This window comes from Bubalus kerabau, chromosome 1 (assembly GCF_029407905.1).
Source record: "Bubalus kerabau isolate K-KA32 ecotype Philippines breed swamp buffalo chromosome 1, PCC_UOA_SB_1v2, whole genome shotgun sequence".
Lineage (NCBI taxonomy): Eukaryota > Metazoa > Chordata > Mammalia > Artiodactyla > Bovidae > Bubalus > Bubalus kerabau.
In genome coordinates, this window is record NC_073624.1 from 272,964,197 (window position 1) to 273,036,285 (window position 72,089).

The 72,089-nt window shown below is 36.2% G+C and overlaps 2 long non-coding RNA genes across 2 annotated transcripts; one reads left to right on the forward strand and one right to left on the reverse strand.

Annotated features, from left to right (window-relative positions):
- Window positions 1-15,028: 15,028 nt before the first annotated feature.
- Window positions 15,029-21,084, reverse strand: LOC129642300 (uncharacterized). Its single transcript, XR_008709602.1, has 4 exons — window positions 20,953-21,084; window positions 19,463-19,577; window positions 16,295-16,322; window positions 15,029-15,516 (listed from the first exon to the last, which is right to left on the reverse strand). It is a non-coding gene; the product is annotated as an uncharacterized LOC129642300 (long non-coding RNA).
- LOC129642299 (uncharacterized) lies at window positions 19,377-41,638 on the forward strand. The gene is made up of 2 exons (XR_008709601.1): window positions 19,377-20,559; window positions 41,302-41,638. It is a non-coding gene; the product is annotated as an uncharacterized LOC129642299 (long non-coding RNA).
- The last annotated feature ends 30,451 nt before the right edge of the window (window positions 41,639-72,089 follow it).

The following is a 72,089-nucleotide window of genomic DNA, read 5'->3' on the forward strand; positions in this document are numbered from 1 at the left end:
ATTATATAACTATGTAACTCTAGTAGTCTTTGAACTGTACTAACCGTCAATAATAGGGCTTAAGTCCGTCTGGGGCTGATACATTTTTTTGGCAGAAATTTCTAACAAGGAGTGAGACCATAACCCTCACTGGCCAATCTATAAATTTAAAGTTATTTATCTGGTGGGCTACAGTCCATAGGGTCACAAACAGTCAGACACGACTGAAGTAACTTGGCATGCATGCACATATAACAAAGCAATAAACAATATAATTCAGTCTGATTCAATTTAGGGACTTATTTACTAAACTAATTGTAATTAATAGGAATGAAATCACCCAAAAGTTCAATGATTATAGTAAATTGTATTTTCAAATATGGTATTTCCAAAGGCAACAATATTCACTATGTCTTCTTTTTTGTAATATGATCTTTTTTGTTTTTTTTTCCTCAGTCAAAGGTGGAATATAGCTTCCCACCTTTGAATTTGGGCTATATAGGTTGACCTGCCTTCTGGCTTGGCTCAGGAATGCTCTGATTTTAGCACCAAAACTCCTGTGTTCCAGGAAATATCTTGGGCCCAGGCAAAGAGAGTTGGTGAGTGACTCTAGCCATCCCTGTGATGTTTTGACCAATGGAAAATAGCAGAAGTCTCTGTAACTTCTGAAGCTGGGCTTTAAGAGACCTGTAACTTCTGCCTTCGCTACTTGGAACACTCTTTCTTGGACCTAGCCAGAAGCCATTTTAGGAGCCCCGCTTGGGAGAGAACAAGGGCCCAGGCCAGCAGCCTCTGCTAATCTCCCTTCCAGCAGCGGATCGAGACTGAATCTTACAAAGGAGGCCGTTTTGGAAATTTCAGCCACTGTGCCCCAGATGACACCACATTAAGTATAAAGAGCAGCTTTGTCCAGCCATGGAATCATGAGAGACAACTAATGGTGGCTGTTGCTTTAACTCGCCAAGTTTCAATACGGTTTCTTATACCGCAGTGGCTAATTGAGACAGTTAGTGACGAAAGGTCAGCAAGTACTCAGAAGTAAGTGTCTAAAAATTAATACTGTCTGTGGTAGAAACGTACTGGACTTATAAACACCATGTCGATTTTAAACTCCAGATCCTCAGTTCCTAGCTGAGAGATTTTTAGCAAATCACTTACTCTTATTTCCTTATCAATCAATGGGAGATTATAATACCTTACAAATTTGGTAAGGTAATCCATATGATAAATGTTTAAAACACAGAGTAATACATGAATACATAGCAGTGTTACTATATCGATCATAAATGAACAAGACCTATCTTGTTTCAAACTTTAAATATAACAATATGCTTGTTTAGAATATGAGTCTTATTACAGGATCAGTTTAGATAGAGGTGAAAAAATTGCAAATGATAGTTAATTAGTAAAATCTTTTGACTTCTATCCCAATAGGAAAGAAAAGCAACAAATCCTATTATCCTAGCTAAAATATTTTGCACAATATCAAGAAATATTATTTCATGTTCACCAAGAACCCATAAAATTATTTTATACCTTACGAGATTACTCCATATTACCTTTCCCTGTGGATCTTTCATTTTACTATCTTAAAGTGTCAAAGTTTACTTTGCTCTTTCCATTCAATTTGCCTTAATTTTCCTGGTGTTTTTGTTGTTGTTCATTTTCTCTGTAAGGCAGTGTAAAGAGGATAACTTGGAAAGTAACACATGGCTTCCAGCTCTTTTAACAAGACAGGCAAAAAGTGTTTCCCTTGGCAGAAGGGTCTTGAGGAGAAGGGAATTTTGTGTATTAAAAGGGTTTAATGAACATGAGATCTGAAATCAGCTGATTTGGGGGGAAAGTTGCTTATGAAAATTATTTCTTATTATCTTTGGTTAATGTGCAGAAATACCCTGTCATGAAAATTTTAATTAAAAAAGGTTAACTTTCTCACTTCCAGGTCTTCCTATAGAAATGATAGTTAAAAACAAATCTCCATAAAAATAAAAGCCATAATGTTTGTGTATCAGAATACATTTCAGGTCATGGAAAAAATAAGGCTGAGTTTCTACAAGACAAAGATATTTTTTATCTTTTTCATGGCTAGTACAATACGGGGGCATTTTTAAACTTGTTATAGAGGATCCATTAAATTTTACCGCTGAAATTGAGGGAGGAAAATCACACACATGGGGTCTTTACCAGGTTTTGTATCTAACAGCTTTGACACTATCCCACTGATTTTTGTCCCTGCCTTGATGGGTAGCCTTGAGAAGTGCCTGTTGTCTGGAGTCTAATGTCACAGCAATTAAATTCCCGCAGGAAGCAGCAGCTTTAGGAGATGTGATTAGATTGGAGACACTGATGCTTGTTTTGATTTTGAAAATGCATCATCGATCAAGGCTACTGATTTCAGCAACTGCTCCAGCTGAGGGAGGTATGGGCTTAACTTCTGTCTTTATATTTAACTTCAGGGAAAATGAAGTCTTACCCTGCCTGTCAAGCATTTACTCTGATACGTGGTCAATGCCTTTAGCAGATAATCCCCAAAAATGTCAAATAACCTTTATTTCCCAGAGGTCACGTTGATCTTTTTCTTCTCATTCTGACCTCAGAACAGACCTATTCATTTTACATCTGACATCAGACCAAGAGAAAACAAAGTTAAGTTTTAGCTTTTTTTCCAGGGGCTTGTTGAGATGCTTTTATTTGTAGTTACTACTATGCCTGCCCACCACCCCTCACCAAAACAGAATGTGTTTCTTCTGTGTGCGCCTGTGTGTTATTATCTATAGTTCAAGACATGTTGAAGAAATTCTAAGCACTTCATTTAAGTCAACTGATTTTTATGAACAAAGGGTAACATCATTGATGTTAAGTAGTATCCAAATGAGACTAAAAATTCAAATGTTTAGTTAATAGCAAAGATTTTATCCAGCCACCATTTTGGAGCAGATTCCTCTCTCTCATAATTAACGATCTCCTAAATTCCATGAGATATTCCTCAGTGGCCTTGTGCATCTAAAAACTTAAATCAGTTCCATTCATTATATTGAATGCATGGTATTTTTATTCACACAAAATCGTGGCCTAATACAGATGCCTCTGCAAATTAGTTATCACATACTGCAATTAAATTGACCAGGTGACATTCACAATGAATATGCATACAGTGTGAATTGTGGAACCAAGCAAATATCTCACCAATTGTATAAGTAAAGGTAACTAATCTAGTTAACTAACTAAGCTAGTTAACCCCCCCACCAGTTTTCCCCTAAAAGACCCTCAAAATTATTTTTTTACATCAGCTGCCAAATTATCTTGACGTGTATCTCAATACGATTTCAACATCATTTTTGTAACAGAAACTCAAAATTAAAAGCTACGTTTTTGTTATTTCCATAACAAAGAAAGTAGTAGTGGTGTTGGTCACTCAGTCACGTCCAACTCTTTGCTAAACCATGGACTGTCACTTGCCAGGCTCCTCTGTCCATGGGATTCTCCAGGCAAGAATACTGGAGTGGATTGCCATTTTCTTCTCCAGAGGATCTTGTTGACCCAGGTCTCCTTCATGCAGGCAGATTCTTTACCATTTGAGCTACAGGGACTCAACAAAGAATAGTATAATTATAGTAAGTATAATAAGCCCCTTGTAAGATATTTATATTGCATTGAAGTAGTCTTCCTTACATGAAAACTACTTTAAAAATAAGGATAATACAGTGATCAAGCGTGTATATTCTTGATCCACACAGATATGGTTTCAGTAGTTGGCTCCACCTTCAAGTTTTATCACTTTAGGAGATATACATAATCTTGTTAACCCTCAATTACTTTGACTGCACTTTGGAATTATAATAATACTTAACTCACAGGGTTGTTGTGAGCACGTAATTAAATAATACATGTGAATCACTTTATTGAGCCCAATAGTATGTAACAGGAGGACAGTAAAAATTAGTGACTGCTTGGCTGGCTGTTCAAGAGTAATTCATAAGAAATAATACCTATAAGTGTCACTAGAATGTAGCAACTAACCCTTGTTCACTCACTCATAAATATTTTCTTAGGTGCCTGGCGGTTTTGTGGTTCAATCGTTAAGTCGTGTCCGACTCTTTGTGACCCCATGGACTATAGACTGTCAGGCTCCTCTCTCCATGGGATTCTCCAGGCAAGAATACTGGAGTGGGTTTCCATTTACTATGAGTCAGTAATATGCTGTGTGCTTAGATTACAAAACAAAAGAAGTTAGAAGCAGAGTTTGGGATGAGGTAAAGAAGAATGATGCCCATGCACACACACACACACACACACACACACACACACACACACACACACAGACACACCAACGGAGAGCTTCATTAGGTATTGTGGCAACATCAGGGAAGGACACACAAAGTCACCCGGGTCTCTAGCCCTTCCTAGAGAGGATGGGCGCTTATGTATAGAAGCATGTTCCAGACAGGCCATTGGCATGATCAAATGCACAGAGGTGAGAAATGGTACCGTGTGGGGGCTGTAAGAAAGCATGAGACAGAGAACGAAGGCAAAGGATGAGAGCTGGAGAGATACCCAAGGGCCAGTCACTGAGGACCCTGATGTCTTTTTTTTTTTTTTAATTTTATTTTATTTTTAAACTTTACAATATTGTATTAGTTTTGCCAAATATCGAAATGAATCCGCCACAGGTATATCTGTGTTCCCCATCCTGAACCCTCCTCCCTCCTCCCTCCCCATACCCTCCCTCTGGGTCGTCCCAGTGCATCAGCCCCAAGCATCCAGTATCATGCATCGAACCTGGACTGGCAACTCGTTTCATTCATGATATTATACATGTTTCAATGCCATTCTCCCAAATCTCCCCACCCTCTCCCTCTCCCACAGAGTCCATAAGACTGATCTATACATCAGTGTCTCGTTTGCTGTCTCGTACACAGGGTTATTGTTACCATCTTTCTAAATTCCATATATATGCGTTAGTATACTGTATTGGTGTCTTTCTTTCTGGCTTACTTCACTCTGTATAATGTCTTTTTAAGATGCTCTAACATTGTTTTCTGACCAGTAACAGTAGGATGTGGTCAAACTTTGCCTTTTAAATAGATCCTTCTAGCAACAATGGAACGAATGCATTTACAAGGGTCTCTGAGACCATTTTAGACCTTCAACTTTGTAGCAGCAGATTTTAGGCCAAGAACCTGAGTCAAAGTTAGACTAGTGTGTCAGGACTGTTATTTGAAGGGAGTTGGTACAAGCACACCCTTTTCTCACAGCACACTTACCATAACCTCTCCTACCCATCAGGTACTGTTACCTCAGACCACCTCCATGATTAACTGGTTTCAGTGATGTCACTGCAAAAAAAAAAAAAGCTTTTTAAAAGTTTTTCTTGGACTCTCGAAGTGCATTGATATTGCTGTGTTTAAACCTGAATCACCCGGGCAGAAGACTGCACTGCCCGATCAGGGAGGGTTTCCTCTGTGTTCTCCTGTTACAGATACTGAATCCTTTGCAGCCACAGCTGGTTTCAGGGAGCAGATATCAAGAGCAAAAGAAGATGAGAAGGTTTCACTTTTGCTGGTTGGTTACAAATCAGATTTAGGAGATAAAAGCGAGGTTTATGTAGAAGAGGCTAAAATCCAGAGCGAATCAGTGGAATGCTAACTATTTGGAAACATCTGCTAAAATAAGAACTAATGCCCACAACGTATTTTTTTATTTAAGGAGAAAATTTCAAGCCAGAAAGATGGGAGAGATATTTTTGGGGGGGGGGGTGGGTGGTGAAATAGTATAATATTTACTGTGCCTCTGAGTATATACGTTTAGATGTTCTTGGCCCGCTGGCTGGGTTCACACGGTTTATACAACAAATACACCCAGGGGGTCGCTCTCTGAGGGTAGGAGAAAGGGACTTAGGAGTAAGTGGCCTCACCCACAGTTCTGCACAGCTTTTGGGGTTCCAGTGTCCAGGGGCCCTTGGCCACGTTTTTCTCAGCACTTTTCTCCTCCATCTCCTGTGGATGCTCCTCATGCTTCTTTTGGGCCAGCTTGGCTTCTGCTAAAGGCTCTCCATCCGCAGCCGTCCCACTGGTCATCACCCCAAGGAGTCTGGTCTCTGCTCAGTATTGTAGAGAATATTGCTCACCACAGTGTAACACGTACACACAAACATAAACAAGTGTGACATTTGTAAACAATGAAAATTCCAGCTAGAGAAAAGGGGTCTAAGGATTCTGTGTCATGAGGGGAAAAACCAAAGAATTAGGATGAAGTGATTTGATAATGGAAATCATTAACAGTGCACTGATACAGAAAATGAGGCTCATTCATCAAAAACACATAGACAAGTCATTTTCGCATGTGGTCAGGAAGCTCTCATGAGTATGATATCAAATTTTGATCAGTGCCAAACATTTATTTTTTTCGATCACTCAGTATGCATCTGTTTCCAGTGATGCATAAGTATAATGCAGAGTAGTTTAAATTAAGAGACATGGATTAATGATCTCAGGATGAATGGTCTTAGAATTCTATAAGAACTTTGCCTCCTGGTTTTAATAGAAATGTCAGGACATAAAATGCATATATAAAATTAAGTATACAGTCCTGGAATAGTGACAAAGTGAATTATGTGATATTCTTGACTATGTTTTCCATTATTAATATTCAGTAATACTACAGGCATCATTTCTGGCAGTGATTTGATTGTACCAAGCTAATTTCTCCAGAGTGTCTTTCATCTGATATACAATATTGAAAAAGGATGAAACATCATGTACACACATACAAACATACACATGAACATATATGTTTATATAAACATACATACAAAAATACATACATACCCATTACATATATACATGCTCAATATGTAGCCATTTATATATACTTACATGTGTACATACACATATATATCTACATACGCATATATATCTACATACTCAAGATATTGGCTTTTTTTTTTCAAATAACAGGTATTTTCAAACATGGATATTCTGTAAACAAATTTTTAAAAAAGAAAATTTAACTGGTAGTTTCTAATAGAATGAAGAAGAAGCATAAGTGCATTTAAACTACTGGATTATTCCTCATGAAATTGGAATACTGATATTATTCATATGCAGCAATAGATAAAGTTCCCACAATTTTAGGAAATGCATATTAGAAAGCAGCAAAACATTTATTAATAGATAAAACTATTAAGTAGTAAGCATCTGCAAACCTAGAATGATTTCATTATGTTAACTAGAAACTTATACAGAAGTAAAGTTCATATTTCTTTCTGGGCATGTGGAGACAATTGATTCATATATGTAATTTGAAATTTCAAAAACATTGGCTGCAGGAGACCCTGCCTCTTATTTTATTGTGGGCTAATTTTGGTATAGTTTTGTTTTATTGACAATTTTAGAAGGTACTAATTTCCAGTTAAATTTAATAATTTTTAAAAAATAAATGTCTGTTTCCATTAAAGATAAAGGAAGAGAGGAAGAAGGAAAAAACAAAGAAGGAAGAGAGAGAGAGTGAAAAAGGAAAGAGAAATAGAAAGTAAAAGACAAAAAGAAGAGACAGAAAAAATAAAATATGAAAATGACATTTTCCAATAAATAACATTTAATGGCAATGCACATGTTTTCATGTAAGCACCGTGTAAGAGAAAAAATACTGTAAGCATAAGTACAATCTCAAGATTGTCAGGAGAACTGATTAATTTTGCTCTCTTTCCCATTTTCTCAACAATCTTGGTCTTCAGAACGGATAAATGCAGTGTCACTCTGGGTTCGCTTGGCAATCTTAAAATTGTCACAAGAATGGATTGGGTGCCGTTTTCTCTTCTTGTTACAATCTTTGTCATGAGCTCTCCCAGACCTTTTAATGCTTGATATGCTCTCGTTCTCATTACATATTCTCATTCCCATAACAAAGATTATAATGAAAGAAGAAAATGTCATAAAATTAATCCATTCTCATAACAGTCTGTAACGAGGGCAGAAAATTGAGCAGAATTAATCTGTTCTCATAACAATCTGAAGATTGTAATGAGAACAGAAAATGGCATGAAATTTATCCTTCTTGTGACAATCTTTAAATTGTAACAGGGCAGAAATGGGATACAAGATTAACAAGCCCTCGGGACAAAGGCTCTAACTAGAACTGAAAATCATACAAAATTAATTTGTGTGTGTGTGTGTGTGTGTGTGTGTGTTTGACAAAAGCCTGGAAGCCGGATATGATGCCTGGTTCCATTGGGATGTCATATTAAAACTAGTAACTATTTTAATGTGCCTTAAAATATTAGAGCCTGACACCTTTGCTAAAGTGGTGAATTAAAACAAATATGGATGTTGACTCTTCAAGTAGACCCTTGAGGGCAAAACTTTTTTAGTAAGTAGTATGCTAAAGAAAGTGGAACTTGTTATTGAATTCATGAATAACCCATTTGTTATCCAATAACTTTAATTTTAAAATATTTTTTAAAGTGAATAACATAGCTTAATAAAGAATAACCGCTTTGTGACTACAAATCTTAATACATTTGTATATGCAGCTGACCCATGTATTTGTCTGTGTGTAGACTACAGTTTACCTTATTGTGACTCATTTCTGCTGGCAAACACAAGTGATCTAATATCTAGGTTTTTGGTTTGTACTAACTTTTAAAAAAAACTTACCTAATGTATGTATAATATCTTCAATTTAGTCATGTAATGAATTGAATTTATAATTGCCTTTCAAAATGTTTTCGCTTTAAATATTCTCAGTTTCTAAAAGGAAACTAAGGTCAGACAATACTTGCAAAGAGCTGCAAATCTATTCAAGCAGAACATGAACTGCCTTTTATTTGCCTTTATAATTGAAGTATAAACAATATAGTGAATTAATGTGCTAATTATTCTCACTTATGAGGGCACACATATTTGTGCAAAAAATTGAATTTTAAAATACTTGCTTAGCACTTGTGATAAAACAGCCATTATAAATGAATTTATGAACATATTCATACTCTATAACAGTTATAAACTTTTTTCTGTAAGTACAGGGACTATTACAAAGGAGTGATAATTTCAATAGTTAGACAAAAGTCCATCATTTTAAAGACGTATAATAGGAAAACCCTGATGCTGCGAAAGATTGAGGGCAGAAGGAGAAAGGCATGACAGGGACGGTTGGATAGCATCACTGACTCAATGGACATGAATCTGAGCAAACTCCAGGAGATAGTGAAGGACAGGGAAGCCTGGTGCGCTGCAGTCCTTAGAAGAGTTGGAAACGATTTAGCGACTAAACAACAACAATAATGAGTGACAGTAATATTAAATAATTTTAAAAGTTTTATTTTTATGAAATGTAAACGAAAAGCCACATTTATATTGTTGTTTTCCCTCTTTAAATCTCATACCTTCAAAGGCATTTCAGAAAACTGTGAGTGTATCAGTGAAATTGTGGTACAAACCTAGTTTGTGGTATTTTCCTGAAACTTTCAAAGGAAATGTCTATTTGAAAAACTTCACTGTTACATAAAATTATATCAATAGTTGAGAATATATTATTGAACATCAATTGCCTTAAACATAAAATATACTATTAATATTTCAGTAAGTCAGAGGTATATTTAGCATGTTTAAAAATGTATTTTTGGTTGCAGCTATTTTCATATCTAGAGACTAGATTTGAATGATGTATCTTCTACTGTTTCTTTTGACAAGAAAATATAACTATATGTACAATTAAGATTGATTTTTTGATAAAAAATATCATTAGAATCTTGATCAAAATAAGTAAATCTGGAGATGGTTATGGCTCCATATTTTGAGAAACATGCCAGGCCTGGGCTTAAATTGCCACCCATTTTTCTACATCTAGAGGGAAGATAAATATAGTGATTCATAGTACTTGTGAAACCTTCAGAAAGTAAACCTTTGCTTCATGGAAAAATGAGAAATTTGGGAGGTTGCACTTTTCATCATCAACAAAAGCTATTTTTGTAGACCAAAGAAGAAATGAAAAACTTTTCATTTATTTAGCTGTTCCTGGAAAGGTTGTAAAAGGTCCTATATCATGAAAGACGAAAAGGAAGAGCTGTTCACAGAAAGCTTTTAAAGAACAAACATCATAAGCACAGATTCATATGGTAGGTGGAATATTGTAGGAAGGTGCAGGGGGCAAAAGCACCAGGATTTGTTCCCAGAAAGAGGAGCCTCTTCTCTGTACTTTTTCCATTGTTCCCACCTTTTATATACTTAGCTATAGGTATGTTCCAATTTAGTGCCTTATTCTGCGTGGAAATACAAGTTTTCCAAAAAATATAAATGAGTGTAAGTTATCTTTAAAGTCAGTTTTACTAAAGTGTACACCCATGGGCAGCTATAAAAAGTATGCTTCTATAATTTCAGTGTGATATGTGCCATTATCAAAAGGTGTGCCTTATTCAAAGTAGGCTCTGCCTAATTTTATTGCTAAGGTATTCCAAAGTCGTCTTATCTGAATCTATTGATAGAAGAACCAAATAACTTTAATTATTATTAGGAAGTAAAAATACCCGTTTCTTACATAGGCAGAATGGAAGATTTTTATTATATTATAGCATAATTATTGAGCTGTACATGTCAGGAATGGAGGCAAGATAATATTCAAAGGAAAAATAAAATGATATTTGGTTAGTGTTCAGATTTTACTTAAATAGAGACAATTGGTCCTGGAATGTAGCTGTGTTGCCTTGGAATGTAGCTGTGTTGCTGTGTTGACAAGGATTATCCCTCCAAACTTGTCAGTCTTAGAATATAGCTATGATGTGAGGTAATGACAAGGTCGTTAACCAGGTGGTATTGAGAACTTTGCATCCGGTTTCTCAAGGACCTCTTACCCTTGAATATGCTCCAGTTGCTTCTACAGTTCCTGTTCATACAAAACAGTTGATCCATCCCAAGAAGCCTCTGCCCAGTGAGTACATGCCCTCACATCATTGCAAATGGAAGGGGTCACTGTCTCCAGCTCTAGACATTTTTTGGAAGTCACAGATGTTAACCCTCTACTGTGGAAACTGTTCCCTGAGAAACACAGTCTCTGTTCTCTAGTCTAGAATGATGGATAGGTTTGGCCATCTGCATCTTGTTTAACTTTTGGTGGTGATTCCATGTCTGTAATTTTTTTGCTTGAATTACACAGATGTTTTTCAGAGACCTAGTCTGCTAAGGATAGGGCTCCAAGATGGAAGACTGTTCACTCATGTTATTTGGTCACTTCTTTATGTTTCCCACACCATTTTGTTATCAAGTTTACTTGACAATGATGGCAGAAGTTTGCATTGAATTCCTGTAGTTTATCCTGTTCTGGCCCCCAAATTTATTTAAACATTTTTCTGTTTATCAACCACCTTTCTCAGATTATATTTAGGTTTTACACACCTCTAAGGGTTTTCAAACTGGGATATATAGACTTTATTATTTATATATTAAATCTCTAAACAGAATTAAATGCTGAATATGAATATGAATAAAAGTTCATTGAAAAGATATAATTGTACACTACCTCAAATAAAACTCGGTATGTTCAGCCAGTAAAATGATCGCTGTGTATTTCCTCAGCAATACTAAAGTCATAAAGTAATTCTGCAATGTGTCTTAAGTAGGATAGGTAATTTCCCCAGGATTTCATTGATGATGTGCAGCATCGCACAGTACTTCATTTTAGGAAGAAGGAGACAGGTGACACATTGAGTTCAGCAATGAGAATGGAGAGAAAGTGCTTTGTTTAGACATAGCAGAAAAATACCACTTTATATGTAGGCATTTATTTAGCCTTTATTTCAGATGTTTTAACAATTGTACCCTGTCACTTCTGACAGCTATTTCTTAGAAGTGAAGCCTGTCTTAAAACTACTCCTGTGTCCTAATAGCTCTGACATTTCATATAATGCCTTTCAAGAGATAAGAAAATAAGCATGAGGGGCAACACTGGAGTTAGGGAGGGGAAAGTCTCAGTCGGATGGAGGTGAGTCACACTTTAGAAAAAACATCAAGAGGGATCACTTTTATTTCAGTCTCCAGATGTTTTCAGGTTCTGTAGTAAAGCCAAAGGTGTAACAGAGGGCTTCTTTTCTCTTATACTTTAAGATGTTTATCAATCCAATTACCTTAAATTACCAAAATCAATTTATAGTCTACTTTCTCTTGTTAGTAGACTATAAATTGATTTTTGCTAATTTAAGGTAATTGGACTAATACCATCTTAAAGTATATTTCTACTAATTATCAATAAAACCTTCATTTTTGGAGCTGTGTTGAATATTTATGACAGAATCTTTTTCTAGAAATTTGCTTTAAAGTCTATTAACTGACAAATTAATAAAATATTTATTAATAAATATGTAGTGCATATAAATGTATAAACAATGTATATTATTTATAATATACATTATTATATGTATAAACAATATATGTATGTTTTGTTTGTATATGTTTATATATATATGTATAAACAATAAATGCAATCTGCTCATTTATTTACTTTTAAATATAAATGCCTTTGGGATAATAAAATGAATTATTTTTTCCATTTAATGATTTCTCTTCAGTGTGTAAGTAATTTTCTCTCTCTCCCAGAAACAGTGGAAGTCCAGTCTAGTTTAGGGTCTGCTGCACCAAAGAAATAGAATGGAAGAGAAGGGAAAGCAGTGAGTTTAATGGTTAAGTTTGTAATAACTCACTCCTAGAGAGTGTATTCTGGAGAAGGCAATGGCACCCCACTCCAGTACTCTTGCCTGGAAAATCCCATGGAAGAGGAGCCTGGTAGGCTGTAGTCCATGGGGTCGCTAAGAGTCGGACACAACTGAGTGACTTCACTTTCCCTTTTCACTTTCCTGCATTGGAGAAGGAAATGGCAACCCACTCCAGTGTTCTTGCCTGGAGAATCCCAGGGATGGGGGAGCCTGGTGGGCTGCCGTCTATGGGGTCGCACAGAGTAGGACACGACTGAAGCGACTTTAGCAGCAGCAGCAGAGAGTGTGTATCTATGATCTGTTGTAATGGGGGGGCTTCGACATTCCACGTTACACATGAAATAATTAAAAGATTTAGGTGAGCATGAATTACTTGAAATGGTAGCTTACTGTTTTCTGCCTTGATTCGTACAGTTTGGGGGGAAAAAGGGGAAGATATCAAACCATGAAAAATAGGCTGATCTCATTTATTTTTTGCTGCATACCTGAAAGATTTTCAAAGCTGTGTATTTTCAATGTTATCTTTATTATTGTTTCCTTCTAGTTGTTCAGGTCCTCTTCCTCCTAGAATTGTCGAACTCAATAGCAGAGGAACTGATGCTGGATTACCTTCGCATGTCCATAGACTTTCTTCTTACCCCAGAGCATCCTTACATGAAAGCAAGAAGCAGCGATGAAGACTATATCCAGAATTTGGTCACTGTGTGGAGGCAACATCCCTCTGTGCTGTTTCTGAACATACACAGACATTCTATTGAAGCATTATAAAGTGTTTTTTAATAATATTCATAATATGCAAATGTATTAAAACAATGCTAAAGCACTTTAATATTAATGTATTAAATGTGAAACATAATGAATTATGTAAATTATTACATTTAATATTTATGGAAAAGGATCTTGGATTATGCACTTAAAACTCCACTATTAACTGTTTTTATCTTCTACTTTAATATTTCTCCAGTTTGAAGACTGTTGATTATTTCTAAAGAAAATAGAGCTTCACTAATAATCTATGTCTTAATGTTTGAATCAAGTACTTATGAACTGAGAATCAATGAAAGAATTAGGGAAAATTTTTTATTTGTGATTGCCTAAATTAATCATTTGAACTAGTTAATTTATACTTATTATAAGTGAAAAATCATGATGATTAACTGGAAAGTAGCTCATTTATTATTTTATTCCCACCAATCAAGAAAATGTATCTTTAAGATGGAAATATTATTTTAACTTTTCTTTGTAAAGCCTTCTCTGTTGCTATAGATTCTATTTAACCTTCATGTTGCAGTTTGCACCAAGATAGCCCCTTGTCAAAACTGAGCTTATTTAAAATTATACAAATAATATATTTAAAATTTTAAATTAAACAATTGTATGTTCAGGCCACTCGAGATGGCTGTTCTCTTACTCTCTGTATATCCCCTGCTTGATCAGGGCCTGCTTCACGCACACCCTACTCACCTCACTGAACTTCCTACAGATTGCCCCAGACCCACATAGCGAATTTCATATCAGAGGGGTAGTGACGGCCTTGCCCCTCCTGGTTTCCCTGGTAACTAATGAGCTCACCTAACTTCAATTCCCTTGTAACTGGCAATCTCCCTTTCCCCCAGGAAATATGTTTTTCTATCTGAATTTGTTCTTTAGAAAATTCAGTATGATTTTTGCTTGCATTTGTCTATGACTTTCTTTGTAGTTATCCAGTTTCATGTTCACTGAACTGCTTGAAACTGTGATTTAATATCCTTCATCAGATTTAGAAAAAGTTTAATCTTTTCTCAATATTTTAATATTCTCCTCTTGTCTCCTTCTTATAACCCAACTACTTGTATTTCAAGTATTTTGAGCAGCTTCACCTGTATCTTCTATTCTTCTTCTGTTTCCATTTTTTTCTATAAGCGTCAGTTGGATACTTTCTGTTGACTCTTTGAAATCATGAATCCTCTCTTTGTTGGTTACAGGCTTGTGTTGAACACAACCATCAAGTCCTTAACTTAGGTATTGTATGTTGTATTTATAGAATGTAAATTAGATTCTTACTTTTATTGATTCTAAATATATTTTAAAATTGTTTATGTTTTCCATCCATTTCCCCCATAGTTTATTGCATTTTGTTTAATGTATTAACCACATTATTTGGAAATATTTGTCTGATATGTCCAATATATGGATTATCTCTGGTTCTGTTGACAAATATATTGCCACATCTAAGTTTATCTTCTCTCATAGATTGTGGCCCTAAACTGGTTGCTTCTCATTGTCTACCAAGAGTTCCTTTATAAATTTTTTTCAGTTAAAATAGTGTTGGGTGTTATTATTTATTTAGTTATTTTTTTGGTTGCTTTGTGTTGAGGGAATGAGCCTGATAACCTCTTCTAGATCATGACTGGAACTTTAAGTTGTGTTATTGAAAGGATTTTCTTCTTTAATCAAGTAGAAAAGGCAGAATTATCCTTTTCACTCAGGATCAAAATCACAATCAAACATGGAAAGTTCCTTTCTGTTTCTTAAAGGTATCTGTTGATTCAGCTGCTTCATTTGCTGTCAAGTAGCAATAGGTTCAGTTCTTCTCCTCATGGAATAAGACACTGTCCTAACAGTTTAAACGTTCATTCTTTCATAGGAATGATAAGAAGCTCTGCCAAATGTTTTTCACTGGCTGTACACCTGCACCTTCTCTTCTGAGCGAAATACTTCCGATATATGTGGATCAGCCTCCAATGACCCGTCATAATCCCTTCTTCGCAGTGCATTAGAATAATCCACTTCTTCACTGACTTGTTGTTTTAGGTGGCCTTCCTGTTTTAGCTTTAAGTAATTATGATTCAAACATCCTGTCAGTATGAATAGAACAACAGTGGATTTTAGAATAGATGATAGAATAAAGTCAAACATTCTGTTCAGTTCTCATATTTTACAGTATTGCTACACAGTAGGTTAGTAGGTCACCAAAACACAGAAATCAACATTAGACAAGATTTGTATCAGTTCTGATGTACAAAGATCCTATTTTATATTACCTGTTCATCTGACAAGAAGATGTGTTTGCAGTTATTTGTATAGTTTTAATTGTGATACAAAATAATTGAGTATCTACTCTGAAAGTGCTGTGGAGATCTAGGCATGAAACCTCTGAGTCTCAGGAACCTATAGATGGAGCCTTCAGAATCTCTGAGAAGCATACATGCCATGGGAATTGGAATTTGAAAACTAAATATTTAATAGAAAGTATGCCAATAACAGATCAAATAAACATAAATGTTCTATTCCAGTTCACAATTTTAGTGCTCCATGAAACAATTTTCTAAACTTATGTTTAAGTTAGTAGGCCAACACTGCAGCTGTTGCTTTTAGACATGAGTGGATTGACTTCTGGCTTATTCAGTGATTGGTAATTATACAACATGGTTTTATTTATTTTATTTTATTATTTTTAACATGGTTTTAAAAACGACCTTAATTTCTCTTTTCTATCCTGAACTATGGGAACATTATTTAACAAGATTTTACATTTGAATTCTTAGAGAGAATAGTACATAACATAATAATACTTATTCTAGAATTATGTATTTTTGCAAAAAAATAATTGTAAATATTACAAAGAGAAATTACCATATCGTGTATAGTCCTCAAAGTCGCCCTGCAAGAAATATTTGTATTATTTTAAGCATTTGTGCAGTTTCTGGAAATAATACAAAGTCTAGTAAGAATTGCTAAAATACTGTAGTAGAGATATCTTACATCATTTTACAAATTTTGGTAGCTGATTAAATTCCCTGAGTGCTTCTTTATGAACAGAATACTAATTAGAAATCTATAGATTGATTTTAAAGAGTAGAACTCCAAGTCAGGTAAACTTATCTTTTTTGGGCTGACCAAACAAAGACAGCTATTGTTTCAATCTTCATATGAAACTTAATATTTACAAGTAAAATATAATACCTAATTTCCCTTATGTGCAAACACTTTCAATATTATTGACATCCCTAAGTGCTATCATGCTGCTCAAAAACTGCTGCTTTTGTTTTGTTTTTCTGTAATCCATATATTCTTAAACATGAATATATATGAGTGACATAGGGTTTTTGTCCAAAAGTGTGTCCCTTGTCTTCAGTCTCAGAGATTCCAAATATCAGTCCAGAGTAGGACTCAGGAGCATATATTATAATAATGGAAATCTGATCCAAGTGGTTCAAGGATAACACTTGATAAATATGACTTTAAGCACTCTAGTAAGTACTCTGTGACATTGTGGTTGTTCTTTAATAATTGTGAGACTCAATTTCCCATATTTGAATTGATAGAATCATTGTAATTGATCTATCACATTTTTTAGGTAGACTTTTAGATATAAGGTGGTGATGGCAATATTATCTTATTTTTATCATCAATTTTTATCTGATTTTTAACATCAATTAGAAATCATGGTATAAGGATGAAATACTGATAAACTTACTTGTATATAATACTTTGTATACTTTTGATGTTTTATAAATTTTGTATTAGTTGTTGCACACACACATGCACACTCACAAACCAAAATCAAACTAAAAAAACACTGTACACATGAGAACATTGAGGTTAAGAAAGAATAAGTGACTTAAATCGAGGGCACAGATGGACTGAGGTCCATTGATTCTGGGTTCAGTGCCCTTCTGAGTACAGTGCGATGCATCCCCATCGTCAGAGCCGATAACTCGCTACAGAAAGTTGACTCACCCATTCAGCTTTGTGCTAACCGTGAAACAGGTGATATGCCAGATACTAGATGACAACAGTTAATGAAGCAAACAAAATTCCTTTCCCTTATGAAGCTTACATTCTACAGTAGAGAGAAAAGAATGGACAGAGGGGGTGAGCCACATGTAAGCTGTTGAGACCATGAGTTAGAAATATGCCTAGCATATATTAGAAAAATCAAGGAAGTCAATATGATTATGAATAAGGAGAAAGGAGGAGAATAGGAGGAGATAAGGCAAAACATGTTAGATAGCTTAAGAGGGGAGGAGAGGGTAAGATGTATGGAAAGAGTAACATGGAAACTTACATTACCATATGTAAAATAGATAGCCAATGGGAATTTGCTGTCTGGCTCAGGAAACTAGAACAGGGGCTCTGTATCAGCCTAGAGGGGTGGGATAAGGAGGAAGATGGGAGGGAGGTTCAAAAAGGAGGGGATACATGTATACCTATGGCTGATTCATGTTGAGGTTTGACAGAAAACAGCAAAATTCTATAAAGCAATTATCCTTCAATAAAAAGTAAATTAATTAAAAGAAACTCTTAGATAGCTTTGTGGATCAACAGTGGGTCTTTGGCTTTAACATGAATGAGATAGAAAGTCATTAAAGTTTTCTGATCAAAGAAGTATTGTGATCCAACTTATGTTGTACCAGATTAATTATGGTGGTTTTTTTTTGTTTTTGTTTTTGTTTTTGTTTTTTTTGAGATTGGGCTTCCCTGAAAGTTCTGTTGGTAAAGAGTTTGCCTGCAATACAGGAGACTTTGGTTCAATTCCTGGGTTGGGAAGATCGGCTGGAGAAGGGATAGGCTACCCACTCCAGTATATTTGGGCTTTGTGGCTCAGCAGGTAAAGAATCTGCCTGCAATGTGGGAGACCTGGGTTCAATCCCTGGATTGGGAAGATCCCCTGAAGAAGGAAAAGGCTACACACACCAATATTCTGGCCTGGAGAATTCCATGGACTTTATAGTCCATAGAGTTGCAATGAGTCAGACACGACTGAATGACTTTCATGTCACTTCACTTTTTGAGGTTAGTATGGGCAGAAATGAAATAGAAAGTTATTGAAATAAGAGATGTAAGTGGCATGCACTAGCTTGTTACTTGTGGAGGTAGCAAGAAGGTATCAGATTTACTAATATGGAGGAAGAAAATAATTTTTGCCAACAGATTGGATATTGACTTTGAATAAAGAAAGTCAAGAAGACTCCAATATCTTTCTCCTGTGTATCTAGAATGATGGACTATTAGGAAGATAAGGACAACCAGGACATAATGTCTTTTTGAAGGGAGACTATAAATTCAGTTTGTAGTTTTTAAGTTTGAGATGTTTAGTAGACATTCAATTCTGCGTCCTAATTAGGACAATGGATTCAAGGAGACAATTAAGGGAAAGATTCAGATTGAAATATTAAATCTAGGAGTCCTCAGCATATACTCAATGTCATGGCATTCACGAAACTAGATAAGACCACCAATGGAGTACACACATCAAGCAGAGATGCCAGGACAGAAGTTGATGCCTTCTCAGGAGTAGAACTTGAAAAGGATCTAAAAGGTAGACTGATGAGCATCTAGGGATATAGAAGTAAACCAGGTAAGTGCTTTTATACTGGATAGCAAGTGAAGCAGATGCTTTGAGGTCAAGAACATGATCAACTGGTCAAATGCTTCATATCATGTGTATAATCTACCAGTTGATTACCAATGTTAAAGTGCTCAGTGATCTTGGTAAGAACAGTTTTCACAGTGTGAATAAGATATGGTGTAAAAAGTCTGATCAAAGCAGGTTCAAGAAAGAATGAGAGAATTTTAGACAGCAGATTTAATAAATTCACTAAAAGAACTTAGCTCTAAATGGAAGAAAAGAAAAAAAGTGAATTAAAAGTAGTGTACGGTTTTTTTTTTTTTTTTTTTTTTTAAAGATTGAAGGAATGGAAGTGTGTTTGTATTCTGGTAAAAAATAAACAACAGAGAAAAACGTCTGATAATAAAGAGGAGAGTACTTCCCTCCTGGTCCAGTGGTTAAGAATTCACCTGTCAGTGGAGGGGACATGGGTTTGATCACTGGTCCGGGAAGATTCCACATGTGTGGAACAAGTAAGCCCGGATGCTGCAACTACCGAAGGCTGTGTGCTCTAGAGCCCATGATCTGAAACAAGAGAAACCACCGCAATGAGAAACCCACACACCACATCTAGAGAGTAGCCCCACTCGCGGCAACTAGGGAAAGCCTGTGCCCAGCAGTGAAGACCCAGCACAGCCAAAAATAAATAAAAAAGAATAAAAAAGGATATAGGGGAGAGAATTGCTAGATTATTTTCCTGAGAAGGATGGGAGCTAGTGCCCAGAGGGAGGCAAGGACTTAAAACAAAAAAAAAACACAAAACAAAACAACAGGCAGTGTATTCCTGATAAGGGGGGAAGTGTAGGGCCTTAGTAGAGGCAAGTGTTACTGGCCCTCCAGATTCTGTCCCCAGGAAAGGTCCTTCTGCTGGTGTCCTCAGAGCCAACAGAAGCAAAGGAAACCTTTGTTGTTTGCTCAAAGAACAGAGAGACGTGCTCAGGCTCTAAGTTGGGGGTCCCCAAACTCAGGGATTGAATGCCTGATCTGAGGTGGGGCTGAGGTAACAGTCATAGAGCTAATGGGCAGGGTAAATGCAATGCACGTGTGAATCATCCTGAAACCACTCCCTACTCCCATGTCCTTGGAAAATGTGTCTTCCTTAGACCTTGACCCTGGTGCTGAAAAATCTGGGACCACTGCTTTAGAGCGCATGCGCCCCCTGAAGGCCGCAGTGGGGGCGGCTTGACAGACCTCGGGTTTGCAGCCTAGGGGTCGGAGTTCTCGGCGCGGCTGCAGTCCGCTCCCTTCTCGCGAGACTGAAGCGCCAGGTGCGGCATCTCTGCAAATGCCCGTGCCCTGCAGAGCGGAGGCCTGGCCATAGCCATTTCACGCCAGGAGCTCAGGTGTAAAGCCCCGGCGTGAGGCTCTGCACATGGCATCCTATGAGCAAGCAAAGTTAGACCCAGCACAAAGGAAAAGGAAAAAAAAAAAAAAGTTAGACTTTATGACCCAGATTCTACTTGTATCCTGAGAATTGTTGATGAGCTTTGGAGGTGCCACAAATAAGGTACGGAAGCCATTCTGTTCTGGAAGCTGGCGGGAATTTCTCTTTATTTATGCAGCCAGGTTTTGAAGTGACTGGGAGGATGAGGGAGGAGGTGTTGGAGATTTGAGCTGAGGAGAAATTAGGAGTGTGGGACTGTGACTGGATTATCAACAATGTAATGTCATTCCTCTGGATCACTCGGAGCTTTGTTTTGCCGCAGGAATGAAAACTGAAGCCAGTCAGCAACTTTAGGCTAAGTTGTCCCTCACCTACTATCCACACTGGTTCAAATCTTAGGTTCATTCTCTTAAGTCTTTACTATATTTGTATGAGTCCTTACGCTGGTGTCGGGTGTTAGTCTGAGATTTGTGGGAGTGGTTCAAAACAGAATCTAGAACTCTTAGCTTTTATTACCTTGGCTTCCGTGATGGCTCAGCAGGTAAAGAATCCACCTACAATATAGTAGACATGGGTTCATCCCTGGGTCAGAAAGATCCCCTGGAGGATGGCATGGCAACCTCTCCAGTATTCTTGCCTGGAGAATCCCATGGACAGAGGAGCCTGACAGTCCAATGGGTCACAAAGAGTGGGAACCAGCTGAGCCGCTAAGCACAAGCGCAGGGCATGAGTGGGTCAGACCCTGAATCAGGGGAATGCTTTCCTGGGTTAGCTCCCCCTGTGACTGTGTATGTCCTATAGCCCACAGGGCCCCAATCACCCCAGTCTCCAGGCTGATGGAGTTTCTATCAGTTTCATCTGCCTTACCGTTTTTTTGTTTTTTTTTTTGTTTTTTTTTTGTTTTTTTTCCATGATGTCTGTGACTAGGACTCCACTCAAGGCAAAGTCACAGGAAGGAAGAAACCAAGATGAAACACAAATCTCTGCTTCACTCCTCCAACATTTAATTTTTCTGCACAGGTCTTACTTTTTTAGAGTGCTTTATTAGTAATTTGGTTTTAGGTTTTGTATTTTATCCACAGTTTTACTTTTAATCCACATGAGTTATGGGCTGTAGTGAATTATGGGCAGTATAGCCAAGAATCCAGAATTTCCAGCCTTGTTTTTGGTAGAAATAATATAAAACTTGGTAAAGTCTGTCTTACATACTGTTTCATATGCTTTTTTTATGATGTGAACTGGTTTGAGGGGAAAAAAAAATGTATACAGCATAAAAGATAAATAGAGCAGAGATACAGAGTAGCCAGATAGAATACTTCTTGAATTTCTTATTACTTACTACATTCTTTTTTAAGAGACAGTCATATTCTTGCCCTTCAGTTTTATGAAGATTTCTTATATACTTGCAAAATATGACACCCTTTTACTTAATTGTACTCTGAGTGAGCTCTCTTATTTATAACCTGAGGAGAGTTACAAATGCAGAGATAGGATACAAGACTTTAAAAATCATTTATTTTAAATTCCAGGAGGTTTTGAGCCCTCTCCAAAGACAGGAAACTTTGAGATGGATCACGTACAAATGGACTGCTTGGGGACACATACTTTGGCCATGGCTCTAAGGCTTGATGCTTGATGAGAGAAGGAAAGGTGTAGGACCATACGCTACCCACTGAACACAAGGTTGAAGTTTTTCTGTGTTGTGCATGCTCTTTTTTCCGCTAAAATGTCCAAAGAGACTAATCTTTGATGTTGTGTCTCTAGATTTTCTGTAAGATAGGAAACATTGCAGTGTTAAGGGCTTCACGAAGGAAGCTTTATGTAACATGTGCATATCTAACACATAGTTTTAATTCTCTAAGAGACATTCAGCTCAAACATTAGTGCCAGTTTTCAATTGAAAACGTTACTGGCCCTGAAAGTCAGCTTCTCTTGAGTGCTGCGAATTTGTCTGCTCATTTCTTTTTTGACATGTAGGGACTTTTCTTTTTCTAGCTGAACTTTCCTTTTCTTTTTCTAACTTATCCTTGTTTTTTCATGGTAATATATGGAGTGTCAACTTATCAAAATCAGTTGAATTCATATGATATTTTCTTTGAATATTCTATGAAAATTGACGTTTCTGGTTCCAAAATAAACACAATGTGGAGTAAAACCATCTGTGGGACAAACCTCCTGTCTTATAAAATAAACAATTTTTTTTGAGCTGGGGATCTTTGGGTTACCCTGGCTTGGCAATCTCAAGCTGGAAATTAGTTCCACTAGTAATCCATGGGAACTCCTCAGCACAAGTTCATGAAATTAAATCTAAAATTGTTTTGCTAAGTCCTTATGGTACTAAAAAAAAAAAAAGTGGGAGTTTTTGTATTTATCTTTTTGTCCTTAAAAAAATGAAATTCAGTTGCTTTGATGTCACCTTTGCAAGATAATTCATGTTTTGGTTAAGTTTTGATAATATTAATCAATTTTGAACATATCAGAATAGGGGGGAAATGATAATTAAATGAAAGCCATTATCTAATATTGTTGGCACCCACATAATGAGCTGGTCTTATTTATTAATCCTATGACTGCTTTCTGGGACGTATAGTAGATTGGGGTTCTTCAAATATTTGAAGTCATATATCTACATTTCTCTCTCCCTTGACTTACAAGAATGTCAGTGGAAACTATTTGTCAGAAACACCAAGATGTTCATTCAAGCTTGTTTTTGCTTAACATGAAGCCATTACAAGATTTTAGATCACCAAGCTACTGTAAAGAAACTATAAAAATAAATATAAAATGATTAGCCCTTAAACAAAAGAGTTCAATTACTATTGGTGATGCTTGCTAACCACCCCTTCTTAATAGTGAATCTCTCTAAGTTAGCTGCTCTGAGCAGATTGCATTTTTTGGAGAAAAAATGGACGTTTGTAAGAGGGAAAGATAAAAGTCATATCTATGGAGAAATAAAGCCAAGGCCTGATATGGGCAGAATAGTTCAGAGGTTTGTAAAGAGCTGAGGTAAGGATAAGACTGTGCTCACTCAGTGCATTGTAGCCATTCTTATTATTACTGAGCCAAATAATTCTACCGTACATTGTCAGTGCTTTTAATATTTATAAAGTGATTTTACGTACAGCAGTTGATTGATATCGGTTGGTAGATGCAACAAGAGGAAGTCTTGCTGTTTCTTTCTGTGTTACCACATGGTCTTCAGAATAGAAAAAGATCTGGGAGCTGAATCAGTTCCCTGATTTACAAAGTTATTTTATGCCTCCTGTCAAGTGTGGAACTTACCCTGGTGTAAGCAACCAGTGATCGCAGCAGGGAACAGGTAATAGGAATCCCCCAGTTCAGCAAGAGAAACTGACAGAGAGATGGGGACGTGGAATGCACGGTGAGAGAGGGAATATGAATGAATGAACTTCTTTCTTGGCTAGCTTTCTTCTGGAAGATAAAGTCTGAAAACAAGAGGAAGAATTTCCATAACTTCTTTCCAACATAGCCTGAGGCCATATTCAGGTATTCACTGAAGTATGATGTTATTAGTAAGTCCTTGGTGAATGGAAATTATTGTTGGAATACATAGAGTTCTTAATAAACACTCTAGGCAGGTGAAGGGTACTTCACGATCTGTGTCGATTTACAGACACAGAAACTATTTCAGTTCTTCTTTCTGGGAAAACGTCAAGGACCCAAAGCTAAACTCTGTATTTATACAAGTTGATAAGATGATTTATTCAACTATATGCTGATCCTGGACTTTTTCCATGTTCAGTTATATCTTAGATAAACATTGTTTGGGACCAAAAAAACAACCAAACTCCAAACCCCTCACTTTGTTCTCTTGGTGCTTTCCCCTTTGCATCGCCTGCTTCCTCTCCACCTGCCCTGGCCCTGAGCTCTGGAAACTTTTAGTAGAGGAAATCTCTGGACACTAAGCTGTATCATGCTCCTGCTGCTCAGTTGCTTCAGTCCTGTCTGACTCTGTGATCCCATGGGTGTAGCCCGCTATGCTCCTCTGTCCATGGGGTTCTCCAGGCAGGAATACTGGAGTGGGTTGCCAGGCCCTCCTCATGGGGAGCTTCCCAACCCAGGGATCAAACCCAGGTCTCCTGCATTGCAGGCAGATTCTCTACCACTGAGCTACCAGGGAAGCCCCATCTATATCATGAGGCCTGCGTAAAGATCTATATTCTGTTTGGTTTTGCTCTCAAGTAGGTTCACCTGCATTTCAGTTGTTATTTTTTTTTATAATTTAAAACAGCTGATACTCTGTATACCTTATTATTTCTGCTTTTACTTATTTAAAGCTAGTTATTAGTTGATAAAAATTCAGTGTGTTTGGATGGCCAGTATATAAAAATACAAGTGTAAATAAGCAGCTTCTTACACTTTTTATACAATTATATTATCAAATATAAGAATATGAGACAATGATTACTTTTTTGTTTTCAGTTATGTATATCACTGAGAATTTTCCAAAGCAAATCACTTGTAAATTTAATTTTCTAAAGACAGCCTTGCATTTCATGGTTTTGATGTACATAACTAAACAAAAATAATTCCTAGGATTTTACAACAGAACAATGATATAATGATTTAACTTGTACATGGTTCTTTGCATCAGTAAAAGTATATATGGTGATAGTAATTAACCTCCAATTAAAATAAATAAATTTATATTCAAAAAAAATAAAATAAAGAATTACTAAGTCAAGAGTCACATGCCTTTGAAATGTAATTAATTGCCCAGTTACCCTGTCAAGCCAGAGACTTATTCTTTCTCCTGGGGTGTATGCCAGTGCTTATAATGCCCAATAACTTTTTAGTAGTTGTTAATGTGATAGGGCAAATCTTATTATAGCATGTCTCTAATTTGAATCTCATTAATTATATTGAGTGTTTTTTCATGAATGTATGTTTTGTATAAAACTTCCCATAGCTTTATTCATTTATGTTTTTGGTAGTTGCTCTATTTCTTATATAAATTCACATTTGTTTGTATTTTAAATAAGTATCTCTTGGCTACAAATATTTGATGCAAATGTTTTGTATTTTTACTTTAATAGAGCATTTTCACTTTGTAGGGATTTTTGTAGCATAAGAATTCTATTTTATTGTTGTCACATATATCATATTAAGCATATAAATTAAGCAGATGAAACTGTAGCCCCTTGCTCCAGCTTCCACTGAGATGTCTCTAATATATCTTATTTTTCAGGGTTTCATATAAGATTTTGTTCGAAAACATGTATCTTCATAAACATTAACAAAAACAGAACTCTGACCCCTCCTATTTAGTTACATCATAACCTGTTACTAATTTTTTTCTGTAGTATGACCACAGACCATATTAGTATCTTATTAATGGAAATGTATGTCATAAATCAAACCATATTTCCTGTTCCATGGTCATTTCTTGCTCTTATTCTGTTTCTTTCTGCTGGGAATGTCTTCTTTAGTCTTACTGTTTTTACACAATCTTATCAGATTCCTTTTTTGAAGGAAATTCAACAAATATTTTTGTTCTGAGTTGTCTTAGGTTGCTATTACAGACTAATTTTGTGGTGTAGAGTGAAAAGATTTGGTGTGTCTTAACTTCATTACCAAAAGCAGTATGACTTTTGATAAAACTGAGTCATCCTTCTGAAACAGTAACAGTTTTAATTTTCACTTTTTTTAGTCTACAAAACAGGTTATACGAGAATAGTGCCAGTTCATGTGAGATTATATAATTTTATTTATTTATTTTAAAAATTTATTTATTTTAATTGGAGGCTAATTACTTTACAATATTATATTGGTTTTGTCATGCATCAACATGAATCCGAGAAACACAGATGTATGGAACAGTCTTTTGGAGACTATATAATTTTAAAATAGATAATGTTTGTAAAAGTACTTTTATATTAAAAATTTCAGTCTCAATTATTATTATTCTCACTGGAATTTAAAACTGCATGGATAAGTGTTCAGATGAATTAAGATTTCATTTTTGCATAATGAAACTTAAATTTCTTTAACAATTGGTTAATTGATTTGAAATTCCGTAAACGTATGTTGTTCTAAGTCATTAGTAAACTTTAATAGATCTTTCAAGAACAGAATCTATTCTGCCCCCTGAATGTTCCACTCTATCGAGTTATACTCAGAACTAATAAACTAGTGTATTGAAGTCTGTCAATTAGCTACACAGGTCTAGTAATTATGATCTGAAACTATTTACACACTTGCAGGCTATCTAGACTTTAAATTTAAAATTATGAACATTTTAAGAAAAATATCTATGATATGTCCAGTTAATTAATTTCCAGCTCATTTTCCTTTTTCTGTGAAGGATATGAATCTAAATTTGTGATAGACATGTATTGAATAAAGAATAGATGTGATTCTGGAAGCTTCACTTCTAGATTCAAAAGTTAACGTTTCATCTTCTCCCTCATCTGCCAAAATCTCTTCCTAAAGAATCAGAATATACTCCTTCATGCAAGAGCAAAATCTTAGAGTCATCTCCATCACCTTTCTCACCCAACCTGTCACCAAATCCATCCGTTCTACTTCCCAAGTGAATCTACCTTCCATTTTCTATGTGGTCACTGTCTTATTTGAATTATCATCATGTATTTTAACTCAGTTCAGTTCAGTCGCTCAGTTATGTCTGACCCTTTGCGACCCCATGAATCACACCACGCCAGGCCTCCCTGTCCATCACCAACTCCTGGAGTTCACTCAAACTCATGTCCATCGAGTCGGTGATGCGATCAGCCATCTCATCCTTTGTCGTCCCCTTCTCCTCCTGCCCCCAATCCCTCCCAGCATCAGGGTCTTTTCCAATGAGTCAACTCTTCGCATGAGGTGGCCAAAGTATTGGAGTTGCAGCTTTAGCATCAGTCCTTCCAAAGAACACCCAGGACTGATTTCCTTCAGAATGGACAGGTTGGATCTCCTTGCAGTCCAAGGGACTCTCAAGAGTCTTCTCCAACACCACAGTTCAAAAGCATCAATTCTTCGGCACTCAGCTTTCTTCACAGTCCAACTTGCACATCCATACGTGACCACTGAATGATTTTGTAATTGACGTAACTCCCTCTAACTTTTCCCTCTTACCCATTATTCACAGTGCCACTAAAAATACACACTGAATCACATTGCATTCCTTTGTTATATGCCCACATTTGCGTTTTATTCTCTACGTCCACATAACATGCATATTTCTCTGAAAGACCTTGTAAGGCTGCACAGAATCTTACCACAGCATATTTTTCCAGTTTCAGCCTTACAAACGGCAAATTCTTTTAACAATCAGATTATTTGTTACTTATTGCTTTGGCTGACCCATTTAGTTGGAATTTCCTTTCCCGACTTCTAACCTGACAAAACCCTTCTCCCATATTTCAACTTTCATACTTATATCACTTTCTTTGTGAGTCTTTTCCTAGTCAACTCTATGGTTACCATTACTTCCTCCTTTGTGTTTGGATCCCCTGTGTATCACATTATTGGTGTTCCTACATTTGCTTTGCAGTTGCTTAGTATTTATTTTTACATCAAATTTGGATGTTTCTAAGATCAGACATTATGGCTTTTGCATTACTAGACCTTTTAGTACTTGGAACATATTTGGCCCTCCATGAATATTTATTGTTCTTTGGAACAAGGAGTAATGAAAAAGAGAACTCAAATGATCTGTGAATAAAGGGAAGGAGAATGGGCATGTGAAACGGTATCCTTCAAAATGTAGTGTGTATATATATATATTTAATTATATATATATATATATATTTAATTCTTCTTCCACAGCACTCTTGCCATTTGCAATCAGTCTCATCATTCATGGGTTTTTATTACTGAGGTCCTCACAGAAGAAATACTATTCCACTTCTGGCTGCTCTCTGCAGCACTTAGACATCATTATTTCTCCATGGGTTTCGTGTCCTTTGCAGTTTTTTCACACTCCTTTTTTTTTCTTCAGTAGTATCTATGATGAGGGACTGATGCCAAGTAATCAAATTTACTTTTTCTGGAAAAAAAAAAAAATCTCAGTCTGAACTGATGGTTTATTTTATAGACAAAAGCATCCTCCATATTGTCTGCAAAACCCTCAAAACATTTCAGCACAGTGTGGTAGGGTATGCCATTTGATGAAATGCCAAAGCTCCATAATGGAAAAAGAAGAAAAGGATCAAAATTCTTTTCACCTAAGAAATTGCTATTAGTTCAAGTAGCAAGCACTTAACTAGTGAAATGAATATGCCCTGGAGCAGAATTTCATCTTTGGCAGCTGCAATACCTAAGACCTACTGGCTGTCCTTTTGTTCCTGCTATTCGGAAAGTCTCATTTTCAAGGGGGGATGATTCAAGTTGGATTAAATTCCACTTCTTTTTTTATTATTATTATAAAACGAGGTATTGGGTGGATCACATTGGGTGTTCTCCAACATGCAAATTCCTCATTATTTAATGTAATGTCAATTTAGCTTACTAACAGCACCTTTTGTGTTCTGCCACCCAGTTTGAAGTGCCAGAGTACATTTTTACAGCACAGAACAGAGAGGAAGTGAATGTGGGCCCAAGGTTGAAGAGGCAAGAGAGACAAGGCTGGCATATGATAATGATCCATCTAGTTATATTCTCAGGAATACAATGTAAAGGCATTAATGTGTCACTGTACAAGAAGAAATGAGGCAGAGATTCTTCTGAGTTGAAGGAGGCATTGCAGCACCTAATACACAACAACTGTGGGAAGGTTTCAAATGGCGCTTTTTATAAGGAAAAAGTTGGGTAATATATATATACATCTTCTGTCTACTTGCACTTGAGTGAAGCATAATGAGTTCTGAAAGACAGACTGGTCCCATTTATTGTACAGCTAGATTGTATGATGCTGGATCAATAACCTCCACTCTGAGCCTACCACTAAGTAGGTGGAATTCTTTTATTAGCCATCCAGTGGATGGCTTATTTGCAGTGTTGTCTTAGCAAATAAAAATAAGAACACCGAGTTAAATTTGTATTTCAGATGAAAAACAAATCAAAGTACAGTATGTCCCATGCAATATACTAAAATACTCATTGCTTATCAGAAATCCTAATTTAACTGAACCCCCAATATTTTACCCAGCAATTCCTTATTAGGGTATCAGAAGTCCCTCAAATAGGCATAGATTTTCTCCTGATGTTGAGGTATGCCTTAACACAAAATGAGCAAAAAATACCAGACACATCAAGCAAAACCCCCAAACCAGAGGTCTTTAACTAGAAGGAAATATTGTCAGTTATAGCCTTTTTGATCTTTTTAATGCCCCATATGTAGATTGGATATATATGTACACTGAGACTTCCAAATAACCCACCTGAGCTTTTGTCTTGAAAAATTTCTTTTGTGGAAATCAGGAGACATATTCAAAGACACTTACTGCAACATTGTTTGTGAAGGTAAAAAAAAAATGGCATAACTGATTTGTCCATCAGCAGGAAAATAAATACAAACACATGGTCTATTATTTGACTTTGAGCACAGGGAAATGTGGTTTATATATGGACTCTGGATGCAGACATCCTGATTTCAAATACCAGGTCTACCATGTATTAATAACTACCTGTATAGTAGGTAGTACATTGTACAAGTTACTTAACTTCTCTGTGCTCCTTTTAGATTGTCTGTAAAATAATAATATTATAAAATGTGTCAGTTCAGTTCAGTCCAGTCGCTCAGTTGTGTCCGACTCTTTGCGACCCCATGAATCGCAGCACGCCAGGCCTCCCTGTCCATCACCAACTCCCGGAGTTCACTCAAACTCACGTCCATCGAATCGGTGATGCCATCAGGCCATCTCATCCTCTGTTGTCCCCTTTTCCTCCTGCCCCCAATCCCTCCCAGCATCAGAGTTTTTTCCAATGAGTCAACTCTGCATGAGGTGGCCAAAGTACTGGAGTTTCAGCTTTAGCATCATTCCTTCCAAAGAACACCCAGGGCTGATCTCTTTCCGAATGGACTGGTTGGATCTCCTTGCAGTCCAAGGGACTCTCAAGAGTCTTCTCCAACACCACAGTTCAAAAGCATCAATTCTTCGGTGCTCAGCTTTCTTCACAGTCCAACTCTCGCATCCATACATGACCACAGGAAAAACCATAGCCTTGACTAGACGGACCTTTGTTGGCAAAGTAATGTCTCTGCTTTTGAATATGCTATCTAGGTTGGTCATAACTTTTCTTCCAAGGAGTAAGTGTCTTTTAATTTCATGGCTGCAATCACCATCTGCAATGATTTTGGAGCCCCCCAAAATAAAGTCTGACACTGTTTCCACTGTTTCCCCATCTATTTCCCATAAAGTGATGGAACCAGATGCCGTGATCTTCGTTTTCTGAATGTTGAGCTTTAAGCCCACTTTTTCACTCTCCACTTTCACTTTCATCAAGAGGCTCTTTAAATCCTCTTCACTTTCTGCCATAAGGGTGGTGTCATCTGCATATCTGAGGTTATTGATATTTCTCCCGGCAATCTTGATTCCAGTTTGTGCTTCTTCCAGCCCAGCGTTTCTCATGATGTACTCTGCATATAAGTTAAATAAGCAGGGTGACAATATATAGCCTTGACGTACTCCTTTTCCTGTTTGGAACCAGTCTGTTGTTCATTGTCCAGTTCTAACTGTTGCTTCCTGACCTGCACACAGATTTCTCAAGAGGCAGGTCAGGTGGTCTGGTATTCCCATCTCTTTCAGAATTTTCCACAGTTTATTGTGATCCACACAGTGTATACAATATTTATAATACAATGAATTATAACTTAAAATATAAAAACAAAGTTTCTACAATGTAGAGGATTATAAAAAGTCTCTACAAGGTAGGAGGATAGAATGAATTAATACACATGAAATATTTAACACAGTAATTGACACCTAGTTTACTAGGAAACCTGGCTTCCCTGGTTGCTCAGCTGATAAAGAAGCCACATGCAATACAGGAGACCCCCGTTCAATTCCTGGGTCAGGAAGATCCACTGGAGAAGGGATAGACTACCCACTCCAGTATTCTGGCCTGGAGAATTCCATGGACTATACAGTCCATGGGGTTGCAAAGAATGGGACACAACTGAGTGACTTTCACTTTACTAGGAAACCTGGAAAGGTTCAGTTAATACTAGTTTGTATCAAAATGAAATACTATAATATAGCAAAATAAATGAATGGAAAAATAGGGACAATTATTAATAGCATCTATGTGAAACAAAACAGGCATACATTATCTGATGCTTATATGTAGTGAATATGTAAAATCATATATTAAATGATATTAATATAACATTATGATGTCCATGTCGCTGAGAAAAGAAGAAGAGTTGTAGGAAATAGAATAAAGTTATTTTAAAATTTGTAATTATTTTATTTAGAAAACATGAGGGAAAAATCACAAAATGACACTCACAAATGGCAAAATGGTAATTCTTGATTTATGTATATTTGTCATTATGTCCCCTGTAGTTTGCTATATTTGTTCAGACAAATTGAAAAGTAGGTGGTGTATAGAGACAAAGACTTGTAGCCTACAGACGTTCTTTGGTAAAGTCTTGCTTTTTATATGATATCTGCTGAATTCATGTGCCAATGTCATACTGATGAACTATATCAAAATATTTAAAAGCTTAACATTTATTGAAAGTCTAATATATGCTAGGTACATTTTAAATACAACCATCAGGCAACGTGGAATTCACTGTTCCACGATGAGGCTAAAATAGAGTAACTTGCTAATCAGGCTAGGAAGTTACAGTGTTGGGAATCAGGTCTATGTCTGCCTTGTCACTGTTGTTCAGTCGCTAAGTCATGACCAACTTTTTTGAGACACTGTGGACCATAGCCCACCAGTCTCCTCTTTCCATGGGATTTCCCGGGCAAGAATACTGGAGTGGGTTGCCATTTCCTTCTCTAGGGTATCTTCCCCTCCCAGGGATTGAACCTGTGTCCCCTGCATTGGCAGGTGGATTCTTTTCCAGAGAACCAGGAGAAAGCCCATGTCTGCCTTACTTCTGACTTAACTGTCTTTTCGTTTCACTTAGTGGAACCCAGTTTTACAAATATCTTTTTTTCCTGGTTATAATTGGTTGGTGATCTACTTTCAGAAATTTTATTCTCATATTTAGAACTTTGTTGAAACTGTACATATTCTGTATGATAAATTTTTTTCTTCACTTCTATCCAAGGAATTGGCATATTTTTTTTAATTTTATTTTATTTTTAAACTTTACATAACTGTATTAGTTTTGCCAAATATCAAAATGAATCCGCCACAGGTATACATGTGTTCCCCATCCTGAACCCTCCTCCCTCCCCATTCCATCCCTCTGGGTCGTCCCAGTGCACCAGCCCCAAGCATCCAGTATCGTGCATTGAACCTGGACTGGCAACTCGTTTCATACATGATATTTTACATGTTTCAATGTCATTCTCCCAAATCTTCCCACCCTCTCCCTCTCTCACAGAGTCCATAAGACTGTTCTATACATTAGTGTCTCTTTTGCTGTCTCGTACACAGGGTTATTGTTACCATCTTTCTAAATTCCATATATATGCATTAGTATACTGTATTGGTGTTTTTCTTTCTGGCTTACTTCACTCTGTATAATAGGCTCCAGTTTCATCCACCTCATTAGAACTGATTCAAATGTATTCTTTTTAATGGCTGAATAATACTCCATTGTGTATATGTACCACAGCTTTCTTATCCATTCATCTGCTGATGGACATCTAGGTTGCTTCCATGTCCTGGCTATTATAAACAGTGCTGCGATGAACATTGGGCATATTTTTTTTAAATGACCTGTCAGGCAGTGAGGGGTAAGAAGCATAATTTGAAACATACAGGGAGTGGGTAATTCAGCTTAGCCTAGAATTTGGGATCAGGATCTTTCTAGCATATAGTATTTCTGAGGAAATTATCATATGAAGTACTATTTTTAAATAGAAAAAAAATAAACTTATTCTATAGATATGTTTTCACCAAGTGTTGTTAGTTTTAGTCTTTAGGGTTTGTTTCTGAAGTAGGTGTTTTTGATGTTGCAGAACAATGTTCTGGTTAATGAAGACTCTGTTAGTATGTGACATAACTTTTATATGCACTGCAAGCATCCATAACGGAGAAGGCGATGGCACCCCACTCCAGCACTCTTGCCTGGAAAATCCCATGGACGGAGGAGCCTGGTGGGCTGCAGTCCATGGGGTCGCACAGAGTCGGACACGACTGAGCGACTTCACTTTCACGCATTGGAGAAGGAAATGGCAACCCACTGCAGTGTTCTTGCCTGGAGAATCCCAGGGATGGCAGAACCAGGTGGGCTGCCGTCTATGGGGTCGCACAGAGTCAGACACGACTGAAGTGACTTAACAGCAGCAGCAGCAGCAGCAAGCATCCATAAAATGCAAAGAATGTGGCTTATTCATGAAGGCTGGATGAAGAACTTTAAATATATTTTATTTATTTCAGTATATACAAAGCTTCCATTTCTCATCACATACAAAGTACATAACCATAAAATTTAATGTTGGCAATAAAATAAATTTATCATTTCATAAAAAATTCTAAATAAACTTCATATGGACTGTGATATGAGATGATAACACATGCAGCTAAATTTGTAGTTTTTACGAGGAGAAGAATTACTTATATAATCATTTGAAAATGAAGGTAAAAAAATGACAGAAATGTTCAATCCCTTGGCTAGTTTTGAATGCTGGAGATAAGTGGAAATTTAATAATGTAACAAGTAATGGATAATGTTTTCTGACATGTATTATTTCCAAATGTTTTCCAAAAAGCTTATTAACAGTGAGTTAAACTTTTAGAACAGGACAAGTTCCAAAAAGAACTGAAAATGCAGTAAATTTTAACATAGCCTAATGTTTTATATTTTTAAAAGAGTCAAATTCTCTCTTCACATAAAATTATTGAAGATATTCTTGAGATATTTCTTCTTCTAAGGAAGAAATGTATGATTAAATATAATTAACAACAAATGAGAACAAAATAATATTGTGTAAAAAGTGAAAGAATGATTATGTTATATTTTGTAGAGTTATTTTTTTTTAAATAAGTAAAAATTCTGTATCCATCAGACACACAGAATATAATAGTTGAAGATTAGAAGAACTCAACTGCCAATGCAGGAGACGTAAGAGACATGAGTTCTATCCCTGGGTCGGGAAGATCCTCTGTGAGAGGGCATGGCAACCCACTCCAGTATTCTTGCCTGGAGAATTCCATGGACTGAAGAACCTCGCAGATTACAGTACATGGGGTCACCAAGAGTCTGACACTACTGAAGCGACTTGAAAAAAAAAGTGAAAGTGAAAGTTGCTCAGTCGTGTCTGAGTCTTTGCGACCCCACGGACCATACAGTCCATGAGATTCTCCAGACCAGAATACTGGAGTGGGTAGCCATTCCCTTCTCCAGGGGATCTTCTCAACCCAGGGATCAAACCCAGGTCTCCCACATTGCAGGTGGATTCTTTAGCACACAGGTAAATAAAACCATTCAGTGACAGGTTTTTTTTAAGAAAATTATTAAAACTAATATTTAGTTTCTGTGTTATTGTAACTGAAAGAATGGGATTAAATTTCATTTCGATAAATTACTTATATACAATTTGTGTGTACATGTGCTTGGACGCTCAGTCCAGTTTGACTCTTTGCGACCCCACAGACTGTAGCCCGCCAGGCTCCTTTATCCATGGGATTCTCCAGGCAAGAATACTGGGGTGGGCTGCCATTCTCTTCTCCAGGAGATCTTCCAGACCCAGGAATTGAACCCAGCTCTCTTACATTGCAGGCAGATTCTTTACCATCTGAGCCACCAGGGAAGCCTTACTTACATACAACTTATATAGATCAATATCAAAATATTAGATTGAATAAGAAAAATAAAATATGTATATTCTTTGATGTGAAGGAAATTGACATTTATCCATTAATATATTCCATTTCTTCTATCAAGAAAAAAAATTCTTAAAATTCATTTGAAGTGGAAGGGCACTCAATGATAGAACTTTTCATTTATCTAAGACTATTTATTATATCTTTAAAAGTGAAATTGTAATTAGCCCCCCCCAAAATGGACATGAAAATAAATAAAAGAACACCTGAGTAAGAATTAACTAATTGTTGGATACTATTGTCCTCACTTTTTAAATTTACGTTATCTTATGGACTTTTAAATTTTGATTTGAAGTAGAAGTAAATAAAGAAGGAAAACTTAAATTTACCATTGTTAGTTTTTATAAACTATTTTAAAATGATATTTAAATGATTACTATTTTATTTTTGTGAGAACTCATTAACCACCATTAGTTTTCATATCTATCTCATTATCTTTTTCTCTTGTAATGTTTATTATGGTTAAAATATAATAGAGGTCATTACATATTAGTGATATATCTGCCTTCATATCCATAAGTGGCTATATATCTAAGAGAAAATAACAGATCATTGAAATAGATTTTTATTATATGAATAATACATTTAATACTGGGTTACATGTACAATATCATTCTCTATTTAAATCAAATATAAAACGTCTAAATAATATTGTCTAAAGAAAATGGTCCTTATATCTTAATGACCAATACCAAATGAAATTGATTTGTATCTAGGAAACATTACATAGCACATATATTTATGCTTTAAATTTATGTTAAATCAAAATGATTCAGTTTTTGCAGAAACTTTTTGATAGTCTGTTTTATTAGGTTCATTTATAATACAAATGATGGTATAATATATGAAATTATATTATCATTTGTATTGTAAATGAGCCCAAACTATATAAAGTATATATGCAAATTTCATAAAATAAAAATTTTTAAATTATGAACAAAAATGAAAAATGTTAAAGTTAATATAGGGAAAATAAAATAATTACATGATCAAAAATTTTCACACAATCTTGGTGAGCTTCACAAATTTATTTATTTATTTATTTATTTTAATTTTTTTATTAAAATTTTTTTTTAATTTTATTTTTAAACTTTACATAATTGTATTAGTTTTGCCAAATATCAAAATGAATCCGCCACAGGTATACATGTGTTCCCCATCCTGAACCCTCCTCCCTCCTCCCTCCCCATTCCATCCCTCTGGGTCATCCCAGTGCACCAGCCCCAAGCATCCAGTATCGTGCATCGAACCTGGACTGGCAACTCGTTTCATACATGATATTTTACATGTTTCAATGTCATTCTCCCAAATCTTCCCACCCTCTCCCTCTCTCACAGAGTCCATAAGACTGTTTTATACATCAGTGTCTCTTTTGCTGTCTCATACACAGGGTTATTGTTACCATAGTAAAATCTGTGAGGATAGGCATTATATCTGTCTTCTGATTACTTATTAAATCACCTTTAAAATTAAAGGTGAGGTTAAATTTAATGTGAGACTGGACACACAGTAGAGACTCAGTAAATGTTTGTGAATGAAGGAAATATACAAATCAGAAATCAGCTTTTCTAGTCTTATATATGTTCAAATGCACACACATAAACTAGTCTTAAGTTTAGAGAGTACACAGGATAATACTTTTTAACATCTTCATGTACTTACTGGTAGAATAGTCTTATACAATTTTGAGCAATTTTAATAATTATCTTTGTGAGAAACTGTTTTAGATGTACTAATTGTTCTGCATTTAAATTTCTTGAGCCTACTTAAAAGAAGGATCAGTTTTCTAAAACTTACAGATCTATTTTAAATGTGTGAAACTGTGCAATATATGCCATAATTTGGAGGGTTCTTTCATAGATGTTCTGTGATAAAGCAGTATCATTTAGTATAATGAAATTATAGTGTAGGCTAGTGAGTAATCTATTTAATTACAATTCTAAATTAGTTTCATTAATGAAATATATCTGTACATCATATCCCTGTTCTTAGGCGGTGATTGTCCATGACCATTCTTTTACCAGCTTTGTGAATTATTGAGTTTGGCTAATTAAATTTCGTATTGTGAGGTGTACATCGGTATGTATGGGGAACAGTGCATCTTCTTTTTTTGTAGAGATAATTTCTTGATTATTTGTTTAGTGCCTACTTAACAAATACTCAATACACAAGCATCACAAAATTTTGTTTGCTTTCAGAAACAAGCATTCAACACAACCAGAACATAACCTAGGAATGAATTTTCCTCAAAGAGCCGATTCATATTGTGACAGTATCCAACTGATCTCTGATTTACCGTCTGTTGCTTTTAATGGAATACAAATTATTACTGAAAGATCAGAGACCACAGTAACAACTACATTCATTATTGTGTTAATAACCCAAAAGTGTGATTTGCAAGGAGAAGTGGAAGATCAGTGGAAAAAATTCCTGGATAGTGACTCTTCACCGTAGTCAAGAGTATAATTTAGTATCTTTATATTAATTTCAGGAATTCCAAAGGCAGAACTTTAAACATTGACTTTTCTTAATTTGATCTTTTGTGATTCTCTAAAGTACATAATGTCCAGATCACAAATTCAGCGGATTTTTCATTTTTGTAAAAAAGCCTTCTCCATATTTTTATTCCTAATATTTTCTCACAGGGGTGTGGGGGAAAACCAGGGCAAAATTAGAAGGGACTGATATGTTACAGGCTTTCTGATCAGTAGGCCCTTGTACGTAATGGGTGACACAGCTTCCATTTTCTAACAATTATAGTTTAGTAGTCGATTCCCCTTTTAAGCTTGTTTTTAATCTAAGGTCCCGATGGTTGTGCCTCACAAGACATGCAAACACAAAATAAATAAATAAGAAGCATCAAAATGAAGAAATAAAATAAATATTGCTATTTGGTATAAAGACGGTATTAAATTTACACCTTTAACCTTTTCCTCAAGGAGAAATGTTTAGAAAGGGTCATTTAGTTCAGCTGTGCCGAGGGTGTTTTTTGAGTTAGCCAGATAACTGTAGGGTTCTCAACATCCATTTTATTGCTGTCTTATATCCATTTTATGTTAAATGAACAATATTTTCAACTGCACTAATACATCAAAGTTATTGATTCTTTCAAAGTGAATTGCATAAATGTTTCACTTCAAAGCATTTTAATACATACATAATACTTCTCAGTCTCCACTCCATGAATAACTAGTGATCTTTATGCTGTGCTTGTTCCAATATTGCGTTCACTTGGCAATTAGGTCCAATTCCAGAGAGGGCTACTGTGAGCGTGTAGGGCCCAATCTTTGGCAAGTATACACACAATTAAAGTCAGCGCTACCTCCCTGTCATCCGAGGTACAGAGGGATGCATTAAAACTAACAAAGCGATAAAAGGGACCTGAAATTGAAGCAGTTTAAGAAATGACAGTTTAATGAAAGCAGTGTAAAAATACTATCACTGTGATGGAAAACATCTGTTCACCACGAATCTTGAGTGATGGAAGTTTGTGAGGCTCTTGAGGAATGTGTTGCCAGCCTATGGTTATATCAACAGCAGGTCAGGCATGGCCTGTCTCTTTTAATATCATAGTTATGACTGTCCAAACAAATACCATCCCAGCCAATGCTTTGTCTTCAGCATTGCAATAGGTTGCCTTAAAGCTCCTTTCTTTTCACTGCTTGTTGGGCTTTTTCATCAGAGTCTGGAAGTAATACTACTGAACTATAAGGAGAAAGAAGATAATGTATATCATTGAGAGTTGTTTGTTATGCAAAAAGTTCATAAATATAATTCTAGTTATTATAATAATTAAAAGGATATTTTCGATTTAAGAGCTTTGTTTTAAAATTATGGTTGTAGTTAACAGTTCGTGATTTGTTTTTATTCAAGTAGTTTTTGCTCCTCCCACCACCAAATCATTTATTCCAGAGAGTAAAACTATATGACAGCAGGTAAATATTTTTAACAGCAGTGCATTGAAGACCATCACTGTGTGACAAGAGTGAAAGTGTTTTCCCGTGGCATTTGAATTCCTATGACAGACTTTCACGAGAGAGGACAAAAGTTTATTTATATTCCAAATTGATGATATACAAGTGGATTAGTCTCATGCCCCGAATTTGAAAGAAATTAGAACCTAAATTTTTTCATTTAAAAATCATTCTTTTTTTCCTTATTTCTTATTCATCAGGTAATTTTTGAAATGAAATTTTACAGGTGAAAAATCTAAACTATGATATAAATAATTTACTTGGAGATAAAAAAATGAATCATTTCTCAGCAAAAGTAGTTAAATCAGGTGTTATTCAGACATGCTAGATGATCAGTTATATGTGAGTTTAAAGCAAATAACGAAAATTTAAGTTGTTTAAGGAGTTCATCTCTGTATTTATTCCACTGATGTAAATGTTTCCCCATCCTCCACCCAAGGACTTACCAGGTCTGTCATGGCAATTTTAATCATTTGTTCAGTCTTGTCTACTACCTCTGTAGTATCCCACTCAAGTGTTCATGAATTGAGGGGTGGGATGGGTGAGGACAGAATTATACATATAGTTACTATGTGCAAAATCTGACTTCCTTATTTATGTGTCTCTCAGTACCTTGTTTTCTTGTTTTTTTAGCAGATCTTGAAATGGTGGTTATTTGGAGATGTCTCAATATTTTTGTGTAGTAAAAATGTTTTTTTTTTTTTTTTTTTTTTTTTAATAGCTTGTATGCTTCTCTGTGTGTGTGTTTGGTCACTGAGTCATGCCCAGCTCTTTGCAACCCTATGGACTGTAGCCTGCCAGGCTCCTCTGTCCATGCTATTTTTAAAAAATACTGGAGTGGGTTGCCATTGCTTTCTCTAAGGGATCTTCCCAACCCAGGGATCAAAGCAGCATTTCCTGCATTGCACAGCATTTCTTGCATTGCAGGAGAATTCTTTACCCACTGAGCCATTAGGGAAGCACAGTATGCTTATGACAAGTGGAATAATCCAAATGTGAAACCAGGTCAGAATTTTTATCAACAATTTTTAGTTCACGTCTGTAATCCTGCCCAACCATATGTTTTCCAGAACAAATCAATTGTGAGGAAAAAGTTACCCTTCATATTTAGGAAAGAAAATTTCTTTGGAGGGAGAAAAATATATAATAATTTTTGACAAACACAATTAAGAATAGCTTTTATACAGCACTCTTCCATTTCCAATGATATTTAAATTAAGATATTTCTTAAAGAAAAATTCAGCTAGGTGTTAAGTATCTTTAACAATACCGTTTAATATCTGACCTTTAGGTCAGGGCAGCTTATAGGATTTGTCAATTCAAGCACAATGGATTTTCTGAAAGCATGTCAAATAGTAATAGAGTATATCGCTATCAGTTTTAAAAGATATATTTAAACCTAAATAGTAGTCAATAAAAATCTAAGAATTGGTTGATAAATGATTTTCTGTGGATGCCATATCTGTATGACAATATTAAATATAAAAAATGATAGTTAATATGTCCTGAAATCCTATTATCCCATCTCTGCCTCAGTTATATTAACATTCCCATCAGAATTATTCTTACATATTTCATTTCTCTTGCATCTCTAAGTAAAAAAATATGCTTTCCTCTGCTGGTAAATGATGTTCAACAGTCTGTCACTTGACCCTTAGCATTCCTTTTTACATAATTAAGGATTCATAATTTCAAGTTAGCTCAATATACTATTTTTCATTCTAAGAAAACTGTAGTTTAGACTTGTTACTGACATGTTAGCCTTTTCTGTGATAATCTCTCTTTAAATCTTCTTTCGATTGACTCAAAAATAGAGAAGTGTTTTATACACACAGAAAGCGTGGGGTAGAGTGTATAGTTTTACATCAGGACGTCTGGCTTAGAATCCTTGCTAAGTGTCGGCGCAGGACCTACTATTCTGTAGTCTCATTTGTTACTTTTTTTTTCCCCTGTACTACTTTCACTCTGGGCTTCCAAGGTGACTCAGTGATAAAGAATCCGTCTGCCAGTGAAGGAGACACAAGACACAAGAGACGTGGATTCGATCCCTGGCTTGGGAAGATCGGCTGGAGTTGGAAACCGCAACCCACTCCAGCATTCTTGCCCGGGAAGTCCCATGGACAGAGGAGCCTGGCAGTCTGCAGTCCATGGGATCGCTGAGTGGAACGCTACTAAGCGACGGAGCACGTGCATCCACTTATCCCCTTTCATTATTTGCAGGGTTAGGACAGTCTTAAGGAGGTCAGCATATTCTAAACAACCCCTTATGGCACTGTGATTTCACCACCATCAAAATAAAAAACTGAAAGACATAACAGATGGCAGATTTAATTTTTACTGTAGCATTAATACAGCAATTCAAAGTATCAGTCTGCAATTCCAGTTTTACTTTGTAACCCTAAAAATTTGGTCATTGTGTGAGGCTTTAGCCATACCTCTAACAAGGTCATAACAATAACCTACTTCTTAAGGTTATTATGGTGTTGACTTTCAGAGTTATGTCTGAGAGTACTAAGTAAGCAGTTTTCATATGCATTATTATGCTTTGTGTCCAGGGACCAGATGCCCTATGGGGTACCCTCTTCTTAATCTAGGGAGATTAAGATAGTGACAATCACATTGCTTGTTGCCCATCTAGAATCCCTTAGACCCCTCAATTATTTATTTTTACAGCCAACAAATGTACAGAAAACACCCTGTGTGAGATCCTAAAACAGAAGTGTTCATCAACTTGAGTTAGCTTGCAAGATACTCCCTAAATTCCATATATATATGGAATTTAGAAAGATGGTAATGACAACCCTGTATGTGAGACAGCAAAAGAGACACAGATGTATAGAACAGTCTTTTGGACTCTCTGGGAGGTGGGGCGTGATTTGGGAGAATGGCATTATAACATGTATAATATCATATAAGAAACGAATTGCCAGTCCAGGTCCCATGCAGGATACAGGAAGCTTGGGGCTGGTGCACTGGGATGACCCAGAGGGATGGTATGGGAAGGGAAGTGGGAGGGGGGTTCAGGATGGGGAACACGTGTACACCCGTGGCGGATGCATGTTGATGTATGGCAAGACCAATACAATATTGTAAAGAAAAAAAATAAAAATAAAAATACTCCCTAAAGCTGAGATGGGAGAGCATGCACAGGGAAGGGGAGCACGTTAGGACTCTGGGAGGTGATGATAGCAGTTGTGAGGACATTTTAATTTGTTTTAATTAGTTTTTAATACTTTGTTGGTAATGTTTAAAAACCCCAGTTTTAAAAATAACCTCTAAGTCAAATTTCACAGCAAATAATCCTACCTCTAACACAACTGGCTGTCCAAAGAAAAGTGGGAATGCAAATTAAATTAAACGTGTGCTCTTGCTCAGTCGTGTCCGACTCTTTGTGACGCCATGGACTGTAGCTGCCAGGCTCCCCCATCCCTGGGATTCTCCAGGCAAGAACGCTGGAGTGGGTTGCCATTTCCTTCTCCAAAATTAAACATACAGACTAGAATAATTGCCATTGCAGTTGTACTTTAAACTAGGGTTAACTAACTGATAAATTATTTTTAATGCCTGCACTTGCTATTGGGGAATAATAACTCTGGTTTTAAATTTATAGAACTTTCTCTGTTTCTTTATATAGATTCTTTTAAAACAAAGTTGTTATGGTGTATAGTTCTTGATGTTACATTTTCCTTTTCAATAAATTTTTTCATGTTTGCCTATCATGAAAAAATAAATATAATCATTACTTGTACCTTCATTATCTCCTTTAAGCAATAAAGTCAAAATACACCTGGAAATCTTAGCTACCAGAAAGAGATATAGTCAGTTTTTGGAATCAGTCCCACATTTTATGGCAGGAACATGTTGCTCACTACAGACACATTGTATTCCTTAATTTTTCTGATTACATCTTCCTGTATAATTAATATCCCCACATTATTTTGGGTATTTAAGTCCCTGTTAACTAATTATACTCCGTATATGTAGTTACACATTATTTTTGGAATTTTTTCTGACTTGGAAAATATTACGGTAATGGGGCATAACTGTTCTATGAGGAATCTGGGCTAATCTTCACATCTCTTGGGGCGATAGCTGTTTGTCAAGTCAAAATCCCACATTTTCTTTAACCAGTCTAAATCTGTATAAATGTGACTAGCGTTATTCAAAATATAAATCTGAGGTGCAGTCTAAGCCATGTGATTTATTTGTTGTTTGGTCTACAATGAACAAAGCATCTCACAAAAGCTACATAATAATAATTAAATATTTTCAACCATTTTGTTGATATGGGTCTTATATGTTTTTAAAACACAGACTTGACTTTGTAAAACGGTTACATTTCTGAAAACAGTGGGCATGCTAAAGGTGGGATGCACCACTATCAAAATTTGGTTATCTGACCACCTAGTGATTTTATCTAATCATTTATAAACCTATAATGTTTAATAATATTTAATATCTTTTGTTATTAAATAAAGCCACACTTTGGTAAGCATTCTGACAAAGAAGAAAATATACTTTCCATTTTAGAGAGCATAAGAGAGAGAAAATTCTAAGATATAATTACATTTCCTTTTTTCTCTTGCTCAGTATCAAAGCATTAGACTAAGATCAGGAAAGTATAGAGTTACCTTTTTATCAGAATGTGTCTGTGTATAGTCTGAGCACAAATCACCTAGAAAGCTAGTCTTTTTCTGTAGAAAAATGTATTTATTTGTTTCTCTGTTTCTTATACTATTTCATAAGTGTTAAGTGTTAACTTTAAGGGCCCCCCAAAAATGTTTTGCCTCATTTGGCCTGTTTTAATAAATCAGTTTGGGCCTTTCTAATTGAGAGGAAAAGAGAGTAAGCACGAGACTGGGAGCTAAAGTGAAAGTCAGAGGGAAAGAGAGAATAAGTAACTGTGCAGTTCATTTCCATTGAAACTGGGTTTCATTATTTTTTGTGTGTAATAGAATATAAAAATTATTGTGGTGATATAATTACATATTCTTTATGGAAATATGTTTATGAGTAATACAGTTAAAATTATTTGTGGGCAAAAGACCAAGAATAACCAACACAATATTGAAGTAGAACAAAGTTGAAAGACTGATGTGATGCAGCTTTCAGACTCACTATAAAGCTAGAGTAATTAAGACAGTATGGTTGTGGTGAAGGAGTAGGCAGCTAGACCAGTGGAATAGAATAGAGAGCCCAGATTTAGACCTCTATAAATATAATCTGCTGGTCTTTGTCAAAGAAGCAAAAACAGTGCAGTGGAGCAAAGATAGTCTCTTTAACAAATGATGCTGGGATAACTGAATATCCATGTGCAAGAAAAAAAAGAATCTAGACACTGACTTTACATCCTTCACAAAAATTAACTGAAAAGGAATCAGAGATCTAAATGGAAAACACAAAAGTATAAAACTCCTACAAGATAGAGTGAAGTTGCTCAGTCATGTCCGACTCTTTGTGACCCCATGGACTGTAGCCTACCAGGCTCCTCCGTCCATGGGATTTTCCAGGCAACAGTACTGGAGTGGGTTGCCATTTCCTTCTCCAGGGGATCTTCCCAACCCAGGGATCGAACCCGGGTCTCCCACATTGTAGGCAGATGCTTTTACCGTCTGAGCCACCAGGGAAGTGTACAAGATAAGCCTACAAGATAACATAAGAGAAAACCTAGATGACATTGAACATGGTGACAGATTTTTAGAAATAATGCCAAAGGCAGGATCTATGAAAGAAAGAAGTGATAGCTTGAATTTTGCTAAAATTTTTAAAAACTTCTCTGAAAAAGGGAATGTCATTAGAATGAAATGACAAGCTACAAACTGGAAGAAATATTTGCAAAACACTTACCTGATAAAGCTCTGTTATCCAAAATACACAGAAAACTGTTAAAACTCAATAATGAGGAAAAAACATAATTGAAAAATGGGTCAAAGACCCAAAAACCACTACTATAGACTGGAGGGCTTCCCAGGTGGCTCAGTGATAAAGAATCTGCCTGCCAGTGCCGGAGCATCGGTTCAATCCCTGGGTGGGGAAGATGCCCTGGAGGAGGAAATGGCAACCCACTCTGGTATTCTTTGCACAGAGGGTGGACAGAGGAGTCTGGCGGGCTACGGTTCATGGGGTCACAAAGAGTCGGATTCAGTTTAGCAACTGAGCGCATGCTATAGGCTGTACGTGTCCTCTCCAGAATGATGTGTTGAAAGCTAACCCTCAATGTGGTGGTATTAGAAGGTGAGGCTTTTGGAAGCTGATTAGGCTTTGAGGGTGGAGTACTTATGAATGGAATTAGTACCCTTGTCAAGGGTTCCCAGAGAGCTCCCTTTCCCATTCCACCATGTAAGGAGACAATAAGAGAAGTATGAGCCAGCACATGGGCCCTCATTTGACACTGGGTTGTCCAGAACCTTGTTCTTAGATTTTCCAGTCTCCAGAATTATGCAAAATATGTGCTTGTCGTTTATATAACCTATAGTTTTTCCCAGTAGTAGCCTGAACAGACTGAGAAACTTCTCCCCAAGAGATACACAGATGGCAGATGAACGTATGAAAAGATGCCTCACACCATACTCACCAGGGAGATACACATTAACACAACAATGAAATGCCACTGTGCAACAGTTAGAATCACCAACCAGAGCCCTGAGAACACCCTAGGCTGGTTTTGATGTGAACCAACAGGAACTCTCATCCACTATTACCAGGACGTATCAAGGGGTATAGCCACCTTGGAAGAGTTTTGTTGTTTCTTGAAAAACTAAAGGTACTGTTACTATAAGATCCAACAATCACTCTCCTTTATATTTACCTAAAGTAGTTTAAAACTTATGTCCACATAAAAATTTGCACGTGAATGTTTGTAGTAGCTTGATTCATAATGGCCAAATCCTCAGTTCAGTTCAGTTGCTCAGTCGTGTCCGACTTTTTGCGACCCCATGGAATGCAGCACACCAGGTTTCCCTGTCCATCACCAACTCCTGGAGTTTACTCAAACTCATGTCCATCCCGTCGGTGAAAACATCCAACCATCTCATCCTCTGTCATCCCCTTCTTGTCCTGCAAGCCACCAAAATGTACTTCAGTATGTGAATAGATAAACTGTGGTACATCTAGACGGTGGAATATTAAATCCAAAAAATTAAGCTGTGAAACTATGAAAAGACATGGAAGAACCTAAAATATGTATTACTAAGTGAAAGAAACTAATCTCTTGAAAAGACTACATACTACATGACTCCAAATATATGGCATTCTAGAAAAGGCAAATTGTAGAGACTGACAAAAAAAAAAAAAGGTTGCTAGAGATTGTATAGGGGCAAAGAAGATAAATAGACAGAATACAGAGGCAGGATTTTAAACTGTGAAAATACTCCTGTGGTGGTGTTTTAGCCACTCAGTGGTGTCCAACTCTTTGCAACCCCATGGACTGCAGCCCACCAGGCTCCTCTGTCCATGGGGATTTTCCAGGCAAGAATACTGGAGTGGGTTGCCATGCCCTCCTCCAGGGGATCTTCCTGACCCAGGGATTGAAACTGTGTCTCTTGCATCTTTTGCATTGCAGGCAGATTCTTTACCACTGAGCCAGTGGGGGAGCTCCTAAAAAAGTAATATAAATAGCTCCTATTTTGAAGATGAGAAAACTGAGTCACAGAAAGAATGTCACCCAGCTAGCACATGGCAAAACTTGGATTTGACCCCAAGTATTGTGAACAGTCCATTCTCTTTACAAAAATGCCACACTGCTGCTCAGTGTCAATATGAGTGCCTCACTTGAGACATGTTTGAAATTATTTCTAAAATCCAACATATGTTTAGAGTCTCATGGTTTTTCTCTTGGGATAAAGGCCATGAGCAGCATCAAACATTATCTAACACTGCTTTTGTATTTACATCTGTGAATTCACAGTTACCTTAGTTCTTTAAGGAAACATTTTTCAGTCATCTAAGTGTTACAGAGGGGCTTCCCTGATAGCTCAGTTGGTAAAGAATCCGCCTGCAATGCAGGAGACCTCGGTTCAATTCCTGTGTTGGGAAGATCTGCTGGAGAAGGGTTAGGCTACCCACTCCTGTATTCTTGGGCTTTCCTTGTGGCTCAGCTGGTAAAGAATCCTTCTGTAATGCAGGAGACCTGTTTTGATCCTGAGTTGGGCAGATCCCCTGGAGAATGGAAAGGCTACCCACTACAGTATTCTGGCCTGTATAGTCCATAAGGTTGCAAAGAGTCGGATATGACTGAATGACTTTCACTTCCTTCACTTTCATTTAGTCATACAAAAAAGTACTTCTAATCATTATTTGAGCATATATGTAAAAAGAGATTTGTAGTCATTAATTTTTAACTAATACTAGAGTATGATATACTACATATTTTCAAGTGAAAGTAATATCAAAATTACCACAAATTTATGATTATAATCCTCCTGAGTCATACTTATTTACATGTAGCATATTAATCATATTTTTTTCTAATTGCTATTAAATATTTGTTCTACATTTTCATTTCAAAGTAATTATGTAAACACTTTTCTAAAATGGTATCAAGCCCATAAATACTATATAATGGTATAGGAAAATATATACTGTTAATGGAAACATAAAGCACACACAATATAAAATTTATATTATACCCATTGAAAATAGATAATATTATGAATAAATGTCCAAAGTAAAAGTATAAAAATGAAATTTATGAGGTCCAACTTGTCAATATTTTTTGCCATGGATTGTGTTTTTGGTATTATATCTAAAACTCATCATCAAACCCAAGGTTAGGAAGACTTTTCTTTCAGAAGTTTTTGTTTTGTACTTTATGTACAAGTCTATAATCTATTCTGATTTAATTTTTGTGAAAAGTGTAAAATCATTGTGTTTTTTTTGCATGCGGAAATTCAATTATTGCTTCACCATTTCTTGTAAAGATTATCATTTCTTCTTTGCACCTTTGTTGAAAATCTGTTGACTTCATTTGTGTGTATCTTTTTTTGGGCTTTTGATTATGCTCCATTGATCTGTCCGTCTTTTCTTTAGACATATCACACCATCTTGATTACCTTTACAGTTACTCTTGAAATCAGATCAAGAACTCCAGTTTTTTCTTCTTTTTCAGTGTTGTGTTGGCTATGTAAGCATGTTGCCTTTCCATATAGGCTTTAAATTTAATTTGTCATAGCTATAAAATAGCTTAATGAGACTTTGGAATTACATTGACTCAATAGATCAAGATTAAACATCCTAACAATACTGAGTCTTCCAATTCATGAACTGATATCTTGAAGAATATATATTTGTATTTCATTAAATTTTGACATCAAAATGTGCATATACATGATAAAAATCAACATTTGTTGAAGAACTTTAATTTAAAAATAAATTATTGTTTGTATTTTTAAGGTAATAACTGAGTAGCTTAAATGTTACCAAAATGTTTCCCTTTTATTAATTTATTGATATTCATATAATTTTCAAGTTGATTTTTAGAGCTTTAAGATATTTTTATTCCTGACTCTTGCCTATTACCCAATAAATATTTTAAAGTTAAAATGAAATTTGTTAAAAATAGATTTATCTGGTTATTCATAAGATACTGTGTATCATGGAATATCTAATTGAAGTGTTATTCTAGAAAAGTGACATGAAAATCAGTCTGTTTCAGCCAGTGATTATTTTAGATCACACTTTGCTGATTCAAACCAATTGAATCAGAGTGAGACCATTGAATAAATTACTTCTATTAATAGCATCCATTACATGATTCAGGCCAAAAAGTGATTAAAATATCTCCAGTAACACCATAATTTTCATATATAATTCTTGCTAAATGTCAAAATTATTTTTCTTCCTTAAACTAAGCAAAGCATGAGGCATCCTTAATCTTTAGAAACTAACGTTACCAAAGAAACCTCTTTTCATAAAGAATCTCACTTTTAATATTCTCCAGATTATAATCCTAACACATGGCTACAGTTAAAACTTTCTTTTTCCATAATCAGAGTATTTGAAAATTCATTTTTAACTTAAATAGATCAATCTTAATGATTAGAACTTTGATCAATGATCTATGAAGTCTGTACCAGCTTGTAAAGTACAATTTATCTTAAATTAAAATGCTCCCTTATTTGACAAGACAATACAGTGTTCTATGTCATGCCATGAATTATATGGGTATACTTGTCAGTATAAATTTTCTGGCAACGGTAATAAAGAATGCTATCATTCATTTTATTGCTGGAGAGAATCATCGTTTCTTATTCATACTAATGCAGCATTTCCATTACTTCTTACAAAAGCCTTGGCAGTACTTCAAAATGAGTATTATTACAAAATATTCTATTACAGCACGGTAAATATATGACTTTCTCTTCTATTATGTTCACAACTGTCCAAAGAGGACTTTACTCTGATTATACTGCTCTACCATCAAGTGAGAAAAACTGACTTTCAGATCTTTGCCTTACTGAAAGGATGAGTGGCTTTTTCCTGGAAGTCCTCTGGTACACCAGGGTGCATTGTCCCCTTGCAGGCTTCGTTACTGACTTCCTTGCTTTCGCTTTAGCTCTTGAAGGTAAAACGTTTTTTGGGAAGGTATCCAAAGGAGACCTTGACATACTGTGATACATTTAGAAATTTAAAGTAATAATTAACATAAGTATCACATATTTTAGTGAAAATAAGAATCTGAAACTCATTAACTTTTACTGATTGTGGTGGATGTACAATGTCATTTTGTCAGGTGTGTGCAGCATAGTGAATCACTTAGTTTATTTATTTTACATACTACATTAGTATGTGAGGATGTAGCTCTTAACCCATGCACCTATCTTGCCTACCCCTTTCACACTCTCTCTAGTGTGAACAAACTAATCACTAGTTTGTTCTCTATGTCTGTGAGTCTGTTTTTTACCCTATTTATTATTTATATTGGAAGTATAGTAGCTTTACAATGTTGTGTTAGTTCCAGGTGTACAACAAAGTCGTTCAGTTAAATATACATAGATACCTGGTTTTTCCAGATTCTTTTTTCCATAGGTTATTATAAAATATTGAGTAGAGTTCCCTGTGCTGTATAGTAGGTCCTTGTTGATTATTTAGCTTATATATAGTAGTGTGTGTATGGTAATCCCAAACACCTAATGTATTCTCTCCCACTTTCCCTTTTGGTGACTACAAGTTTCTTTTCTATGTCTGTGGGTCTATTTCTGTTTTGTGTATTAGTTCATTTTTTAAAAATAATTCACATAAAAGCAGGATCATCTGTTTCTTGTGTTTCTCTGTTTGGCTTACTTCATTTAGTATGATAATCTCTAGGTTCATCTATGTTGCTACGAAGAGCATTATTCCACTTCTTTATGGCTGAACAAGATTCCATTATTTAAAATGCCACATCTTTATCCATTCATCAGTTGATGCACACTTAGTTTGTTTCCATATCTTGACTACTATAAACAGTGTTGCTATGAACATTGGGGTGTATCTTTTCAAATCAGTGTTTTCAAGTTCTTTTAACATTCAAGAATGGAATTGCTGGATGATATGATAGTTCTGTTTTTAGCGTTTTGAAAAGCCTCCATACTGTTTTCCATAGTGGTTGCAAAAATTTACAGTACCATCAACAGTAGTTCACTGTCTCCACATTCTTGCCATCATTTGTGATGAACTTATTACTTTTGAATTACCAACAAGAATGAGTACTAAAAGTAGCTTTACTTACTGAAGTGTTTATGTTCTCTTGCTAACAGTAACGAGAATTGCTCAGCACATGCTTGACAGTGCTCACAAACATATACTATTCTGTGAATGTTAGAGTAATAGGTTCAAAGTTTTTCTTAAATCTCATTAAAATATTACTAATTATGAAAAATAAAGATCACAAAAAGGTCTCCGCTTATAGTAGCGTTACATATAACTGCTCTAAAGTACATATTTTTTGATAGAATACAACTTTAAGATACTAATATATAATTTTTATCCATACTGAGTTTTTAATGGATCTCTCAAAACTTTTATAACAGAAAACACAATTGTTTTGTGTGTGTGTGTTAGAATATACAGTGACAAAGTGTAAACAGGGGTTAAGAAAGTATTTGAATATGTTTACTTTAAAAAATATTCCATTATATTAATCATCTACTTTGTAACATGCAGAAGGATAAAATGATAACTAAAAGATTCAATAGGGTCTTAGAGATCGTGATTTAGTTTTCTTATTTTGAGTTGTCATACTCAACCTTTTTTATTTCCAAGTTGTCCTGTTTATCACTCTGATTACATTTTCTTGATCTTTAAGATAATAGTTATCTGACTCACCTCCCCCAGTAATTAATCCTTTAAAACTCTGTACACACTGCAGAATGTTTGCTTTCATTTTCTGAATGGGAGACATGAGTAGATATTCTTGGGGTTCCATTCAAATAACTCCAATATTGTACAGTCCTTGCCAGTTTTACAATCCCCAATCTTGAGTTATTTCCATCATCAACTTTCTCCATTCTCCTTTTAAATTATTAAATTTATACTTCTTTGCAAATGACTTTTTCCTCTTCCTTTTTTTTTTTTAAATGGAATTAACAGTTTGTTACATATACAGAAAAACAAGATCAGCATGTCTTCAGCTCCCCACATCCCTAGTCCCATGGAATGAAACCAAACCGGATGGTCCAGAAGACACGAGACATGAGCAGTGGGTCATTTTAACATTGACCAGTCAGTGTTAGATTATAGCCAAGCAACTTTACATCCAAAAGAGAGATGGGACATAAAGGGAAGTGAAGACAAAGGGAAGTACGCTGTGGCAGCTGTCCGCAAGACAGAGAACGTCTGCAAGATACGGAGATGGTTGGTACATTGCTCCCACCATGTTCCAAGGATGATCCTGAAACAGTATGTCAAGACTTGGACCAGTCTGTAGTAAGCGTTGCCTATGTCTGGCTTATGTGGAAACGTGCAGATTGCCAGGGCTCCCCAGTGGATCTGTTCTGCTATATTCACACAGACCGTATACTCTTCATTTTTCATTTCAGTCCAAAGTCGGGCTTTCATTGTTTCCTGCTTATGCCCAGTACTGTTTCTCCAGTGATTCCTGTAACTAAAAGCACCCTCCAATCTCAAACCACTATTTCTTTTGTTCCTAAAGATACACAGTGATCAAATCTAAGGATAAATTAATCTAACAAAAGTTTATTTAGTGGCAGCCTACTCCAGTACTCTTGCCTGGGAAATCCCATGGACAGAGGAGCCTCGTAGGCTACAGTCCATGGGGTCACAAAGAGTCGGACATGACTGAGTGACTTCAGTTCTTCACTTATTGTTTTTGGATTAAAAATGTAATGCAGCATCCATGTTTTTTGAGCATTTCACAATCTATCTACAAATCTTTTCTAATCACTTCCAAACAACTGTGTTATTCCAGTTAATTTGATTTGAGTCACCAGTTCCTGAGGATTTGTTATAATTTGGCACTTCTATTTATACCATTCCCCCTGCATACAGCAATTTTGCATGTCAGTATTCTTTCCAGCAACAAAAATTTTTACAAATGATTCCTTCTTTACCATACTTTATTTGAACATTAACTGAACTTTCCCAGATTTGACTTCCAAGTGTCTAGTTATATCCTTTATGACATATTACTGCTAACTTGTCTTATTGATATTTTCACATACAGAATTTGTATCTCTACTGCATGAAATATAGGGATTATGTTACTTTTTATTTCTTTCTATTTCTTATAACAAAGGTTATACTTGATAAAAATATTTTCAGAGAATTCCAAATGATTTTCCATTGTTTCAAATTCAGGCAATATTAGCTACATTTGCTATTTAAGCATATGATCTCATGATCAAGAGAACAGTTAATATTAGATAACTAACTTACAGAAAAATATTATATATGAACACAATTGTATATTTTAACCATCCTTGCTTTATAATTGCTTATTTACCCTTAATTACATCTCTTTTCTTCATTCAAAATTGGTAAGAGGCGAGGTATTAGCTTTATTACTTATTTGCATTCCTCATTTGTTATGGTTTTAAAGTAAAACATTCATGAACCAAGGACATCCTTATATGTGTAACTTGTATGTTACTGACTCTTTCTTTACCCCTAATGAGGAATTCTAACCCTCTTTTAGGTTCTCTGGAGCCTATATCGTTTGTTACAGGATAATCTCAGAAAGTTTACATGAAGAAACATGGAGAGTTAGGTAGGGATCAAGGAATACATAGGGAATTAGATACATGATTGACTTATTACCCCTCTGGGTGATTAGGAATCTGTTATGATGAGGAACCTCTTAGGAGCCACATATACTGCACTTCAGAATGGTTCCTCTGAAAGCGGAGAGACTTGCACACTGGGGGATATTAACACTTTCAAAATTCTAGGAAGAGCTGGACAAGTTTTTACAAATTCCATGGCCCAGAGGCAGAAAGTTGAGTGCACACAGGGTGGTCTGCAATCACAGAATTTATTCACAGTAGCTTTAGCTCAAGTCAGTTGTGACCCAAGATAATGTGCAGTGGTCTCCGATCATGGTACACCAACACAGCACTTCTGGGTGGTTTTGGGAAGCTCCAAAACAACCTTTAGCATGTGTTTCCAAGATGCATCAGTTATCTGGTAGTATCCGACTTCATGAAACTTCTACTTTATCTTCGCAGTCTGTTACCACTCTGATTGATGGGCACTGCTGGGTTTATGAAACAAAAAGTCATTGCAGTTCTGCTCTGTGGTGAAAATTCTCTTTGATAGGCATCTCTTCTGTAGTTTATTGCTAAATTCATGAAGAACATTTTCCTGGCATTCTCCATATTTTCACTAAGTGTAATAAAGTGAATGTGAAGTCGCTCAGTTGTGTCTGACTCTTTGCGACCCCATGGACTGTAGCCTATCAGGCTCCTCAGTTCATGGAATTTTCCAGGCAAGAGTACTGGAATGGGGTGCCATTTCCTTCTCCATGGGATCTTCCCGGCCCAGGGATCGAACCCAGGTCTCCCGCATTGTGGGCAGACACTTTACCGTCTGAGCCACCAAGGGAAGTGTAATAAACTTGCAACAAATCACTGTGTCCAACAACAAGAGCAAAGGACTTGTGCTTCCTGGTGTCTACCAAAGTTTTGAAACCGTTTTGTGTCCCTATAGAGTTGAAAAAGCTTTGCCTTGTCTTCCTTAGTGTTGCTTTTTCATGTGGCTATCAAAAATGACTGTTTTTATGATGTTATGAATGTCAGCTCCAAGAAAGAAAGAATTCTTTTTGTTCACTGCTACATGAGAAACCCTAGGCTGGAAGAAGCACAAGCTGAAATCAAGATTGCTGGGAGAAATATCAATAACCTCAGATATGCAGATGATACCACCGTTATGGCAGAAAGTGAAGAACTAAAGAGTCTCTTGATGAAAGTGAAAGAGGAGAGTGAAAAAGTTGGCTTAAAGCTCAACATTCAGAAAACGAAGATCATGGCATCTGGTCCCGTTACTTCATGGGAAATAGATGGGGAAACAGTGTCAGACTTTATTATTGGGGGCTCCAAAATCACTGCAGATGGTGATTGCAGCCATGAAATTAAAAGACGCTTACTCCTTGGAAGGAAAGTTATGACCAACCTAGATAGCATATTCAAAAGCAGAGACATTACTTTGCCAACAAAGGTCCATCTAGTCAAGGCTATGGTTTTTCCAGTGGTCATGTATGGATGTGAGAGTTGGACTGTGGAGAAAGCTTAGCGCCAAAGAATTGATGCTTTTGAATTGTGGTGTTGGAGAAGACTCTTGGGAGTCCCTTGGACTGCAAGGAGATCCAACCAGTCCATTCTAAAGGAGATCAGTCATTGGAAGGACTGATGCTAAAGCTGAAACTCCAATACTTTGGCCACCTGGGTATTCATTGGAAGGAGACTGATGTTAAAGCTGAAACTCCAATACTTTGGCCACCTCATGCAAAAAATTGACTCATTGGAAAAGACCATGATGCTGGGAGGGATTGGGGGCAGGAGGAGAAGGGAACAACAGAGGATGAGATGGCTGGATGGCATCACCGACTTGATGGACATGAATTTGAGTGAACTCTGGGAGTTGGTGATGGACAGGGAGGCCTGGCGTACTGTGATTCATGGGATTGCAAAGAGTCACACATGACTGAGCCACTGAACTGAACATTACCAACATGTAGAGAAGTACATGGTGTATATTAGGCACTATTTTTGAATGAATGAATAATTGCCTTACATAATTTTTAGTTAAATAGCTCCTTTATATTTTTTCCTTACAAGTGTATTTATCCTCTGAGATTCATATGGACAAGAATGAGGAGGCATGAAAGAAGGGGTTATACCAAGACACAAGTATAAGCAATACATATCATAATATTTAAGCCCTGAAATTTACCATCTCTGGCATTAAAATGTAGAGATCCTTGCATAAGAAAATTAATTGTACATGGCTGTGACAATAATTGGCCAGATATGCCATGTCTGTTCAAATTCCAGTAGGCATGAACCAAATCTGCTGTGTTTAAAACATGTTTATTTTTTGCTATGTTTGTGGTTCTGCTGCTGCTGCTGCTAAGTCACTTCAGTTCTGCTACTTTATATCAAAAAAAAAAAAAAAAAAAAAGAAAGAAAGAAAAGTAAACCACCTTTGAAGAAAAGATTCAAGTCCTTTCTGTGAAAATCATTATAAATGGAATCATACATTGTGTGTTTTAAGGATGATTGCAACCTCTGAAATTTTTAAATTAAAAAACATATGGCGCCAAAATTCTGTCTTCCAAAGACAAATCACTGAGAAGTAATGTGATCCAGTACCTAAATTCCAACTTAATGCTTTTGTACTTCATATTTTCACTTAAATTCTCATTGTTGTTGTCTCTAAGTCATGTCCAGGCCTTGTGATGCCATGAGTTGCAGCATGCCAGCATTTGCTGTGCTTAACTATCTCCCAGCATTTTCTCAAATTCATGTTCATTGAGTTGGTGATGCCATCCAGTCAGATTCTCTGATGCCGTCCAATTGGATCCTCTGCCGCTGGTTTCTCTTCCTGCCTTCAATCTTTCCCAGCATTAGGGTCTTTTCCAATGAGTAGGCTCTTCACAACATGTGGCCAAAGTATTGGAGCTTCAGCTTCCTCATCAGTCCTTCCAATGAATGTTCAGGGTTGATTTCCTTTGGGATTAACCTCTTTGATTCCCTTGCTGCCCAAGGGACTCTCAGGAGTATTCTCTGCACCACAATTTGACAGCATCAGTTCTTCAGCATTCATCCTTTTATGGTCCAAGTCTTACATCTGTGCATGACTACTGGAAAAACTATACTTTGACTATACAGATCTTTGTTTGCAAAGTGATATCTCTGCTTTTTAATATGCTAAGTTTGTCATAGTTTTTTGTCCCCCCCCCCCAAAGAGCAGGGATCTTTTAATTTTGTGACTGCAGTCACTGTCCTCAGTGATTTTAGAGCCCAAGAAAATAAAATCTGTCACTGTTTCCATTGTTTCCCCATCAATTTGCCAGGAAGTGATGGGACCAGATGCCACAATCTTAATTTTTTGAATGTTGAGTTTTAAGCCAGCTTTTTCACTCTCCTCCTTGATCTTTCATCAACAGGCTCTTTAGTTCCCCTTCACTTTCTGCCATAAGGGTGCTGTCATCTGAAGTTTATATTTCTCCCAGCATTCATGATTCCAGCTTGTGCTTCATCCAGCCCAGTGTTTCTCATGATATACTTGGCATATAAGTTAACGGGATGAAAATACACAGCCTTGATGTGCTCTCTTCCCTATTTGGAACCAGTCTGCTCTTCCATGTTCAGTACTAATTGTTGCTTCTTGACCTGAATACAGGTTTCTCAGGAAACAGGTAAGGTGGTCTGGTATTTCCATCTCTTCAAGAATTTTCCCCAGCTTATTGTAATCCACACAGTCAAAAGCTTTAGCATAGTCAATAAAGCAGAAGTAGACTTTTAAAAAAAAATTCCTTACTCATTTTATGATCCAACAGCTGTTGGCAGTTTGATCTCTAGTTCTCCTTTTCTAAACCCAGTTTGTACATCTAGAAGTTATTGGTTCACATACTGTTGAAGTCTAGTTTGAAGGATTTTGAGCATTATGATGGTAGGATGTGAAATAAGCACAATCGTATGGTAGTTTGAACATTCTTCATCATTGCCTTGGGGATTGGAATGAAAACTGACCTTTTCCAAAATGTAAATGATGGGGAAGTTTTATTAAATAAGGAATATCAGTTGATAAATCTATAGTGATAGATAATCTAAAAACTAACTTAACAATAAAATTTAGGAGAAAATGGATTCCATATACTGAGAGAACAATGATATAAAATACTATTGCTGATTTAGAAGCTTAGCTTTTCTTTCAAATATTTCTAACCTTAGGAAGTTTGTAAAAATTGATGTTAAAATTGTAGAAATGAAGAACAGATTAGTGCTTTCCAGAGAGTAGAGACAAGGTAGAAAAGTATATTGGTATGGCTGTAAAAGGACAATAGAAAAAATCTTGGTAGTGATGGAAATTCTGTGTCTTGACTGTAATGTAAAAATCCCAATTCTACAAATGTATGTATTTTGTAAGACACTGCCATTGTTGGAACTGAGCAAAGGATACATGGGGCTTCCCAGGAGATTCAGCCGCAAAGAATCTGCCTGCCAATGCTGGATACTCAGGTTCGACCTTGGATGGGGAAGATCCCCTGGAGAAGGAAATGGCAACCCACTCCAGTATTTTTGCCTGGGAAATCCCATGGAGAGTGGAGCCTAGTGGGCTACAGTCCATAGGGTCACCAAGAGACAGGTACAACTCAGTGACTGAACAACAGCAACGAAGGATACATAGGATCTTTATTAATTTTGTACAGTTTCATGTGAATTCTGCAACTTCATGTGAATTGCAGTTAGCTCAATTGATTTAAATTGTGAACCTATTAAATACCGTGACAACTTAGGGTTTTGTCATTTTGAGAATATGCTATAATATAAATAAAAATAAAATTGGTATTCAGAGTGTTACGTTTCTATGTGTGTAACATGTTTGGGGGAAAATATTGAATTTATTTATGGAGTTAAGATAGTTTATAGTGACAGTATACTTTGACTTGTTGGGATAGTATGTTATAATAGGAAGCCTGATATTTTTATTGCTAGTTTGGTGTTTCCTATTTTTTCAATTATCTATAGATTTAAGGTAAATTTTGTAATCTTCATGTTAGTCTTCCTATATCATTTCTTAGGCCATTGTATATTTCAGTGATTTTAATGTGCATATAAATAACAGTATTGTTTCATTACATTCTTTTCTTGTTCTACTATAAAGCCAGGGTAAATAAAACCAGAAAAATTATGATAATATTTCTGTGATATACCTATATTGTATATTAACTAATAATATTAAAATGTTACTCCTGGCATTTTTGTAACACTATTTGACCATTAGACCATCCTCCTGGCTTAACTGACCTGTTCGTAAAATGTGGGTGTGGGGTTGGATGAAATCTATCACCTCTTTTTAATCTAAATGCATTGACTTTCTAAGTTAGCTTCTTGTGTAAATTCTCAAATGCATAAGGCTTCTGAAATAGAGTGGAAGCTTTCAAAGTGCATGAGACATGTCAGACTCTAGTGGGTAAGGAATGCTCTTGGAGGAGATTTAGTTAGACTAAGAGTCACATGTTTAAAACCCCTTGCATACCATCATACTGTAATTATCTGAATTGTAGGTTATCAGTGATATCTTGGCAGCAATTACTGTGGGCTATGACATAATATTTATATTCACGGAGAATTAGGAGGCATATCCTAGCATTGCATAGCTAACCCTTTTATTTGTGTATTTATCTATTTACTTTTTGTGTCCAAATATAAAGGTGGAAATGTTACTTAAGATTTGACTATGTTTTGTTTTAAAGAGTGAAGATTTTCATCATTGTATGCAGACGGAGAAAAAAACATAGAGAACAAATTCTTTATTCAGGATCTAGAAATACGTTCTGAAGGGGAAAGAAAGAGGCGTGTTTTGAAGCAAAGAGATGTACAAGAAATTTTGACAAAAAGGATTCTCATTCATATGCCTAAAGGGTAAAGTCCCTTTGCCACTTTGTTCATTAAAAATGATTCTGAAGGTCTACTCGGTCTCCAGCCACTTCAGATTAGCTCTTTCCATGTCAAGGACTCACCTGCTGAAATGACTTTTTGTTTACTCATTTTTTTTTCTCTTTTCAGTGTCCCTCATATCCAGAATACTTTTAGCTCTTAGAAAAGAAAACTTCATACACTATTACTGCAGTATTCATGCTCTCCCCAGTTTAACAATTTTAAGACTCACAAGATCAAACCTTCTTCCTCAGGTTTAGATATTGGTGTTTTGTTTTTTCTTTCCTGTCAAGAATGCTACTTATTCCAGATATACTACCGTTAGAATAACTTCCTCCCTAGACAATGATAATCTACAAGGCATAGAGATCAATATCAATTATCTCAATTCAGATGTGAATAATAAATCAGTAAGCCCTAAAACAAACAAAATCTGTCGAAGCTTTTAAAGGTAATAAAAAGATAGAAGAAACTGAATGCAAAATGTAAGGGAATTACCTCTTGCTTACTCAGAATACCTTTTTTTTTTCTTGATTCTTTGTGTATCTGTGTGTTCGGATGTGCAGATAATCAGAAATGTCTCAAAAGGCAAAACAGCTACAATCACAGAAATACTAGATTACTGGTGGGAAAGTAAATGATTGATATCTTTTAAAGAGCTTAAAATGGTAAAGATGGTAATATAATTAAGTATTTTAAACAAAGAGTGATGATGAATGTCTGCATGTTCAGTCATGTCCGATTATTTGCAACCTTTTGGACTGTAGCCCACCAGGCTCCTCTGTCCATGGGGCTCTCCGGGCAAGAATACTGGAGTGGGTTGCCATTTTCTCCTCCAGGGGATCTTCCCAATCCAGGGATCAAACCTATGTATTTTGCAGCTCCTGTATTACAGGTAGACTCTTTACCCACTTAGCCATTGTGGAAGCCCTTGACAAAGAGGGTGGCTTCTTGTTTCATTTTATTTATAAACAACCACATTTTTAGAGAAAGCCTGACTCTGTGAGGTAAGATTGTCCAAAGTGTGAGCAATTATCTCGTTTTGTCCAAATGTATTTTATTTAAAAGTATTTAGTATTCTGTCATTAAACATATTTCCAAGTTTATAGACATCACTTTATTAGTCTGGTGGAAGTTAAATTTGAAACAGTAAAGCACAAAACCACAAAGTGACAGTGACATGAAAAGTTTACTTGAATTAAAAAAAAAAAATAGGTACTTGTATTTACGACACTAAAATAGGGCATGCTTGCAAAACCAGCTTGATTCAAGGTCTTATGCAATTAAATCTGGGTTGTATTTGATGTCAAATATTACAAATTCAGTTTGCCTAGAAATGCAGCCCTATTTACCAACTGTTTATTGAGTTAAACATAAAAATATTAAACACTTTTCCTCTAAGACTATTAAAAGTGGTAATAAAATCTGAGAAAGCATCCTGTTATCATGAACTTTGAGAGCACCTACTTATGGAGCAGATTAATTATAGAAGACAAGAGGCAACATTTTCCGGATGTGAAGCTGCAGGTAGTCTAACTATATTCACAGCTGAAAATTAATATTATCTAGAACTCATACTGATGTAATCATATTGAACTTGCTACTTCAAGTATGGGGTAAATAATTTGAATGGATAGAGGAAACAAGAAATCATCAGTCTGCAGAATTTAGGATCTTAAAAAAAATAAGACATTTGCTGAGTTGAAAAAAAGTTTGAATGTTTTATATTATTTGAACAAAGGTAAACTTTAACATAGCTTCTTAAGTCTTTTGAACCACTATCAGAATTCTCTAGTTTAATCAAATTTCCCACCACATGACAAAGGGCCCTGGTAGCTGATCCGACCAAGCGTATATGCTATGAACAGCCTCAGTACAAGCAAGAGGCACCGCCAGTGATCAGCTACTGATTTTATTTTTTCCCCCTCATATGCTTTCTTTAATCTCCCTTCCTTCTAATGCAGCCCTTTAAATAAATGTGTTGTTATGACTAAGAATGTCTATGGCACACAGCACACTATATTTTCATGCATGCTTCTTTGAACTATGAATGGAAACTTACTTTGCAACAATCACCTAACTAGCCAACTAATCAGGTGCTCCTCAGACTTACTTTCAAGTTATTTGATGTTGAAATAGAAACACTCATCCAATATTCAATGGAATAATAAGCATGGAGAGGTTGTACTTCAATGTTTCTTGGTCCAAAAGCTATTTTTCCAGACTTGCTATTGAATTTATAATCTCTCATGAATGTCATGAAAGAGAACCTAAATATATAAATGATGTAAAAATAGAATTGGTGCTTCCCTGGATCTGCCTGCCAAAGCTTGTCTGCGTAACTCAGGTTAGGAAGATCCCCTGGAGAAGGAAATGGAAACACACTCAAGTATTGTTGCCCGGGAAATCCCATGGACAGAGGAGCCTGGCAGGCTATATAGTCCATGGGGTCACAAAGAGTCAGACATGACTTAGCAACTAAATAACAACAAAAATAAAATTATTTGTCCTGCAAATACAAAATGAAAAGTTCTTGTGCTTCTGACAAGCCCTAGGTTGTATTCTGCTAATATGACCCTGACTGTAGATTTGAGGATGGATGCATTCCGTAAGCTACCTAGCACGTCCTCACTCACTCTCCCTTGATTTTTCACAGATGCTATCTCCTACACCTGGGCATTTTCCTGTGGTTCAGGAAGAGTCAGGGAGAATGACTACCAAATGGGGACTTGAAAATAAAATTGCCTTTAAACTACTACCTGTGTTCTTTCAAGTCTAATGTCTTCTTTCATGTCCTAATGTTACCATGGCCACAGAGGAAAAAGCAAAGTACCTGTGTGCACATCCAAAGCATGACTTCAAGGCAAATAACTAAGAATTAAATAGATCAATGAAAGAAAAGACACCTTGGACAAGGTCACTTAGATTTGATTAAATATATTAAATTGCTTAATGCTATTTTGTGAGTTTAACTTATCAAAGTCATTCCTTTGATCATCACACTTAAAAAGTAAAAAATATGCCATGAATACTTCTAACAAAATAACATTATATCAGAAGGCATAAAAACTTTTAAGTCTAATTGGTCACTAGTAAACCTTGTTCTCTCCTGTAAATAATGCATAGTCTCCAAACTCCCACCTAGCTCCTATGTGCAAGACACTTTTGTCCTCTTTAATTGCAATACAAGGGAATGTAATGATCATATTAGAGAACTAGAAACAGCCATTCCCTACTTTCCAAATGCTACAGTTCAACTCACAGTTATGAATATTTCTTGAATTTTCCCTTTTCTTTCCATTCGCAAGTTAATGACTTAGTTTCCACCCCAATGATGTAGCACCTATATACATTTCTAACATGTAACAATATCTTTGTTGCTACTCAACTTTAATTAGGTCTCTATGCCATTGTCATCATGGTCTTTCATAGATAAAAGTGCTATCTAGTTTAAAAATCTTAATGGCTTACTTTAACCTCAAAATAAAACCCTTTGAGTGGCTGAGGAGATTTTCATGGTTGATTCCTGCTTACATGAATCAGTTATGCATCAGTCAATGCTCTTCTGGAAATTTCAGGAGTCATTTATATTAAACATTTTAACATTGCCCTGTAAAAGTTTGCTTAAAACTCAAATGTAAAACATTCAAAAAACTAAAGTCATATCACCTGGTCCCATCACTTCATGGTAAATAGATGGGAAAACAGTGGAAACAGGGGCAGACTTCATTTTTTGGGGCTCCAGAATCGCTGCAGATGATAACTGCAGCCAGGAAATTAAAAGATGCTTGCTCCTTGGAAGAAAAGTTATGACCAACCTAGACAGCACATTAAAAAGCAGAGACATTACTTTGCCAACAAAGGTCCATCTAGTCAAAGCTATGGTTTTTCCAGTAGTCATGTATGGATGTGAAGTTGGACTATAAAGAAAGCTGAGCACCGAAGAATTGATGCTTTTGAACCATGCATGGTGTTGGAGAAGACTCTTGAGAGTCCCTTGGACTGCAAGGGGATCCAACCAGTTCATCCTAAAGGAAATCAGTCCTGAATATTCATCAGAAGGACTGGTGCTGAAGCTGAAACTCCAATCGTTTGGCCACCTGATGAGAAGAACTGGCTCATTGGAAAGTCCTGTGATGCTGGGAAAGATTGAAGCGGGAGGAGAAGGGGAGGACAGAGGATGAGATGGTTGGATGGCATCACCAACACGATGGACATGAGTTTGAGTAAACTCTGGGAGTTGATGATGGACAGGGAGGCCTGGTATGCTGCAGTCCATGGGGTCACAAAGAGTCGGACATGACTGAGCAACTGAACTGAACTGAGCTAGTAATGTGAGTTAATGTTTGGCTCCTTCTCCTTGAGCAATTATCTCTAGTACCTTGAACAATTCATCCTTTTTCATATATTAGAGAATTTTTATTCATTTTTAATTGAAATATAAATGATGTACACTATTACATAAGTTAAAGTATATGATATAGTGATTCAAAAGTTTTGAAGATTAAACTCCATTTATAGTTATAAAATATTGGCTATATTACCATGTTGTACAATATATCCTTGTAGCTTATTTTACACGTAATATTTTGTATCTGTTCATCTCCTACCCTTATATTTACCTTCCCCACTTTCCCCACTGATAATCACTAGTTTGTTCTCTGTCTCTGTGAGTCTGCTTCTTTTTCTTATATTCACTAGTTTGTTATATATTTTTTAGATTCCACATGTAAGTGATATAGTACAGTATTAATCTCTCTCAGTTTGACTTATTTCCCTTAGTATAATATCCTCCAGATCCATCAATGTTTAAAATGGGAAAATTTCCTTCCTTTTTATGACCAAATAATATTCCATTGTGTATATGTGTGTGTGCATGTCTATACGTGTGTGTGTGTCTGTGTGTGTGTGTGTACATCACATATTTTTCATTTATTCATCTGTTGATGGATACTTAGGTTGCTTCTATATCTTGGCAACTTTAAATAGTGCTGCTATGAACATTGGAGTGTATGTATCTTTTCGAATTAGTGCTTTGTTTTTTTGATATATATTTGAAAATGGAATTTCTGGATCATATGGTAGTTCTATTTGTGGTTTTTGAGAAACCTCCATAGTGTTTCCACAGTGGTTGAACCAATTTGCATTCCTACCCACAGTCATACGAGGGCTTCCATTCTTCATGACTCAGTTTTTTCAGGAAATGATTTCATCATTCTATTCTTCAAGTCCTTTTCTTACTAGTTCCAGGAGGACTCTACACAAACTTTTTTCTTGTCATTTGTTCATACTAAAAAATAATTGTCTATTTATTGTCAATTGCTTCAAAGTATTCACTGTGTCTCCAGGTTTAGCATAATGTTTAGCATACAGCAGGCACTCATTGAAAAGTAACAGCCCGCTAGGAAATCAACTGCACAGTTGCCACTATGCATGTTTCATTCTCGATGAATTTCTCGTATATGATGAGTGCTGGTGTAAAGGGTGCTTAGTAATCTTTACTAAGTGAGCACATGAATGAATGAATGAATGAGGGAACTTTATTCCATTTGTTTTATATTATCTTGGATTCCTGTGTTAGGAATACCTCTGATCACATTTTCTACAATTTATCTAAAATTTTAATACATACCAGCATAGATTATGTAACTTAAATATTTTAAATTTGAAATATTAACAGGTATTTATGCATATAAAATATTAATAATAGCAACAAAAGTATTTATAACTCAAAATGTATTATGTTAGAACTTTTTCTCACATAATTGTTAACACTAATACCTTTTATATGTATTGCTTGGATCAGACTAATACATATATATATACACTTACACACTGATGTGAAGCATCTCTTGAATTTCTAATTTTTCCCATCTGTCTCTGTATCACATTTATTTGAAACAGTAAAACAAAACTTAACATCACTACATGGTTTTATGTGTGTGTGCTCAGTCAAGTCCAGCTGTTTTTGACCCCAGCAACTGCAGCCCACTAGGCTCCTCTGTCCATGGAATTTTCCAGGCAAGAATACTGGACTGGGTAGCCATTCCCTTCTCCAGGGGATCTTCCTGACTCAGGGATTGAACCTATGTCTCTTAATGTCTCCTGCATTGTCAAGTGAGTTCTTTACCACTGTGCCACCTGGGAAGCCCATGTCACTACATGTTATGATAGAAAAGCCAAACTCTCCAGAGTTAATGTCCACATATCACTGAAAGATTAATTAGTAATTTGAGACTTATTCATATAACAATTTTATACTGACATAGACTTTATTTAATATCACATAATTCTATGCTTCCTCCTCATTACTAGTTGAGTTTAAAACTGCAAGGTAATTAAAATTTTAAGCAGAATAAAAGTGATACAGGAAAATAATCATGCAAAAATATGAATTAAATGTTCTGAGGGCAAATTGCAATGGTTGAATTATAAAAAAAAAAAATAATAAGCAGTTGGGAAAATATATAGTAGCCATAGGCTGTTGAAGAAAGTCAGGGAAACCATTAGACCATTCAGGTTTGACCTAAATCAAGTCCCTTATGATTATACAGTTGAAGTGACAAATAGATTCAAGGGATTAGATCTGATAGACAGATTGCCTGAAGAATATTGTACAGGAGGCAGGGATCAAGACCCCAAGAAAAAGAAATGCAAAAAGGCAAATTGGTTGTACAAGGAGGCCTTAAAAATAGCTGAGGAAAGAAGAGAAGCAAAAGGCAAAGGAAAAAAGGAAAGATACACCCATTTGAATGCAGAGTTCCAAAGAATAGCAAGGAGAGATAAGAAAGCCTTCCTCAGTGATCAGTGCGAAAAAATAGAGGAAAACAATAGAATGGGAAAGACTAGAGATCTCTTCAAGAAAATTAGAGATACCAAGGGAACATTTCATGCAAAGATGGGCTCAATAAAGGACAGAAGTGGTATGGACCTAACAGAAGCAGAAGATATTAAGAAGAGGTGGCAAGAATACACAGAAGAACTATACAAAAAAAGATCTTCACGACCTAGATAATCACGATGGTGTGATCACTGACCTAGAGCCAGACATCCTGGAACGTGAAGTCAAATGGGCCTTAGGAAGCATCACTATGAACAAAGCTAGTGAAGGTGATGGAATTCCAGTTGAGCTATTTCAAATCCTAAAAGACAATGCTGTGAAAGTACTGCACTCAATATTTGGAAACCTCAGCAGTGGCCACTGGAAAAGATCTGGGAAGGACTGGAAAAGTTTGGTTTTCATTCTGATCCCAAAGAAAGGCAATGCTAAAGAATGCACAAACTACCGCAAAATTGCACTCATCCCACATGCTAGCAAGGTAATGCTCAAAATTCTCCAAGTGAGGCTTCAACAGTACGTGAACCATGATCTTGCAAATATTCAAGCTGGATTTAGAAAAGGCAGAGGAACCAGAAATCAAATTGCCAACATCCGTTGGATCATCAAAAAAGCAAGAGAGTTTCAGAAAAATTACGTATGCTTTATTGACTATGCCAAAGCCTTTGTGTGTGTGTTGATCACAACAAACTGTGGAAAATGCTTCAAGAGGTGGGAATACCAGACCATCTGACCTGCCTCTTGAGAAAGCTGTATGAAGATTTCAGGAAGCAACATTAGAACTGGATATGGAAAAACAGACTAGTTTCAAATAGGGAAAGGAGTACGTCAAGGCTGTATATTGTCACCCTGCTTATTTAACTTCTATGCAGAGTACATCATGAGAAATGCTGGGCTGGATGAAGCACAATCTGGAATCAAGATTTCTGGGAGAAATGTTAATAACCTCAGATATGCAGATGACACCACCCTTATGGCGGGAAGCAAGGAAGAACTAAAGAGCCTCTTGATGAAACTGAAAGAGAGAGTGAAAAAGTTGGCTTAGAACTCAACTTTCAGAAAACTAAGGTCATGGCATCTGGTCCCATTACTTCATGGCAAATAGATGGGGAAACAGTGGAAACATTGACAGACTGTTTTTTGTGGCTCCAAAATCACTGCAGATGGTGACTGGAGACGTGAAATTAAAAGACACTTGTCCTTGGAAGAAAAGTTATGACCAACCTAGACAGCATATTAAAAAGCAGAGACATTACTTTGCCAACAAAGGTCCATCCAGTCAAAGCTATGGTTTTTCCAGTGGTCATGTATGGATGTGAGTGTTGGACTCTAAAGAAAGCTGAGCACCTAAGATTTAATGCTTTTGAACTGTGGTTTGGAGGAGACTCTTGAGAGTCCCTTGGACAGCAAGGAGATCCAACCAGTCCATCCTAAAGGAAATCAGTCCTAAATATTCATTGCAAGGACTGATGTTGAAGCTGAAACTGCAATACTTTGGCCACCTGATGCGAAGAACTGATTCATTTGAAAAGACCCTGTTGCTGGGAAGGATTGAAGGCGGGAGAAGAAGGGGACGACAGAGGATGAGATGGTTGGATGGCATCACTGACTCAATGGACATGAGTTTGAGTAAACTCTGGGAGTTGGTGATGGACAGAGAGGCCTGGCGTGCTGCAGTCCATGGGGTTGCAGAATCAGACTCAACTGAGCAACTGAACTGAACTGAACTGGAATTGATTTAATTAGCCATAAAGTACTTAAAAAAGTTTTTTTTTTTTTTTTTTTACTTAAGCTCTTTCAAATTGGGTTTTATTTTGCTGACTATATCTTGCTCTTTTTAACACTGAAATAATATGTAATTCTTAGCCAAATTTCTGAAAGGAGTTTTCTTTCTTTTTTTTTTTTGTCCTATTATTTCTAAGTGTTTTAGCATGTACTATTATATCTGCAGATGTTTTTTAGCCTCAATATATAGAAGGACTGTTGTGGTAATTTTTTGTTTTATCTATCTCATCTTTTCTATTGGAAATCACCCTATCTAGTTCACAGATGAGGAAATTGATGTTAGATTAATTTGTCTACCACCAGCTCTTAAGTGATGGAACTAAGATTCTAAGACTGTGTAAACCCAGGGAATATAAGTGCAGTGAAATATTTTTAATACAAGCTTACATATAATAATCCACATGAGTAAGTAGGGTAGACCTCAGATGGGTGCAGCAGAAATATAAGGAAGAGAGAGATGACTCTCCATTGATGGTATTGCTTGGTCATTTCCATCCAAAAGCACCAAGAAGCCAGGTCAAGTTTAGTTTGGATCTGAAAGCTCAAATTTGCTTTAGAGAAATAAGCAGGCAGGTTAGGAAGACAAAGCTTATAACTACTTTCTTTATCTCAGAATGGAATCTAATATCCAGTCCATCCTTTTCTGGTTGAAGTTTAGATTTCTTGATATTCTGAAAACAATCCAATATGCCTTGGCTCCTCTGGGCAGAGTTTTTCAAGACTCTCCATCAATCCAGTTGCTGAGCTGCAGCCAGGCTTGGCCTTGGAGGGCCACCCTTTGATGCAAATATGAAATGTATGTTGTCACAGTATTCCCTGAGAATGCTATCTACCAAAGATTGTTCTGTAGAAAAAGATCTTTGGAGGAAAAGGTTTGAGGAATTTGAGAAACACTGCATACAGTATCTTCATTTTGGAAAGTATAGTGTGCATTAAACAATTAAAGATGCTTCAAAATTATTCATTTAATGTATTTTTTTCTAAATGAATTTAACAATAATATTTTCCTCTGAAATATCTTAGTTTGTGCTAAAAAACTTTGATTCAAAAATCAATATGAAATTTTAAATCATACCACTTTTGTCATTTCTTGATATTTATTTCTTAATAAAATCACAAGCCCAAAGTTGTGATAAGCAAAAGCATTAAAGTATAAATATGAAATTAACATTTTAACATTCTTATTGTTAGTACTATGAAGTGTTATTGATTGCATTTGACAAAATTTGCATATTCTGTCATTAAAAGTCTAATTTGATCAATGCATACCTGTATAAAATTTCTATGTTTGTTCTAAAGGTCACATAGTTGTCCTTCCCGATAACTCACACACAGTCGTTTATCATATGTATATCTGAGAAGTATCCATCTTTCTGTCAAAATAGCCTTGATTCGGAGTTCCAAGTTTTCCAAGCAGCAAGAACACTGATTACATACAATTAGAACAGTGGGAAAAGCTAAGCTCAATTATACTCCTCAGTGTGAGTTATATGCAGACCTTCCCAGGTTTCATTTTCATGAGCTCCATTCTGTTCAGCTACTGTATCAAAAGAGGATTAAAACCTGAAAGACACTATGAGTGGAACAGAACAGTGCTCAGGGAGCTCTCTGAACACTTAACATTTGAGAATATTTGGCCATGATAAAAGTGATTGTCAGATTTTCTAGAAACCTTGAGCCTTGAAGTGATAGAAACCTGAGTTTACTTCTAATTGGAAGAAGGAAGAAATCACAAAAATGGGCTTTTCTGTTTGAATTTGCTCTAACTTTGGTCAGTTAAATTATACTACCCTGTGCCTTGCCAGTCATTGTTTTACATACAAAGAAATGAGATGTTAAAGATGCTATGAGAATCCTATCATTTCTAATAATTTTTTGTAAAGCCAATATATAAATGCATTTTATTGCATTTATAAACACATTTCTAAAAATGCAAATATTTCATAATATGCTTTGAATAAAATTATGTCATATCTTCCCTTGCTTATAGAGTCAATTTTAATCCTTAAGGGTACACAAGGGCATGCTGCCTCTAAAATAAAACCTATATTTACAGATGTTTAATGCTGGTTGCCTGGTAAATCCCATGGATGGAGGAGCCTGGTAGGCTGCAGTCCGTGGGGTCCCTAAGAGTCGGACACGACTGAGCGACTTCACTTTGATGCATTGGAGAAGGAAATGGCAACCCACTCCAGTGTTCTTGCCTGGAGAATCCTGGGGACGGGGGAGCCTGGTGGGCTGGTGTCTATGGGGTCACACAGAGTCAGACACAACTGAAGTGACTTAGCAGCAGCAGCAGCAGCAATGCTGGATGAGTATTTCTAGAGATGAAGTGACAGGAACAAGTGGCATTACCCCGTCACTCTGAATTTTATTTTCCCTTGAGGTCATTTCATTTGTTTTCTCTGCCATTAACAAGCACACTATATGGGAACCACAGCTAGGCCTTTAACCATCTGCCCCAGGAGTACCTCAAAACTACTTTGTTGAGTAGGAGATACCTGAAACTTCCAAAGGACTTCATTAAAGACAACAAAGAAAAAATTAGGCACAAGTGATATCTGTGAAATAGAGGAATTTCAAAAATTACCATATCAAGCTTGCTCCCTAGATACATAAGAGCCACCCAAATCACAAGCTTTCAGTTGTGGCATGAACTTAGAGTCCTCTTGCCCAGATTTGTCCAAATCTAAGCCTATCTTCCAACAAAGGTCCATTTAGTCAAAGCTATGGTTTTTCCAGTAGTCTTGTATGGATGTGAGATTTGGACTATAAAGAAAGCTGAGCACCAAAGAATTGATGCTTTTGAACTGTGGTGTTGGAGAAGACCTTGAGAGTCCCTTTGACTGCAAGGAGATCCAACCAGTCAATCCTAATAATCCTGAATATTCACTGGGAGGACGGATGCCAAAGATGAAACTCCAATAACTTTGGCCACCTGATGCAAAGAACTGACTCATTTGAAAAGATCCTGATGCTGGGAAGGATTGAAGGTGGGAGGAGAAGGGGATGAAGAGGATGAGATGGTTGGATGGCATCACTGACTCCATAGACATGAGTTTGACTCCGGATGTTGGTGATAGACAGGGAGGCCTGGTGTGCTGCCGCCCATGGGTCACAAAGAGTCGGACACGACTGAGCGACTGAACTGAACTGAACTGAAGCCTATCTTCATGTATAGGATGTGTTCCTGCTGTGTACTAATCAGGATTTACTTCCTAGAAACCTTGGCACCTTCAAGATTTTGGAAGACTGTATTATTCCCCTCAAATATTTCTGTCCTTCCTGTGAAAGAATTTCACTCCCCCACCCTGTTGATGTCAAGTCTGGCCTTGCTACCATTTATACTGCCTTTCCCTGCGAGGATAATGCTTGGCCACACCAGTGATACCAGTTTTGTCCATGTGACTTATTTAGGCCAGTGAAATATGCAATATAGAAGGGATAATTGCCACTTCTGAACAGGGTGTTTACGAGTTTTCAATTCCTTTTATCATTTTTTGTTTTACAATGATATAGATAAGATTATTTCAAAGCTCTTGGTTCCAGAGTGGAGAACATGCAGCTGATCAATGAGAAATATGCAACATGAGAGAGAAAAACAAAACTATGTATTATTCAATTCCACTAAAAATTTTAGGGCCATTTGTTCCCACAACATAACATCTCACCAGAACCATGGTCAAGAAAAAGGGAAGACGTTTCTACTCTGGAGGCTGTCAGTTCAGACTTTTCCAATGCGTTTTGCGTTTCCGTTAGGAGAAGTTTCTGTGCTGTTTTCTTCATGATAGGAGAACACTGATGACTTTCTTTTATTATACATCAGATTGGTATAATGAGATATAAGATAATAATCTTCCCATGCTCTTCACATTCCACAAAGCTGAAAAAAAAAAGATTTTAATAGAATCGTTATGGGTCAAATATTATTTTTTTACATGAGAACAGATTGATTTCACAATTGAATCATTAGATTTTGTTTGTAGAAGGCAAAGGCATCCATTGAAAACCTAACAGGTTCGATGCACGATACTGGATGCTAGGGGC